The sequence below is a fragment of the Vitis riparia genome, chromosome 13, assembly GCF_004353265.1.
Source record: "Vitis riparia cultivar Riparia Gloire de Montpellier isolate 1030 chromosome 13, EGFV_Vit.rip_1.0, whole genome shotgun sequence".
Lineage (NCBI taxonomy): Eukaryota > Viridiplantae > Streptophyta > Magnoliopsida > Vitales > Vitaceae > Vitis > Vitis riparia.
In genome coordinates, this window is record NC_048443.1 from 17154106 (window position 1) to 17226194 (window position 72089).

General features: G+C 34.1%; 3 protein-coding genes across 6 annotated transcripts; 2 read left to right on the plus strand and 1 right to left on the minus strand.

The window, feature by feature from the left end:
- The first annotated feature begins 18243 nt into the window (after nucleotides 1–18243).
- LOC117929358 (probable sodium/metabolite cotransporter BASS4, chloroplastic) lies at nucleotides 18244–41068 on the plus strand. 4 transcript variants are annotated; one of them, XM_034849645.1, is made up of 14 exons: nucleotides 18245–18499; nucleotides 19157–19250; nucleotides 29911–30018; nucleotides 30118–30185; nucleotides 32325–32403; nucleotides 32996–33054; nucleotides 33139–33207; nucleotides 34406–34519; nucleotides 36159–36180; nucleotides 37420–37487; nucleotides 39205–39290; nucleotides 40127–40256; nucleotides 40487–40588; nucleotides 40686–41068. In XM_034849645.1, the coding sequence occupies exons 1-14, from the start codon at nucleotides 18314–18316 to the stop codon at nucleotides 40758–40760; spliced, it is 1260 nt and encodes a 419-aa protein (XP_034705536.1). In that variant the 5' UTR covers nucleotides 18245–18313; the 3' UTR covers nucleotides 40761–41068. The 4 variants fall into 4 exon arrangements, with proteins under 4 accessions (XP_034705538.1, XP_034705540.1, XP_034705539.1 ...); XM_034849647.1 differs by lacking the exon at nucleotides 34406–34519 and having other exon boundaries at nucleotides 18244–18499; XM_034849649.1 differs by lacking the exons at nucleotides 40487–40588; nucleotides 40686–41068 and having other exon boundaries at nucleotides 18244–18499; nucleotides 39205–39249; nucleotides 40127–40250.
- Nucleotides 41069–47245: 6177 nt separating this feature from the next.
- LOC117928367 lies at nucleotides 47246–47941 on the plus strand. The gene has a single exon (XM_034848261.1). It carries the CDS (start codon nucleotides 47246–47248, stop codon nucleotides 47939–47941), a length of 696 nt encoding a protein of 231 aa, XP_034704152.1.
- A 7011-nt stretch (nucleotides 47942–54952) lies between these two features.
- On the minus strand, nucleotides 54953–55922 carry LOC117928794 (protein transport protein SEC13 homolog B-like). The gene has a single exon (XM_034848809.1). It carries the CDS (start codon nucleotides 55914–55916, stop codon nucleotides 55011–55013), a length of 906 nt encoding a protein of 301 aa, XP_034704700.1. The 5' UTR covers nucleotides 55917–55922; the 3' UTR covers nucleotides 54953–55010.
- Between the last annotated feature and the right edge of the window lie 16167 nt (nucleotides 55923–72089).

Genomic DNA, 72089 nt, shown 5'->3' on the forward strand with positions numbered 1-72089 from the left:
AAACCTCTTGTCTTCATTCATATCCCAACCACAAACCAGACAATCTACCATAAGAATGGACCTAAAAGAAGCAGTTGCATTGGTCTTTGGAGGGGATTTAGATGCTAGGTAACATACTTTAGACACACTCCTCTCATTGTATAAAAGTGATAAAACAAAAACTAAATTGTTTGTGTTTCCAACAGTGAGAAACTAGTGGCAATGCATGACACTAGCTTAACCAAAGGCAATTTGGGCTACTTCAAATGGGATGGCTAGATAGGGAACGACATCCATATGACTTCTTATCCCTTTATATGCATTAGTTTAAGCTTGAAAATTAAAAGTAGTGTTCTGAAGTATTTAGTTGCTTACACTTTTATGATGTACGAAATCAGGTTGTCGATGCCTACTGTAGATTGTTGCAGTATTAATATAAACCGAAGGCGAAACTATTTCTACCCCCCTACATAGTTGTAATGATGACTGATCTATTAAATCATTGTTGAACTTTATTTTGTGTCTTGAACCATGCATTACCTATAATGAAAAATCTGATGCTATCCTCTATTTGATATACAAGAAATGGTCATGCACAACCACAGAAAACACTTAGTGAGGGAGGCAGTTATAGGACCTATTTGAGCCACATTTGTATCTCATGGATATTTCATATGTGAATGTCAACGAGGTGTAGTGTAGTGTTTTATGCTAGGAATTCTTTTTGGTTGCATGAAAGTCCATTATTTAGATGTATGTTTAATAGCAGTCCATTGGTGCAGGTCTTCTTACCGGTTTTTATAAAGAACCATTGGACACTCTACGTATATGACCTACCGAACAAGAGAATCCAACTGTTAGATTCTGGACCTGGTAGGAAGAAGACAACTTTGAGTGGAATACAACAAAATTTGGTAAAGTAACAAGTAACAACTAATAATTTGTTAGGTTTGTCTTCCCAAAAAAGTTTTAATTATTGCATTAATAAATGTTTCAGGCTAAGATTGTCCTATGGCTGGCTACACACAAGAAAGAGGTCTCACCTTATGAATTGAGGACATTCAATTTTCTAACACCTAATGTACTCCTCCAACCTAATGAGTAAGTGTTTATCTTGCAGTCCGGGTTTATGTTAAAATGGATTGCAACTTATTTTAAGTTCCTCTGTTATTTATAATTGCACACTTAATAACATCTTGGTCATGATATTGTGGTAGGCACGATTGCAGAGTGTTTGTAATGAAATTCATGGAGTTGTGGTCAATGGGGGGTTCTCCAAATCAATCGATGTGGTATGTTGGAAGAATTATGTATTATCGTCTCATTAATGTTAAAATAGTTACAAAAGGCTAAATTAATTAATTTGTTGATTTGTTGCTATAAACTTGAATGAATGCAGGGAAAATTGAAACATTATTAATTGAAGATTATGGGGAGTTTGTTGTTTCACCAGAGAATGCACACCTACAGTGTGTCCTACGGGATTAATGGGGATTGTATTTTTTATGAGATCGTATAGATTTGATTTGGTTGTAATTGATGTTGGACAAACATAGTTGTGTAAATGTTTTTGTATGGTGTCACTTACATAACTGAACAATGGGAGTATAGGATAAGTAAGAGTTGGATTGTTTTTTGAGTTAAGCTGATTGTCATTGCATTTGATGTGAACAGGACAATTAAAACCTTCGTTTCTGATTGTAAATGTATGTTCATTGTTACAAGAACCTAATGTAATTGGAATTATACACATTTTAATTGGTTTAATTTAGATTCCATGATAGGCTACGTTAGGTGTTTGGACTATATTATAAAATATTTTATTATTTATTATTAAACCCATGTTATGTCATTGTATTGCATTTGTATTTTTGATTTATGAAAGTTTTAGTTCATATTGTATATCAATTTTGTGAAGCTTCTCCAATTTTATCGATCATTATTAGAGCAAAAGTACATGTAACGGTGGTTGCATATTAGGTTCATTGTGAGGAAATGTATAACCAATAGCAAGGAAGGAGGAATTTAAATGGAGAAGTGCTGGTTTTTTGTTATGAAAATAGAAGAGACAAGGCAAGTTGAACAAAATGAGGAAAAAGGTGAAGGTGTAGAACTGAAGCAGTGGCCTTGGTTTGGACATTGCTAAGGTCCTTTAAGTCCTTGTGTAGTCAAATAATATTAATTATTGGGGAGAATATGCTTAATGAAACCATAGATGTGGGGTTCTCAAATGTCAATTGTAAATTGATTGGCATTTTCTTAGGGTCGTAATTTTCCTTCTACTTTACCGACAATTCCTATAATAAGGCCGACGTAAGCATATGAACTCATCCAATGTTAGAGTTTTCCCTTTCATGTAACAACATTGATTCATTTTCATATAATAATAAAGTTCTTCTTAACATATAGGTCTTCATATTGTAACAACACTGTTGCAATACTTCAAGGATTGTAGTTATCAAGTTGTAATTGTCCAATATTATAATTTAAGATTGAAAAGGCATTACCTCTAAATATTGGATCGTATGCTTTCCAATTAGTACGAGTAAAAAACTCTAATTTGATAGGGCAAGAATGACTATAAATTGTAGTTTCACATGACGTAAAACTAGTTACATGGAATGACATAAATAGTACCTTGTCTTAGCCAATTTAAATATTAATAATAATATTTTACGTATCATAGAAAACCGAATCGAATATATTCGTTCTGAAGATCTTTTGGAATTACCCAATAGGACGTTATAATGTACATGAAGAACACTTTGGTCATAGGATATTATTAAATTTTACGATTGATTGAAAGTGATGGGTCACAAGAACACTATTTTTGAGAAAATTATCTTGACAATGACACTTTTATCAGACATATGTATTTATATTTAAAACTTTCATATAAGTCTTGTACTTGCTATCTGTATTGCAAATAGACCCTCATGCCAATATTACGACTAAGCTCTCCAATCAATCTTCAAACTATATAAATGGTATAACCTCAACTTTAACACCATATGCTAGTTCAAAGCACTGTGTAAGGAACCTTCATTCCAAAAGTATATCAACCGTATTGTCCAGGTATGTTTAAAGGCATAAATTTTATATTTAATTTATTCAATTAAGCATATTATCAAAGTTTTAGGCAAATATGAAAGAAAGGCCTCATGAATAGATTGTTTCTATGGTTGCATTAGTATAAACTAATACATGGCAAACGAAGACAAGATCTAATGTTGTTTTTGTTGGAATGAGGCCGAGTGTGTACACAACTTGGTCTGAATGCCAAACTCAAGTCATTGGTTACAAGGGTAATGTTTATAAATCGTATAGAACTCATCGTGAAGTTGTATCGGCATAGGTGATGTACAAGCCTTGATGGAAAAAACCTTATGCACATATTGAATCCGACGAGCATGCATAAGGTAACTGGGTTATTGGCCAACTAGTAGGTGACCAAGTATTAAAGAAGACTTCAGATCGGAAACAAAATTTTGTTGCTTTTTTTGTCTTCGGATGTGTTGTAACATTCACGATCATGTTTTTCATTCAAAATTTTTTTTAGATATGCTCAAATGTGGTGAGACTAAGCAACATGTTGTTCTTGTATTTCATGTCTTGAATGCAATGGTACCTTGGCCATTTATCCTTCATTATTTATTTCAGTTTTAAAACAATACTAAAACAACATAAAACAAAATCGAAAGTTACAATTTGTGGATGACGAAAATTAAAGGGGAAATGAGTGAGGGAGTTCATCAAAATTCTCTAAAATCCTTCAAGATGATCTTCCTTGTACACTCTTATACAATCAGCACATGCACTTTATAGAGTTAGTGTAAAATCTTTGTACACTTGCACAATAATGTACACCTATAATGCAATGTGTGCATATGAGTGGGTTAATTATGTTTCCATTGTCATATGTTGGGAAAAAAGGAAAAAAAATGAAATTGAACCCAACCATGTATCCCTAATCATCATTTATGAATACAAAGTGATGGAATGAATGTATATGAAGTCAAATAAATGCATGGACTACACATGATGAAGACATATATGTGAGGAATGTCTATTATCTCATGCTTGGAAAAGAGAAATGAGCGAGATAGTTCCTCAAAAGCAGTTGAAAGCATTCAAGATAGGTACCCTTGTACACCCGCGTACATTTACCATTTCATGGTTGAACGGTTAGGGTAAAGGCCATGTACAATTGCATGAAATTTCATACAGCCACAACACATGAATCCATGTGTGTGGGGGAACCATGGTCCAATGTCATGACTGACCAAATTTTTAACAAATTTGATATCAAATTAAAGTTCTATTCACCATTACTCTAGTAAGTAAATGATGAACATGTACGAACTCACAAAAAATTAATGTGATGCTGGTCTAATCAAGGAATGTGTCAGATGAATGTCCCTCATCGTTGGAAAATGGGAACGAGTAAGCGAGTTCTTCATATACCTTTCAAATCGTTATGGATAGCTACCTTGTACACCCTTGTACAGTTAGCACATAGACCTTGTACACTTAGTGTAAATGCCTTATACAGTTGCACATTTACACACACCTGTAATGAAATGTGTGTATATAGGTGGGTTAACTATGTTTCCATTGTCATGGCTCGGGAAAATAGGTAAAAACAATGAAACAAACCCAACCATGTATCCCTAATCACCATTTATGAATACAACGTGATGGAATGAAGATGTATGAGGTCAAATAAATGCATGGATTGCACGTGATCAACCAATATGTGTGAGGCATGTATCTGATCTTTGGAAAAGGGAAATGATTGAGGGAGTTGCTCAAAATCATTTAAAATCCTTCAAGATAGGTACCTTTATACACCTTTGTACAATTAGTACATATGTCTTGTACACTTTGTGTAAATGCCTTGTATAGTGGCATAATTTTGACATAGCTATAATTGAACATGTGCATATGGGTGGGTTAACCATGTTCCAATGTCATGCCTAAGGGAAAATGAGGAAAATTAAACCTAAATTATTTTAATATCCATCATTAGTGTGGTAACTTATGTAATGAAAATGTACAAGGGAAAATTTTTTGAATGGTAATGAAAAACACCCTCAATCTTCCACAAACCTGGGTTCCAATTCCAAAAACTATACTAACCCGAAAACCACTTCAACAGATGGAACATATTTTCATGTTCGAAGGAGGTCACTAGGCATACATGCTACTACCAATGCTGCAATGACTTTAGATTTTGAAGAGAATGCTTGCTTTTGAGATTTGTTTGACCCAAAGGAATTGTGAAGGAATTGCATGATCTTCATAGAGTGTTATTCCCTAGGGTTCACATTTTCTCTCTAAGAACCATACCCAAATCCTCTCTCTGAATTTATTTTATTGGACAATAAACCCAAGTCATAGCCACATACACATTTTAAAGAGTTCTAACATGGCAACTTCAATTGACCATATGTGAAACCCAAATTTTACAAACATCTTATATGGAAATTTGAAAGGTACATTTGTCTCTTGATTTTTTGTATCCTCTCTCTCAATTACACAACTTATATGGCCCAAATGTTAATTTTGCATTGCAAATGTCTGTGTGAGTTTTTCAAAAGCATTTGAAATCATTCAAGATAGGTAGCCTTGTACACACTTGTACAGTTAGCACATTTGCATTGTACACTTAGTCTAAATGCCTTGTACAATCACCAAGCGAGTGCATATGGGTAGGTAAACAATGTTTCCATTCTCATGGATTAGGGAAAAGGAGGAAAAAGTTTACCTTCATTTTGGTTCATATTCATCATTAGTAGGGAAGCTAATAGAATGAATCAACATGGTAGACATCAAATAAAATGCATGCAATGAGTGTGTGGTCAAGCAATGTGTGTGAGGAATGTCTCCCAAGATTGGAAAAAGTAAATGAATAATTTCTTCAAAATCACTTGAGATCCCTTAAGATAAACACCCTTGTACACCCTTGTACATTTAATACATTAGCCTTGTACACTTTGTGTAAATGCCTAGTACAGTTACAGAAATTTAACCTAGCTACAACTGAACGAGTGCATATGGGCGGGTTAACCACATTCCAATGTCATAGCTTAGTGAAAATGGGGGAAATGAAACCGAATTTAGGTTCCTATTTATCATAAGTGTGCTAGCTCATCCAATGAATGTGTACGAAGGGAAATGATGAATGACTATGAGGAATGTCCCCCTTAGAAAAGAGAAATGAGCAAGCAATTTTTTCAAAAGCATTTGAAATCCTTCAAGATAGGTAGCTTTGTACACACTTGTATAGTTAGCACATTTGCATTGTACACTTAGTATAAATGCCTTGTACAGTCATGAAATCCCACATAGGTACAACTAAACGAGTGCATATGGGTGGGTAAACAATGTTTACATTCTCATGGATTAGAGAAAATGAGGAAAAAGTTTACCTTCATTTCAGTTCATATTCATCATTAGTAGGGAAGCTAATAGAATGAATTAACATGGTAGACATCAAATAAAATGCATGCAATGAGTGTGTGGTCAAGCAATGTGTGTCAGAAATGTCTCCCACGATTGGAAAAGGTAAATGAGTAATTTTTTAAAATCACTTGAGATCCCTTAAAATAGACACCCTTGTACACCCTTGTACATTTAGTACATTGGTCTTGTACACTTTGTGTAAATGCCTAGTACAGTTGCAGAAATTTAACCTAGCTACGATTGAACGAGTGCATATGGGCGAGTTAACCACATTCCAATGTCATAGCTGAGTGAAAATGGGGGAAATGAAACCCAATTTAGGTTCCTATTCATCATAAGTGCGCTAGCTCATCCAATGAATGTGTACGAAGGGAAATAAGGAATGACTATGAGGAATGTCCCCCTTAGAAAAGAGAAATGAGTAAGCAATTTTTTCAAAAGAATTTGAAATCCTTCAAAATAGGTAGCCTTGTACACACTTGTACAGTTAGCACATTTGCATTGTACACTTAGTGTAAATGCCTTGTACTGCCATGAAATCCCACATAGGTACAACCAAACAAGTGCATATGGATGGGTAAACAATGTTTCCATTCTCATGGATTAGGGAAAATGAGGAAAAAGTTTACCCTCATTTCAGTTCATATTCATCATTAGTAGAAGAGCTAATAGAATGAATTAACATGGTAGACATCAAATAAAATGCATGCAATGAGTGTGTGGTCAAGCAATGTGTGTGATGAATGTCCCCCACGATTGGAAAAAGTAAATGAGTAAGTTCTTCAAAATCACTTGAAATCTCTTAAGATAACACCCTTGTACATTTAGTATTTTTGCCTTGTACACTTTGTGTAAGTGCCTTGTACAGTTGCAGAAATTCGACCTAGCAACAACTGAACGAGTGCATATGGGCAGGTTAACCACATTCCAATGTCATAGCTGAGTGAAAATGGGGAAAATGAAACCCAATTTAGGTTCCTATTCATCATAACTGTGCTAGCTCATCCAATGAATGTGTACGAAGGAAAATGAGGAATGTCCCCCTTAGAAAAGGGAAATGAGCAAGCCATTATTTCAAAAGGATTTCAAATCTTCAACATAGATACCCTTGTAGACCTTTGTACAGTAAGCACATTTGTCTTGTACACTTAGTGTAAATGTCTTAACAATGGCAAAAATTTGACATAGCTACAACTAAAAGTGTGCATATGGGTGAGCTACCATGTTCCAATGTGATGCCTAAGGGACAAGGGGGAAATGAAACCTAATATAGGTTCCTATTCATCATTACTGTGCTAGGTCATTCAATGAACATGTATGAAGTAATAAAATTGAATGGGATGAGTGCGTGATTAAGGAATGTGTGTGAGGGAATGTCCCTCATCCTTTCAATATGGAAATTATTTTAAAAGGATTTCAAATCCTTCAACATAGGTACCTTTGTACACCCTTGTACAGTTAACACATGTACCTTGTACACTTAGTGCAAATGTCTTGTACAGAGATAGAAATTCCATACAAGTACCACTGAATGTCTGATCATACATAAGCTAATCATGTTTGCAATCTTTTGGTTCATAAAATAAGGAAAAACTGAAGTATCAATTTGTTCCTTAACTACTAGTCATCATATTATTAATCTTCTATTCAAACATAAAGGAGTTTCAATCATATAATTAATGAGGTTGTGCTTTGGATCATAGCAGAATAATTTTCACAACTATGAATGTCACAATTCATCCTTAAACCTAATAAAAACACACTCAATCCTCCATCAACCTTGGTTCGAATTCTAGAAAATATACTTATCCCACAATAGGGCATATACCCTATTTAACATATTTTCATCTTCACAGGAGGTTGTTGGGCCACTACCATCATCACGACCACAGTTGTAGTCGCTTTATATCTTCATCGGAGTTCTTCCTTTTCTTCGTTTCGTGTGGTGGACCAATTTCTATGCTTTTGAGATATGTTTGATCTAAAGGATAGCTATTCTGGATGAATTGCATCATCACCAAAGAATCTTCTTCTCCAAAGCTCACTGTCTGGACGATACCCATTTATTCTCTTTAGATGATAAACCCAACAAGCAAATTCTAAAGTGAAAATTTTTAAGACAGGTGAAATGCCATTTTTGAGGAGATCTTTTCCATAAGATTCACTGTAAGTTTCTTGAATTTACTTAGGTTGTGCTACATTCCTATGAGCTAAGATGGATATGATCAAAGCCTCATTTATCCCTCACTCTACATCCAAAAACTCTCTGTTATTAAGTTCAAATTTTTTTTAAACACCCCAACACGAGATCAAAATGGTTGTCTTTCCTAAAACCTTGTACTGACCCAGTAAACAAACATCCACCACATCATCAAAGGAACCAACATGATCAAATCAAAATATGAGAAAATAATTCAGACCCCCCATCATTTGGATTTGGGAATGATGATGATAAAATACCTACAAAGGCTTTTCTGAGTTGCTCACAATCCTCAGCTGCTGAAGAAACCAATTGGGGGACAATCACAATCGGCATTGTTTGTGAGTATGCTGTTTATGGAGGGAGAGAAAAGAGTAGAAGGATGGTGACTTTTATGTCCTTTATTTCATATTTTTAATTCAGGTGACATGGCATTTCAAGTTTACCACTTGTGAAACCCATTAATTTACAACCATCTGAATTGGAAATTTGAAGAGTATAATGGTTTAATATATGATATTCTTTTCATCAATTATGTAAGTTATATGGACCAGAACTTAATTTTTGGGCCAAGTTGTGCCCAAAACACAATTCTCCCTATAAAAATTATTAGGAACCAATAAATTTGATGCTTCAAATCGTGAATTCTAACTTGTGAGTAGATATATTAAATAAAATAGGGATGACCAATTAAAGGGATAAAATTCCCTCAGTATTACAAAACTAACCCCCCACTTATTTAAGTCTCAAAAATGACCCAACTCGGACAAAAATACCCCTTAACTATCTCTTCAACCCATTTTCCCTCCAACTCCAATTTTCCCCTATGTTGTGTCCCTTCCTTACCCTACAAACCCATTTTTTGTTAACCTGCAAGAAAGAAATCATGAAGGACTTTTCCATTCATTGCAAGAGAACAAAAAGGCAACATAATACAAGGAAAAACACAAAAAATAAGTTTCACTGTTTCTTTCTTTGATTTCAGTTTTTCAAACTATACATATGAACCTTCGTCCATGAAATGAGAAGAAACCCTAAGTGTCTTATTTTGGTTCCTTTGTATTTTTTAAATCAAACCCTATTTTTCATCTTTTTGAGATTGTGTGTTGATTCAGTTTATGAAAATGGCGGAAAAAGAAAATTCGTTGATGAAAAATACAAAACAAAAAATGTATAAAATTTTGGGGAAAAGGGGAAGTGAAACAAAGCAAGGTTTTGAAACCTCGTCATCATAATCAAAAAATGAGAATAAATCAACTGATTCAGTAAGCATTAATTTTCTACTTGAAATTTTGGTTTTTAATTTTTTTTTTTTTAATTTTATCCTTTTTATTCGATTATCTTTTTTTTTTATAAATTTATTTTTCATGAATTGATAATCTAATTGAATAAAAGTTTTATGGAATTGAAGTTGAAAATTTTCTTAGTGAGGTTAAGTCTAAGGTTTAAAGCAATATTTGAATGATTAGGAAAAACTAAACTTAAAAGCAATATTTGAATGATTAGGAAAAACTAAACTTAACTACTATCAAGTTCACCATCAAAAGGTTTTGAAATTTTGTGTAATTAAGTTATTTGTTATGAATTTATAACATATTTGAATATAATTTTTATAAAATTATTTTATCCAAATATTTAGAATTTTGATTTAAATATATATGTTAAGAAAAAACTGAACTTAACTGCTATCAAGTTCATTGTCAACAAGTTCCAATTTCAAAATAGTTTGGTTTTGTTTCAAATTTCAATAAACATTAAAATAATGTCTGCATTTTTTTTAGCTGCAACTTAGTAAAATATAATAGCTTCAATTGCATTAGTAAAATAATATCTTTAGAATATTAGCATTTGACATGACATCCTTAAATAATATGAAAATAAAGTCTATGTTAAGAAGTAATACGAAATGATGGATTTAACATAGTTGGATAAGTTTGGTAATATAATTTTACTCAATTTATATTGATATTTTTACAATTTTTTATTATCTTGCATATTGACATTCCTCCTCATCTCTTATCTTTTATGTCTAAAATACCTAAAGAGGAGCACTTTCTTAGAAAAATTGCATGTTTGTCTTACTTGGTAGCCATTGAAAATATTAAGAAGAAATTGACTGAACCACAATTGGAGATGTTTAGAAAATCATGTTTTGGTCATTTTTTACTTCTTTCTGAACTTAGATTTTCTGCCCAAATTGTTCATCAATTGTTGTTGCATCAATGTGAAACCAAAAAAGACAATGAAATATGGATTTTATTAAAGTCAAAGGGCTTAAGATTTAGTAAAAAAGAGTTTTCATTGATTATAGGCTTGAAGATGAAAATGTGATAAAGTTGGCACTTTTGTATTTTTTTTTTTTTAGAGCACGTTTTAATTAAGAAAGAATGGAAAAATGTAATAAATATGGAATGGGTTGCTTTGGTTGATAATTTAGAGGCTTTTAACAAGTATCCATGGGGGAGATTTGTTATGAGATGACACTATTTGGTTTGCAAAGAGCTTTGGAGAACCATGTATCCAAATACCAAGATAAGAAGAAAGCAAAGGGAGAAACTGCAGTTGAAGCATATAATCTTGTTGGATTTCCATATGCCTTCCGGATTTGGGCAAACGAGGATATTCCACTTATTGGATTGAAATATGCCACTCGTATATCTGAGAGTTATCCTCAAATATTAAATTGGAGTGCAACTAGTGCTCCAAGGTCTATTAAGGTTGAAAAGGTCTTTCTAGAGCCTAATGTAAGTAATTCTTTACCTTTAAATTTTAAGAATGCAATTATAAATATAATTGTATTATTGTTTATTAATAATTATATTTGATTTGGATTTTGTAGTTAACTTTTCATTCGTTCCTAACACCCACTTTAGAGGAGCAACAACAAGACTATTGCAAGCATGTAGATAAACAATGAGCTTCAACAAAAATGTTGCATCAATCAAATGCCTCACAAGATGCCAAGAAGGATGACTTAAGGCTTGAAAAAAGCTCATTTGACATTGCTACATATGTTATTGTTGCTATTACTGCTGCAATGGTAGAAAAAACAACAAATGATGCAATTTCCCCATCAATAGAGGTAACTTAACCTAAACTTAGCCATCATAAATAATACATGCATGTTTTTTTTGTACTTTATTTAATACAAGATGTTCACTCCATAATTAACATGTGGAACCTGACCTTAACTAGTGTTAAGTTCATTATAAATAAAATTATAGGAAGTTAAGTCTACAAGGATCATGAAAAAACCTAAATTTAATATGTGTGTTATTTCAAAGTGAATAAAATTGTCATATATATATATATATATATTTAAATGTTGTAAGTGTTAAATTTTTATTTCATTTATGTGCAATATGTGCAGAAATTATGGATGGAGTTTGTGAAACAAATGAAGCTCGAAGTTAAATTTCAGTCATCTAAAGAAAGAAATTGAATGACTCAACTTGAAGATGGATGAATTGAAACAACTTTTATTATAAGTTAGTGACATGTTTACTATGTTTATATTTTCTAATATTTCAATGTTTTGACATTTGTGTTTTATCATATTTATCATTATTGGGTGGAGTATGCAATTTCAGGTTAAGAGTTCGAATGAGGAACATGTTATGCATGACACTAGATTCATAAAATCTAGTACAAAGGAAAATGATAACAATATGGGCTTTGATTTCCAAACTAGAATTTTTGAGGATATTATAGATGATGAAGTGGAGAGAAATGACATTCACATGGATGTGAACATTGGCATGGAAGCTTCTAGAAACCTTCAGTTTGTAGAAAACACATGACTAAAGAGTTGAAAGATGATTACTCTAATGATGATCCAATTATTGATATTACCAAGTTGTTTGGTACCCCAACCATGTCGGTGAGTTTTTAGTATATGTCATACCTCACCATCTATCTCCTACCATTTTTAAGTGAAGACGTGAGATTAAAAAATCTCGTACCTTGCAACACCCTTTTACAGATCCAACCAAGAGAAAGAAACTAAGAAAAGAGATTGAGGAATCATTAACTTTATTTGATCTTTTGCGTCCAACCTCTGAAGAAGCATTAGAATCCTTTTGAAAGTGGATGAGTGATGACCAATGGTGAGTTGTATACACCCATACTTGTAAATTTGTGTTCTTCACAAGTTATAAAATTACTAATGTTTTTTTCTACTTTGATGTCAAAGGTCCACAATTGAAATTGGCTACATGCATATAGATAAAAAAAAATGGTTTCAATCACTATCTAATCATGGTTCATGGCTTGATGACATGGTTTGTAAATGATGCATTTTGTTTTTATTTTTATTTATTATTATGTTCAACTTACAACCAAATAATATAACTAATTTACTTTATTGTAATTGTTAGCACATTGATGTTGCCTTCTTCTTTTTCCGAAAGTGACGAATAGAAAATCCTCATATTTTTTCCCAAAAGTTTACCACAGTGGATACTATGTTTTGGGTATGTGTAGTTTGAATTTTAGTCATCATTTTTTATTTTTTGTAATAATGAATCTTATGATCTTGGTTATTTATTTATGCATGTTACCTTTATTCTATGTAGAAAAATGCTCAAGCAAGATGGATTAAGCATGGCAAGAAATTGAACCAATTCAAATTACCAGAGAATGACATTCTTATTGATTATGCCAATGGTTCGTAGCCTCTTTATTCTATCAAATGGCCTGATGTTGACATTGTGTATGTCCCCATCAATGTTTGGGCTAGTCACTGGGTATTAGAAGTTGTCCACCTTCGTCGAAGGATTATATATGCATATGACTCATTGATGGGCATCAATAATAACGCAAGATTGCAAGTTGCCATTAAACCATTGGCCAAATTGTTGTTGCATATATTGAATGCAGCATATTATGGGTTTCATGGTGACACAAAAGTTAACTACTAGGAATGGGAAATTGAATGGCTGCAAGATATTCCTCAACAAGAACATGAGTAAGTGATCTTAAATTTACTCTCATATCTTATACACTTAATCCTTAATAATAGCTCTAACATTGATTATCTATGTACCATGCAATGGTGACTATGGCATGTTTGTTATCAAATATGTTGAATACTTAATGCACAACCATCCATTGAAGTCATTAACAAGTGCTTGAATGGACTGGTTTCAGGAAAAGATGGCAGCAGAGTTATTTTATATGAAATACTTGCCTATGTAATGAATTCATGTTGATATTTCACATTTTGATAATGCAGTTGGATGGTTTGTTATATGTAATTGGATAACTTGATATATGTAGTTAGACATTTTGATAAATGTAGTTGGACAACTTGATATATGTACTTGGATATTTTGATGAATGTAGTTCAATATTTATGTATACAATTGACCTTTTAAACTAAACTTGACTTTTGTCAAGTTGTTTTGTGTACAAATTTTAAGGTAATTAAGTCCACAGTCTTAATAGAACACCTGAACTTAACTACTATCAAGTTAACTATGAACAAACTTGAAAGATATTAAGTCAAAGTCTATTCCAGAATAACATATTTAATTTGGACTTAACAGGTATCAAGTTGATCTTGTATAGATTCATAGGAAGTTGTGTCTATGGTTTCCATTTTAACCTGAACTTAACTATTGTCAAATTATTTTATGAACAAACTTGAAGGTAGTTAAGTCCACAGTCTTCAGAAAAAACCTGAACTTAACTATTGTCAAGTTGTTTTATGTACAAACTTGAAGGTAGTTGAGTCAACGGTCTTTAGACAAAACTTGAACTTAACTATTATCAAGTTGTTTTATGTACAAACTTGAAAGTAGTTAAGTCTACAGTCTTCAAACAAAACATGAACTTAACTATTGTCAAGTTGTTTTATATACAAACTTGAAGGTAGTTAAGTCCACAGTTTGAGAATAAACATGCAATTTTCATTCATACTTTATACATAACTCATATATATATATATATGTGTGTGTGTGTGTGTGTGTGTGTGTGTGTGTGTGTGTGTGTGTGTGTGTGTGTGTGTGTGTGTGTGTACAAAAGTAACAAATATCTCAATTTCTATGGGTATGCAAAAAAAGAGAATCATTATTATAGTATTGATCTATGTGCTTATCCTATCACCTTATACAAAAAAGTAACTTACATTTCCATTCACATGGGTACCAAAAAAAACAAAAAAGCTCACTATTACAATTTTCATTCCATGTAAGTTCATAGAGTGCCAAAGCTATCATGATATCAAGGGATTGGTCGTTTGCATGTTTTCCTATTATGCCCATATTGACCACATCGACTACAACGAGATGTGCGCTTACCCTCTCCACCAAAAGAAATTCTTACTTTCCTAGGTCTTCCTGTTGGGCATCTCATTTTAGGTGGTAACACAACTTTGTTACTAATTACTACTCAAAAAGTGCTCTTTTATAGCTTGTTATAAACTCTTTTAAACACTTTTGAGTAGTAGTAATTACCTTTTAACTCAATTGGCACATTAAAAACCCTTGCAAATGTTTCTAATCAGTTTTTGACAAGTTTTGGTGTTTTTGATAGCTTTTTTATCGTTAAAACGAACCAAGAATGAGGGAGAATTTTGTATAGTCCATGGTAAAGCAAGTTGAAGCACAAACACATGAAGAATCCAAGTTTTGGAGAGCTTCGTAGCCTTTGCCAAATCAATTAAGTATACAAGGAAGAGAATCAGATAAGAAATCTAACATCTAGCAATTTCGCGTGGCTATGTGATTCATGCCTAATTGGTGTCTCAGCTGATGTATGTCCAGCTGGTGCTCCTTGATGGCGGGTGTAATCAACAAAATTTTTAACCTATAACACCATGAACTAGGGTAGCAAATACAAAGCTACTATAGCATAGTGGCTCTAGGATCGTTCCACTGGGAAGGGTACTCAAGCTAAAAATGATACCAATTCAAAGTGAATTGGTGCTGTTTCATTTCAAGATTAGCTAAAGAAATAAAACACAAACTTTGGTAGAAAAAGGTTTAGACTTAGATCAACAACACAACAAGGGATGAAAATAACTTAAGAAGAAAAGCATTCCTTGGAGATTCAGGTATACAGGGGAGGTTCCTCATGCAAAATCATAGCTCCGGTCAGTTGGTTCACTTCCTCACATTAGAGAATTAACATAAAGTCAATTCTCTAACAGGTGCTGCACAAATGCATCCCTCAATTGGATTTCAACTTTAATTCTCTCACTGATGCAACTTGCAATGGTTTGAGCCTCTCACTTAGCCTTTACCATTCAAGGTGATCTTTAACCTTGGATTACCCGTCAAAAGCTCGCAAGAGGTAACTAATGGATGTCTCCTAGGAGTCCAAAAGCTTACCAAGTGTTGGCTATTCTAGAAAATCCTACCTTCAAGTCACCTACCAGAAGCTCGCAAGGGGTAAACTAGTGCATCTCCATGGTTAGAGATCACTTGCCTTACCAAGTGTTGGCCCAGGTGACTCCAAGGTGTTTCAAGTTAACTAAAAACATTATAAACCATTCACGGGACACACTTACTCTTCATTCATAGCTGAAACCTCAAAGCTTCTGATTAAAGCACTTGGAACCTTTCCCGGCAACCTTAACTCCAAGGAACTAAAAGATTTAGTTACTCATTCTCTGGGGAAAATTCCTCAGAGAGTGCATAACTTAATAAATTAAGTAAAAACACAATCAAAGAGAGAAGGTAAGGTAGAAAAGAGCTCAAGCTCTGCGTATTTCTTCCTTTTTCAGCTTACAAAAAGTTCAACAACCAGCCCCCCTTAACAGGCTCCTCGGGCTTCATTTTAAACCAAAATTACAATGACAGCTATTCCATGATATTTTGCCAAATTCCTAACTTAAAAGCTAAGGAAATCTATCATTGGTGACTTACAAGGAGAATTTGGCCATTTGGGCAACAAAAATCTAATGAAAAATATCTCCAAGTGTTGGTTACAAATATCGGGGAGCACTCAAGATCACTTCGCAGGCGACAAGTGAGGTCTGCGGAATTTCGCAAGTGCACAAGAGGAGCTGCGAAATTTCTTCATAGCAGCCAGCTGTTTCAACACTTCAACAAAAAGGACTTCCATCTTGAGGTGTTTAGCTTTCATCGCGGCATGAAGCTTCAGGGGGAGTCCATAGCACTGTGCTAAAGTGCTGCGAAATATCTTGCAACATAAGGCTGATTCCGCAGCACTACTCTGAAGCCTCCTTCAGCTTGGAGCAGTTGTCTTCCAAAGGCTGTAACTTCCTCATTTCAGCTCCAAATTGCACACGGTTTGAAGCATTGGATTGTTGACTTCCTAAGCTTTCAAATGACATATTGTATGCATAATTTGGACTTCAGGAAGTGCTCCAAAATTGGCTGCAGTGACTGTCATCAAGAATGCTCCATAACTGATTCCTCTTTTGCTTTTCCTTGCATTCCCACTTTGCTTATGGCAAAAGTGCTTCAAAGCTTGGCTTCTTCATTCCTCTTAGCTTCCCATTGCTTGCCAAGGATTCCATATAACTCTCCTCAATTACATAATGCTTTGGTGGTCAAAATGCTATCAAAACACCAAAACTTAAGGCAATTTGATTATAATTGATTGCAAGGAGCCTTAACATGCTAATTGGGTTAAAAGGCTCTAACTACTACTCAAAAGTGTTTAAAAGGATTAATTAAAAGCTATCAAATAGCACTTTTTGAGTAGTAATCACTATGCGAAATGCCAAAAGGAGTACAAGCTGCAGGACAAAGCAAGATTGAGAAAAATGAATTTCGCACCCTGTACGAAATTTCACAAGCCTTGCGAAAATCCTCCTATGTAATTTTCAAATATTTTTGCACCGACTCCGTTAGATTTTTATCTCAAGATATTTTGTGTAATTACCTATTTTCTTCTTGTAAACAGATAAAGATATTTTTAGATATTTAGGATATCTAAATGAGGGGTTAAAAATATCTCTCTATATATGTCTTAAAATATCTTGGAATCTCAGAAGAAATTCTTGAGAACACTTGTAAATTCTTTTAGTAGGAAATACACAGAGCTTTGCTCTGTCTTACCTATTCATTTTTTGTTTTTATTTTATTTCTAGCCAAACAACCTCTGAGGATGTTTTCTCAGAGGATGAGTGGCTAGGTTTTTCATTTCTTGGATTAAAGGAAGCTAGGTAAGGGATCCAGATACAAAAGTGGGAGTTTTCCTTGAAAATCCCTTAAAATCACCTAGGCCAACACTTGGTAAGTTTTTTGGACTCTTTGGAGATCCATTAGTTATCTCTTGCGAGCCTTATTCAATAAATAAAATATGAAAGAAAAAAATAAACGTACACACTGTTTATCCGGTCATAACTTTAAATACTAATTATCCAGCTACAACTTTAAGCGCTTTAAGTTGAAGAAATTTGAAGAGAAATTATGTGTGAAACTTGAAGAAATGTATTGAAAAGAGAGAAATGGGAACAACGGGAGAAAATGAAAAAAAATGAGAGTTGAAGAAAGAATAAAAAAGAGGTGAGGGGAGAGAAATAAAATTAGAATGGGAGGGAAAAAAGAGTTGTTGCAGCTGAGGGATATTTTTGTCCGGATGTATTGGGACCTTTTAATCTGTTATCCCAATAAAATAATCATGCATTAGGCTAATGCTTGGATGAGTGTAGGTGTCTGAATTAACACTCATCCTCAATTCCTCATTCCCTCTCCCATGGCTGCAATCATCCAAACCCTAATTCTCAGACCTCCGCACCCTAAAACGCTGCCCCATCCAACGCCCATTACATCAAATGCCATCAGATTCTGCATTTCCACTCACAAATGCTCATTACTTCTTCGGAAACCACGCTCTGTCTCCAAGTCATTCCCCATCACAGCTGCTCAACATTCCGCTCAGGTTCCTCTCCCTCTTCCTCTGCTTGTTTCCCGGAAAAAATGCATGTTGATGTTTTTCTTTTTTTAGCCCAACTTCTCAAAATTTTGTATCATGCCTCTTGGCTTCGTTTAGCTTATTGACTCTGTTTGATGCTATGGAATTTTTTGTCCAAGAAAAAGTAAATTTCGGTCATAAAACTGCCCTAGTCTTTTCATGTTTGAACATCCATAGGTATAAGATAAGCCCTAAAAGATAAGGTTCACGAGAAAATGTAAGCTTCCTGCTAGGCCATTAAACTGAAATAAATGGATTAAATTTGTAGTTCCTCGAATTTGAACATGGTCCACTGATATTGGCTAAAGAAGTACAGAAGTAACATCAGAGTTGTGGCCCAAAAAGATCTGACTGAAGTGGAACACCTGGTTTATATAGGTCAATTGCGGGATATTCTTAAAGGATTTAATGAGGTGTAAAATTCATAGGATCTATATATTGATCGACAAATGCCAACATTGTAAGTTAGAGAATTTTCAACCATTTTGGGAAAATAATTTTTTGGGACATATTGTCTTGAAATAAACAAAGGGAAAATCATTGGTAATTAAATGGCTGCATTATGCCATAGATTGCGGGTATGATTATATTTTCGTGAATGACATGGTTATTGTTTTGTTTCAGGGAGATGATGCAAGTCAAGCAGCCAGCTCGGGAAAGGCATTGATTTGGGCAAAACCTTTGTTGAGTTTTGTGGCAGATAATTTTCTTCCATTAGGTAGCCATGTTACTTTGATGGTGCAAACTTTAATCCTGTATATTCTTGAGCTTTCTTGCTATTATATATGTTTCATGTTCTGATAATAATTTACTTCGTGCTTGCGTTATTTCTTTGCTGCATTGTTTGAAGAGCCTTAACCTTTGTAGGGTTGCTTTGAATTCATATACATATGTAGCATTGGCGTAAGAATACTTTGGTACCTGCATATGGAACAATAAGGTGCAAGCAACATCCAGTGAATGGTGATGCTTTTGCTCAATGACACCATTTTGTTGAGAGGTGTGAGTGCAAATAGTTTGGTGAATTACCATGATTAGCATAAAATGAATTCATGATTGATTTTATGTATCCCAATGCATTGGATTGAAGAACTTCTAATGATTCACGAAACTAAACAAAAATTTCATTTTAGACTTTAAAAATTATATTAGACAGTTTAGATCTACTTTAGAAAAAAGTAGTGCTGTTATATGAGAGTAATCATCAATACATATGACAAAAAAAAAAAAGAAGGGAATAAACTAAAACTTATAGTATGAAAAGGACCCTAATTGTCCATGTGGGCTACATTAAAAGACTTAGATTGATGACTATGACTATGATTTGAAAAAGACTATGGTGAGGCTTGCCCAATTGACCAACTTCACATTTAAAGCTAGACACATGGTTTGACATAGATGATTAAAAACAACTTTTCCAAAGATGGATGACTCAAATGAAATGCCCATGAAGAGACAAGAATGGGCCATTCAATACCGATGAAGGAGGTTGACTAATATCTAGATAATTCAGCTTATTTTTCTTGTGCCCTCTTGTTCTTGAGACCTTGAAAGAAGCATGAAATGGGAGAAATGTTAAAAACAATTTAAGGTTGTAGTCAATTTACTTATAGAAAGCAAATTGGTTGAAAAATTAGGAATATAACAACTTAGTAGGGTGTAGAACACCTTTCATTGTTTCAATACCGAAAAGTGTTGTAAAGAGGCTTGAAAAACTACAAAGGGACTTTCTTTGGGGAGGGGGCAGCTTGGAGAGGAAGGTCCATTTAATTAATTGGGAGGTGGTGTGCACTTCAAGGGAGAAGGGTGGCCTTGGCATTCGGAAGATTGACTCCTTGAACAAAGCGTTGTTGGGCAAGTGGGTTTGGAGATTTGCAGTTGAAAAGGATAATCTTTGGAGGTTAATGATTGGGGCGAAATATGGTCAGGAAGAGCTTGGGTGGAGAACCAAAGAAGTCCGGGGTACTTATGGAGTGGGGGTATGGAAGGAGATTATGAAGGAAGCTAAGTGGTGTTGGGATAATACAAAGTTTAAGGTAGGGAAAGGGAATAGAGTGAAATTCTGGTCTGATCAGTGGTGTGGGATTGAGAGGCTGTCCCATTCTTTCCCTCAATTGCATGAGATGGCGGTTAACAGGAATGCAACGGTTAATGAGATGTGGGATCATAGCAGTGGATCAGGAGGTTGGAATCTTAGATTTCATAGGGATTTTAATGACTGGGAGCTGGATTTGATTAGTGGACTGCTCATTATGCTTAGGGACTTCAAACTATCTTCAGAAGAGGACGTGGTGCTTTGGAAAGGGGGAGGGACATGGGAGGTACGGGGTGAAGGATGCCTACAACAGGCTGGTTGTTATCAATGCTTGCGACTTTCCGTATAGAGGCGTTTGGGTGGATAAGGTTCCAACCAAAGCGGCGTTTTTTGCTTGGGAAGCAGCGTGGGGGAAGATTCTTACCCTGGATAGGCTCCAAAAACGGGGTTGGCAACTTCCTAACCGTTGCTTTTTGTGTTGTTGTGAAGAGGAGAGTGTGAATCACATTCTTTTGCATTGTATAGTGGTAAGGGCCTTATGGGAAATTATTTTTGCCCTTGTGGGGGTTCAGTGGGTGCTCCTAGAGATGGTGAAGGAGGCGTTATTTAGTTGGAAGGGCCCCTTTGTGGGGAGAAAGAGGAAAAAAATTTGGAATTCTATACCGGTGTGTATTTTTTGGACGGTATGGAAGGAAAGAAATAGGTTAGCTTTCAAGGGAGGGGTGTTAAATATACAGAAACTCAAAAATTCTTTTGTTTGTACCTTGTGGAGTTGGGCTAGGGTGTATATTGGAGAGGAGTCCTCTTCACTCTTAGGTTTTTTGGAGTGGTTAGCGGCCACTTAAGGGAGGGTAAGGGTGCTTGTTTTTTTGTGCTCTCGCTTTGAGGCAGATTGTATACGTCCTGTATGCTTGGTGGCCTTTGCCCTTTAATATATTCGTGATATTTATCAAAAAAAAAAGTTAGCATGTTAACCTTGATATTCTAGCTTGAGAGTATTTTAAGCGTTTATTTTAATTTCATGTGTTATATTAAGAGTAATTTCATTTGTTAGTTGATAGTGGTATTATTGTATTCTTACTTAAGAATGTAAATAAAAATAAGAAGGTACATGGAAGTCTAGTTAGAGAAGGCATACGATCACATAAACTGGAACTTTTTGCTGTTTGTATTGAAAAGCATGGGATTTGGGGAGAAGTGGAATGGGTGGATCTCCTGGTGCATCTCTACAGCTACGTTTTCAGTATTGATCAATGGCACCCCGGAAGGCTACTTCAACAGTTCAAGGGGGCTGCGTCAGGGGGACCCCCTATCCCCTTACCTTTTCGTGATAGGAATGGAGGCCCTAAGTAGGCTGATCCATAGAGCAGTGGGGGGAGGGTTCCTATCAGGCTGTAGGGTTAATGGAAGAGGCGGGAATGGGGCTTTGGTCTCTCATTTGCTGTTTGCCGACGATACATTAGTGTTTTGTGAAGCTTCTGAAGATCAGATGGTCCACCTAAGCTGGTTGTTGATGTGGTTTGAAGCCATATCAGGCTTGAGAATCAACTTGGACAAAAGCGAAATTTTGCCGGTTGGTAGAGTGGAGAATTTGGAGAATTTGGCTCTTGAGGCTGGCTGTAAAGTGGGCAGGCTGCCTTCTACCTATTTGGGGATTCCGTTGGGGGCGAATCACAAGTCCGTGGCTGTTTGGGATGGGGTGGAAGAGAGATTTAGGAAACGGCTGGCCTTGTGGAAGAGACAATTTATCTCCAAAGGAGGGAGGCTTACTCTAATACGGAGTACATTGTCAAGTATGCCCATATACTTGATGTCTTTAATCCGAATGCCTAGAGTGGTTAGTCTAAGGTTGGAGAAAATTCAAAGGGATTTCTTGTGGGGAGGGGGTGCTTTGGAGAGGAAGCCTCACTTAGTTAATTGGGAAATTGTTTGCATGGATAAAAGGAAGGGGGGATTAGGTGTTAGACGCCTCTCCACCCTTAATAGGGCCCTTCTTTGCAAGTGGAATTGGCGTTATGCGATTGAAAGGGAGAACTTTTGGAGGCTCGTCATTAGGAGGAAGTTTGGGGAGGAAGAAGGGGGTTGGAGTTCTAGAGAAGTTAGGGAGAGCTATGGAGTTGGTTTTTGGAAGGAAATAAGGAAGGAAGGCACCCTTATGCAAAATAAAGTGGCTTTTGTAGTGGGGAATGGTAGAAGGGTAAAGTTTTGGAAAGATATATGGTGGGGGAATCTCGCCTTATGCAATTCTTACCCCTCCTTGTATGCTTTTGCCTCCTCTAAGGAGGCTTGGGTTGAGGAGTTTTGGGACACTTCGGGAGGGGAAGGGGCTTGGAGTCCTAGATTTTCTAGGTCCTTCAATGATTGGGAGGTGGAGGAGGTGGAGAGGCTTCTTTTGGCAATCCGAGGTGCAAGGCTTAGTCCTCTTATGGAAGATAGACTGATGTGGAAGGCGAATTCGAATGGGATTTTTTCAGTTAAATCGCTCTATAATGATCTTTCTTCAAGAAGAGCTGGTCTTTTCCCTCACGGTGTGATATGGAACCCTAGTGTGCCTTCCAAAGTGAGCTTCTTTGCTTGGGAGGCCTCTTGGGGTAAGGTGCTCACTATGGATCAGCTTAAAAAGAGGGGGTGGGCTGTTGCTAACAGATGTTTTTTGTGCTGTGAGGAAGAGGAGTCAATTGATCGTATCCTTATACATTGCTCCAAGGCAAGAGCTTTATGGGATTTATTGTTTGCCCTTTTTGGAGTTTGTTGGGTCCTCCTTCTTCGGCTAAAGAGACCCTTATTGAATGGGGGGGCTGTATGTGGGGTAAGAAGCATAGAAAAGTATGGAAGGCAGCCCCGTTGTGCCTTTTTTGGACGATTTGGTTGGAAAGAAACAGGATTGCTTTCGATAACGAGGACTTTTCGGTTCATAGGGTGAAAAATTCTTTTGTTTGTAATCTTTGGGTATGGACAAAATCAATTGTAAATGAAGGTTCTATTACTTTACCTAGTTTTATTGATTGGCTAGGCGCTAGATGAGGGTCGGGTTTGTATTTTCTCTTCTTTTGTGTGTGCCTTAAGGGGCCTTTTGTATACTTCTTGTATGCTATTGGGTTTTCCTCTTGGTGCCCTTTTCTAATATATTGTTGCCTTTGCCTATCAAAAAAAATGGAAGTCTAGTTAGACAAACTTCAATATTTCTGCACTTTCCTTTTTCTCCTTTCTAATCTCACAAGTTTTTACCTCTTAACTATGTAACTGTTTAGGGAAAAGTGTGTTTCCATATACCTATATAAAAAAAACTACAAAACATGAACCCAACTTTATAAAATACAAATTTCAAGTAGCTATTTAAAATAATTAGCATTTTATACACTTTATGGTCAAAGGTAGTACCTTTGACCATTAGGTATTACCTTTTAATGATATAGATACTACCTTTGACCATCCTAAGTACTATCTTTGATCGGTGAGTGCATGAAACTTGAATTATTTTTAGAGGGTTCCTATTTTGTGATTATTTTTACATCAGTGTATGGAAACACAATTTTTCCAACTGTTTAAGTGTTTTGTCCATGTGACATTTTGTGCAAACTAGTATTGGTTAGGGTCGCGTCATGCTTGGATGGTTTGAGCTTAACCAAAACAAAAGATACTGGTTTCATTAAAAAATTTTACCCCACCTAGGCATGGTTAGGATTTGGTTGAAGCCTTGGCAACTTGAATTTAACTATTGCTTGGCTTAACATGTATAGTGTGTATATATTTTTATGACATATGACCATATTTTTAATATAAGATGTTTATATTTGTTGTTGTTTTTTTTATTTTTTATTTTTTGGAGGTTAAAAACTTGAAAAAATTTTCAATTGTTACAAATTACCTATAACACTATGAAGTTAGGTGATGATTGAAAGTTTGGTGTCATGGAAGGTGTTGGGTTAGGTTAAGGTTTGCTCCCAGGTGGGTGGAGGTCCTAAGGACAAAAGGCTCTAGCAATTATAAAGAATGAAAAATATCTTCCCTGGCTTAACTACTAATTGGTGAATATTTAGTGGACGACTAGTTTGTGGTTGGATGTTTGGTACTGGTTGGGTGGAGGTCCTAAGGACAAAAGGCTCTAGCAATCATAAAGAATGAAAATATCTTCCTCGACTCAACTACTAATTGGTGAATATTTAGTGGATGACTACTTTGTGGTTGAATGTTTGGTACGGGGAGTATGTGCTCAAGGACTAATTTCTAGGTCTTTCTCCTTGCTAGTTTATGGGAATGCTTTGTGTAATGGTCTCCTCTCTCTCGTGTAGATAGTGTCCACTCTATACCAATGGATTCTCAAGACTTTAAAATGATTTACATGGTTAAAAGAATTTCCTACATATATAGTACTAGAAACTTTTTCTCTTATATGTGGGATATCACAATTACCCCCCAATGTAGACATGATGTCCACATGATTGGGGGGCTAAACAAATAGACACTCTTTGTTGGGCCAAACAAAGACATTAGGCATAGGGATTGACTCTGATATAATTTATAATGACTTGCTGCCTCTTGTCTAGATATTGTCCCCTTAGGCCCTCACGACTTTAAAATGCATCTCCTATATCTGATATGGAATGTCACTCTTTGATTATAGATTACTAGTGCTTAAAAGGAGGTTAAGGGAATTGGAACATGAGATTCTTTAGTCATTTCAAAGGTCAAGAGTTAAAGTGAAAAGTAGTCTTCATGGCCATCACCCATAAATATAAGATCAAGGAGGGTAGGGGGGACTTTTTTTTTTCCTTGGAATTACTTCAATAAAGGTTGTTTTTTAGTGAAACCTTTCTTTAAGTTGGTCTTCTCTAGCACTAACTCTCTTTTTCCATCTTCTTTAGTGTGAGGGTTTGTGCTCATTCTATGATGGGCTTCTTTCCTTGGGAAGCAGTTTGAGGCAAGATCCTCACCATTGATGGGATGATACATCAAGGTATCCTTATTCATTGTGAGGTGGCTTATTCCTTGTAGATAAAGTCATTTTTGTGAGATCTCTCTAGCATGGTTCAAAGAATCGACTAAGATTGGTACATCTTGCTTGACTCATATTTGTCTCGTCCATTGCCATGATGAATTTGAGACATAAGTAGAGTATCATGCAATTCAAGCTTAACTTGGTCACGACTTGGATCTGAATCATGATTAGCCAAATCATGAGACAACTTGGAGTTGTGGCACCATGACCTAGATCCAATGTAAATGGAAGAAAGAAAATTAGATAATCTTAACATTTCTAATAGATTTCCTGCATCAATCAAGAAAAAATGCCTCCATCTATGAGTAGGAATAATAAATTGAAAATGATTTATTTTTGGGCAATCGTTGACTTGTTATAATTCACATTTCTTTTTATTATTTTCATTTTTATTTTCATGATATATCAATTATCAAAATTTGGTATTGGGTGTAAAAATGAGTGGTAATGTTTTATGAGTTTTCAATTCCTAATACTATCATAAACAATTCAAATGAATGCTTTTATAACTATTTAGATAATGTGAAATGTGATGTGTGTTTTTGTTATTAATTTGTTGAGTCCATCTAATTGTAATTATTTTTCTATTTTTTTTTTTAGAAATTTAGAGTTTTTTAATTAGCCTATTGTGTGTATTACCCAATAACAATCTTTATAAAGTAGAGGAGGAATTGGTTGATCATGTCTTGCTTCATTGTGCTAAAATGAGAATATAAATGGCACTTATTATTCTCATTGTTTAAAGTAGAGTGGGTGATGCCCGCTATGGTTGGTGAAATGTTACCAAGTTGATATGGGACTTTTATAGGGAAGAAGTGCATGAAGGTGTGAAGGGCAACTCTTTTATGCTTATTTTGGATCATCTGGAAGGAGACGAATCGTTGAGGCAGAGTCATTGTCTACGAAGAATAATTAGTTCATTCTCTCAAAAATGCCTTTTCGTGCTTTCTCTAGCTTTGGGCAAGAAAGTCCTTTAGAGGCGCCTCTATGTCTATTCTAGATTTGATTGATTGGTTGTGCTCTTATTGATGTAAGAGGGGTATCTTTTATCAATCTCTCCATCTAAATGTCCCTTTTTGACATCTCTGTATACTCCTTGTGTATTTTGGTGTGCCCACTATTGATTAGGCACTATTAATAATACTTTTGCTTGTCAAAAAAAAAAAAAAAAAACACAATTTAATATGTTGAGACCAATTTACTTCTTAGTGGGCCTCTTGTACTAACAAATTTAAAGGATGTCCTTTAAATGTCATTTAGCTCAGTTGGCTTGCGGTACGTACACATTAGGGTTGGGCCACCATTAAGAGTAGCCAAGCTGTCTTTTCAATTGTATAGCGGAGTTTTTTAGTGGTTTAGATCAGGTTTGTATATTTGTGGAAGGATTCCTCATCCCTCTCATGAAATCTCTATATGATATTAATGCAATTCTTGTTTCTAGTAAAAAAAAAAAACTGTTAAGACCAATTCGCCTTGTAACTTGTTGAGTCGACAATTGATATTGCAACTTTTAACCATGCTTTTTGGTGAATTGACATGACACCTTTGTTTCCTAAAGGAAGAGGAAGGAATGGAAGAATGCAAAACCCTATGCATATCTAGCATACTTAGATGAAGTGAAATTGAGACATTTTTTGAACCAATGGAGAGTTTTAAGTTAAGAGTAAATGACTTTGGCATGAAGTCTGTTCCTATGGTCAGGGAATTCCTTGGGAAAAAGAAGCCTGTCCTTTATGGGTTGCATTAATAGGTTGGTGTTAGCTTAGGATCTTTTGATAGGCAAAAGCACAAATATATATTAGAGAAAGGGAGCTTGAAAGGCAACCCAGAGCATACAGGGAGTATACAAGAGACACCTAAAATAAGCAACAAAAACACAAGCACTCACCGGCCCTCAACAAGAACCCAACCAATCCACAAAGTTAAACAAAGATAAAGGGCCTACAACTATAGAAGAATTAGCCCAGGATAAGAGATTACAAACAAATGAGTTTTTCAATCTTTGAGTCGACAAAGCCTCGTTATCGAAGACTATCCTATTTCTTTCCTTCCAAATTGTCCAAAATAAACAAAGAGGAGCTGCCCGCCAAACCTTTCTATGATTCTTGTCCTTAAAAGCGACATACCAACTTAATAAAGTGTCTCTCACCGTAAACGGCAACACCCAATTGACCCCAAAAAGAGAAAGCAACAGATCCCACAAAATCTTCGTCGTAGAATAGTGAACAAGGATATGATTTATCGTTTCCTCTTCAACGCAACACAAGCAACATCTATTGGCTAAAATCCAGCCCCTTCTCTTAAGCTGATCTTGAGTAAGGACCTTCTCCCAAGAAGCTTCCCAAGCAAAAAAACTCACCTTTGAAGGAACATACGGACTCCAAATGATATTACCTGGAAACGAGACTGCACAGCTATGATCAAGAGACTTGTAAAGAGATTTTACAGTGAAAGTCTCATTTTTCGTCCCTCTCCACAGCATCCTATCCTCCCCATCAGCATCCAACCTCTTCCCTTGAATGGACGATAGGAGTCTCTCCACCTCCTCCACCTCCCAATTGTTGAAAGGTCTAAGGAAAAGTGGAGCCCACCTTCCCACTTCCCTCATTGGATCCCAATAGTCCGCAACCCACGCATCTTTAGAACCCGCTAAATCAAACAAAGAGGGAAAAGCCTCACAAAGGGGGGTGTTCCCGCACCAAATGTCTTTCCAAAACCTCACCCTTTTACCATCTCCCACTGAGAAAGATACATTATTGAACAGTAGCAAACCTTCCTTGCTGATTTCCTTCCAAAGCCCAACCCCATGGCCCTCCCTAGCCCCACAAGTGCTCCACCCTCCTCTTTCAACCCCATACTTCGTACTAATAATAAGCTTCCAATACGAGTCTCTTTCAACCGCATAACGCCAACTCCATTTGCACAAGAGGGCTCTATTAAGAATGGAGAGATTTCTAATCCCCAATCCACCCATCTTTTTGTGAGTACAAACAACAGCCCACTTAACAAGATGGGGCCTCTTCTCCAACGCTCCCCCTCCCCAAAGAAAGTCCCTTTGTATTTTCTCAAGTCTTAATTTAACCACTCTTGGCATGCGCAATAGTGACATAAGGTAAGTTGGCATGCTCGCCAAAGTACTCCGGATGAGAGTGAGTCTTCCTCCCTTAGAAATGAATTGCCTCTTCCACAAGGCAAGTTTCTTCCTCATCCGCTCTTCCACTCCGTCCCAAACCTTCACAGACTTATGCGAAGCTCCCAAAGGGAGCCCCAAATAGGATCTTGTTTGAGGTTTTTTTCCATTTTTAATTTGTTTTTTATATGTGTTTCTTGTATGGTTAACTTGTATCATAGCTCCTTTTTGACACTTAATAATATATTTTTTGCACCTGTTAAAAAATATAACTAAAAAGCTACCTGATTCATACCTAATCTGAGCAATCCGATAAGTTGGTTCATCAGGAGTTCATCTTATCCAACATAGGGCTTGGAAAAACTTTCAACCTAAGGTGAGGTTGGGTTGTGATTTGGTTGATCTCCATTCTGATAGCCTTGCGTTGTGGCCTTACTATTATTGAGATAATATCGCCGAAAAAATATTCAAAGAATCTAAAGTTATAAATTAACAATTTTTGGAGTTCAATTTCTTTTAGTTGTTAAATAGTTTAATTGAATATACTACTTAGTCTTGAAGTGAGGCCAAAGCTTTTCAGTTTAAAATACTTTAAACCTTCAACGGTTATGTTTCAACACTAAAGTTTAAGTACTTAATCTTTAATTCTACCAAACATCATTGAGAAAAGAATGATGGAAAGTGAATCAAGAGTCATTGTCCCTGGATTTTAAATTCTTCCTATATATTTATATAGACAAGAGTTACTGTTTTATGGAGACTATAATTAAATGGTGTATTTGTGAGATTTATGGATAAATACCAATTGAGGGCTAGATGGGGAAATCAAGGAGAGATGGTTCCATCATATACCGCATTGACCTACCTGCACCAAAAGAAATGATATGGTTCTGGTTGAAGGTGCTAAAAAGAGAAAGGGAGGATAAACATAATATGGTTGAGTCTCTGCATGTGATTCAACATTTGATATCGATCTTGATGTAGTTTAAGGTGCAGTTGGATTTGTATAGCTCACTTCATTTATCGGGGATAAGGTTTTGTTGAATTGATTTTAAAATACATTTTTTTCTTGTTTAAAAACAAAATGAAGTTCATGTTGTTTAACCTTTGTCTGCAATTTTTCCCCTGGAACCTTTGTCTTTATTGTTAATTAGAATTTATTTTATTATTTATTTATTTATTTTTTTGTTGTTGTGCAAAACTGCATGCATCAGCTCTAGTCAGTGGAGTGGCATTGGGTCTTGCAAATCCTACTCTTGGTTGTCTTGCTGACAGGTATTCTTTGTCAAAAGTAAGCACTTTTGGGATATTTATCATCTCTGGTAAGATTCTGATATTACTCATTCTTTATCAATTATATTAACTTATAATGTCAACCTTGCCCTATTATTATTTTAAAATTTTATTTTCTCATGCTACAGGTTTGATGCTGCGTAGTGGAGAAATTGGTGCAGCTGCTGAAGCATGGCCAGTTGGAATTTTTGGGCTAGTATGAACTTGAATTTCTTATGTGTGATTATGCATTTTGTAGGTTCATTCTTCATCTTTTGTTCTTCTTTCGTATTCTTCAATATTTTCAAAATGGGTTGGTGTGTGGTGGGACACCCCTGTCTTTGGATCTACTTCTTTCACTGATACTAACTATACTTGGTCCTGTTATCATTAGTATCTGAAGTCATAAACAGGATTTTGACTCTTCTTGCACTTTCATGCATTTAATTGTTTTTTAAATATTGGGACGCAATCTAATATGTCATTTAATACTTTCCTTTGTCTTAAGTAAAAGTTTCCTTACCTTAAAATCTTAGGAAAGAATCAAGAAAGATTTGTTTTGATGGGTGGAGGTTTGCCTCACTCCTGTCCTATCCAATTGAAGGATATTGAACAATGGCATTATAATGGGTTTCAGTTGTACCCTGCTAATAAATATAATGTGAGAGAGGCTTAACTTTCTTCATTGAGGTATTGGTTTTTAGGGATATTTCTTTATGCATTCATACTTTACCTTGTTGAACTTTCAAGAAAATGCAATATATTATAGATTGGATGATTTCTCTTCTACTCAAAGTGGGAAGATTATTCTGCAAACTATCATCTTCTTAGGCCTTGTTGTCCTATTTCTCATGTTGTTTCTGTTGATCTTGATTTCCTTCCTTTAGGTTTTACTTTGTCTTTAAAATTAACCTTCCAGCCTTCCAGTGTTGGTGCTCCAAGTTTAGGGATGCAAAAGCTCTAAATCTAGAGTTAATATTCATCAAAATTGACCTCAAAACATGAAAGAAGGAAACTTTTGATTTTGCTGGGCTCTAAGGAAGCTACTATTAAGTAAGATCTCTCTGTTAGACTATACTGATAAAAAAAAGGATCTCTCTGTTAGACTATATCTAGATGGTTGAATATTTTTTGGTTTATTAAAGTTACATTTTTATTTTTATTTTTCTTTCTTTCTTTGGGAGGGGAGAAGGGAGGTGTTTGGGATGGGTGAACAATTTATCTATACCATGTGTTGCTCTTCAATTTTTCTTATCATCACTCTAGAAAAATGTAGAATGTGTTTGCCTTGCAAGAATCTGTTGATTGTTTCTCTTGGGTATGATGGCCATTTCCTCTGAGGGCTACGGAAAGAGGGAGGGATGGTGTGGTTTTTTAGTCACTGAGTGGTTTGGTTGGAAGAATCAGTAGGATCTTTGGGAAAAGCGGGGACAGTGGAAGAAATATGACAGATTTCTATTCTTGACCTCTCTCTCAATGTATGTGGCTATGAATTTTTTGTATTCTGCAGAGTCTCATTGCTAGGATATTGTAGGCTGCTTATATGGAATGCAACACAAAGAGGAATTCATTAACCTGGAGATTGGTCCTTCATATGGAAGTTTCCATCTGAATGTTCAATGGATGCTCAGTAGGAAACCTCTAGGCTTGATGGGGTTTTGGGAACTCATAAAGATAATGGTGGGGAAATGCTATGTGTTTTTTCTCAAACTGATTGGGAATAGAAGTAGTGATGGACTTGAAAGATAGGAATCTCATGATCAAACTAGATTCCTTGGTTGTTATCACTTAAAGATTGCCTATGTTTTCTTTTATGTTGGGGGAAGCACAATTAGATGAAGTTAATTCAAACCCGTTTGGGAATCCAAGAACAATCCTTACATTTAGAGTCCTTTTACAATTAAGAACTTATTTCAGTTGTGTCTCATAAGAAATTCAAACAACTACTTCAAATATTGTATTGGAAAGCACCTCTTGTGGAACCTCAAATTTGAACAACTAAGAGAGTCCTTGAGGCTGGACCATTGGATGAGGAGAATTCATGATCCAGGGACCTGGGCTCTTCCCTTTTATGCAGGTCCAGGTCTTACTAGGAAGCCAATCTGTTGGCTAAGAGGAGAGCTAGGACCTTGGAGGGGTTTGTATGGGATGATGTCCCCACTTGATGTGTTGTAGGACCAATATTTCCTATTGATGGAGTGGCCTTTGGGGTTGTATTTTTACCTTGGCTATTTCCTGCTTTCTTTTTGAGAAGGATAGCTCATCCTTGTACTTCTTACTTTTCTTCTAATAATAAATTTGATTTTTTCAGTAAAAATGCATTTATGCTGTTAACCAATTATTCCTGTCAGTGCAGGGTTCTATTCTATTATTTACCCCCCTCTTTTCAAGGCTTATTTTGCAATTTCAGCTCCAACCTCGAGAATTTATAACTGGTATGGCACTGAACTTCATTTTTTTCAGCTGAAATTTTGCAAAAGTTTATTGTCCCAAAATAATTTCAAAACAGTAATAGACTAACTTTTAAGAAGTTATATGCTTCCTATAAAAAACTGAAACGTTTGGATCCTATTTTGCATCAAAGTTCATCTTCAAGCTCAGTTCAAAGAAAAGAGTGGTAGGTTTTTGAAGTGAAAAGTGTTGAATGCTCTTAGTCTTGTGATTTCTCTGATAGTTGTAGAGATTTCTCCTCCCCTTTTGCTACCAACATTTGCATTATAGTGATGGTTCATTTGAAACTAATATCATTTGGATACTACCTTTTAGTTCCAAATTGGTTTTTTTTCCATTCATAGAATATACCAATTTTTGCTTTTCATGGACGCTAAGCACATAGGGCAAACACTACTCGGTTGCAGATAATGGTGTGTGTTCTTTTGTTTTTCATTGACACTGAGGACATTGGGCAAACGCTAACTTTTGCCTTTGAAGTGAGCACATGATCCACAATCTTGTGCTGGTGCAGTCATCTATTATTTCTCTCTTGCCAATTTGCAAACTGTTTAAAATCTTTTCTGACTTCTACAGGTCTGGCTATATTTAGCTGTATGCCGACAACATTATCAAGTGGTGTGGCACTGACTCAGGCATGTCAGTCCTTCTCCCAAAATCATGGTTCTGCATGGAGTAGGTTTTAAATTTAACTGAGGATTTGTATTGCTAAAACACAGCTTGCTGGGGGGAATTCTGCACTTGCTCTTGCAATGACAGTGATATCTAATCTCTTGGGAATTTTGATTGTAAGTACACGAGGAACATCATTAGTATCAAGAAAAATATTAGCTTTGAGTTCAGATCTTATTCTGAAACACAATTTAACATCTTGTCCATGCAGAGTTTATTGCAGAGCTATAATTTTGGTGCTTATTAGTTATTTTATATTTGATGTATTCTATTTGCATCTTGACTTGGACACCAGATTTAGTTAAACTTCTATATATGAAATATCTGATGATGAGCTTCAATTGTGCTACAGAATTATGTCCACTTAAAACTTGTTCTACACTCCAAAATGTCTTACTTTGCAAATATCAATTTCATGAGAACCATGGGTACAAAGCTTATGATCACATTTTCCTTTTCAATTAGCTTTCTGTATTCTCATATTCTAAAAGAAAATTCAAATCAAGGCTACACTTAAAAGAAGTTGCCTGTAATTTCTGGTGTCTTTCATTTATTTATCTTGCCTGTCTTTATTCTTGCTATTTATTTGTTCTTCTTGGTTACTCTCTGTGCTAGGTGTTGGTTCAAATTTTAGGTGCCCCTTTTCTCCTCAAGTTTCAATCCTGAGTTGTTTCTACATCCATCCCACTCTGTAGAACAAATGGTTCTCTGCTGGGTGGTTGGATGCTTGGTATTATGCTTTCTCATGCAAAATATTTACTAAATTATAATTCCTGGGTTTTTGAATGACACTCTTTTTCATGCACAAGAAAGATTTTTCTTTCAGAAAGTATATGTAAAACTTCAATAAATGGAGCTTATATGTGTTAGACCAAAGGAAATGATATCCATTATGTCATGGAAGTACAGTTTTGTAGTCATTACTTTATGTATGCTCTTACCAAGCACATGCCTTCTTTATGTTTTCTGTTTCTAAGTTCATAATAAAGTCTTATTGGATTAAGAACAGCAAATTGCAAATTTTTAATGAAGCTGAATTACCCAGCAATTCTCTCTCTCTCTCTCTCTCTCTCTCTCTATATATATATATATATATATATGCATGCTTGTGTGTGTGTGTGTGTCTCTCTCTCTCTGGTTGTTGCTTTGCCTCTATCTCTCTCAATATGTGTGTGTATGTGGGTATAAGTATGAGTTTACATGAATAATTAATTTGTATTTGTGATGGCATCAATTTATAATGCTTTACATCAAAGTTAATGATTTGGTTTAGTCACTGGGAGTGTGTGCTAAATGTTAATTACACATATTTAGGTCCCATTTTCTATTTCCAAGTTCATAGCTGATGGAGTTGGTGTTTCTGTTCCAACTAAGCAACTGCTTCGAAGTCTTGTTGTCACACTTTTGATCCCTCTAATCTTGGGGAAGGTAATACCTTCATTACCACTATAGGTAGAATTTGCATACCTTTAATTTTTCAAGAAGAAAAATTCTTGTGATATCATGTTACTATGTATATATGTGAAGCTTTTCAAGTTGGGAGTGAACTTCTCAAACAAAAAAAAAAATGGTTCCTCTCACCTTGGCAATAATGTGATACACAACGACAAAAAGCGGACAAAGGATTAACTCGGTGTTCATTATGAAGGAAAACTCTGGTTTAGCCCCTTGATTAACTTCTCTCTAGTAAAATGAAAGGTTAAATTTTTCTAGGATGTAAAACATTGGAATCGATGATCATAGGTAGAAATTTTAATCTTTTGTAGATATGGCTATAAGCCTTTTCAATCTGATTGAAGGAGGGTAAAAAAATTGTTATTTTGTGGGTATCTAAGAAGGGGAGAGATTTATGGAGGAAAGATATGTGCCTTTTACTAAATTTCAAGTGTGCTAGAGGTTTGGATTGCTCTCTCTTTTGGACTCCTTGCTTAGCGAATGGTATTATAGATCACTTAGCCAAGTGAGGAGTTAGTCAAATGACGTCCTTTTTAGGGGATTTTTCCCCCTTGAGTTGTGAAGAGTCTTTTGTGGAAGAATGACATTAGGAAAGCCATGGCTGTATAATTTTGTAATTGAGGAGAGAATTAGGCAATCCCATCACTTAAGGGATCTGATGTAATTAAGTTAGGAAAGTTTCTATTTTTAGTGCTAGGAATTTTTGTACACATATGGATCTCTGTGCAGACTAAATATTAAGGAAGAATTTTATACCTTTTATTCCTTCCCATTCCTCTTCTACAGCTTTATATATTTTTGTCACATTCATAAGCTGCATAGCTTATTTTTCTTTTGCATTGAAGCTTGTTTTACTCCTTTTTTTATTTTGTTGAGATCTTGTATGGTTAATTCATGTCAATGAATTTGTTGTATTGTTTAGACCAAGACAACCTTGTTTAGTTTAGGATCAAAGCGGCAAAAGCCCCTCATACTCAGAAACAACAGATCTACCATTTGGCAAAAGTTCTATATAACTTGTAAGGCCATGTTAGGGAACTGTTGTCAGGAACAGTTTTTTATTTTTGAGAGTAGAAAAATATGAAAGTACGTTTGACTGTCAATTGTTTCTAAACAGGTTTCTGAAAATTGTTTTGAAAATAGGGTGTTTTTTGATAATACATTTTAATCGTTTTCTAGGGGCTGTTTTAAAAAATAATTGTACAAATATGGAGAATGATTGAAAATAAAACATTTCTTATAAAAGTTATTTTAAAAAAATATTTGAAAATATAAAAAATTGGTTGAGAACATTCCAAGTTCTCAAACAAACTTTTGTTTTGAAAAACATTATAGAACTGTTTTTGAAAATTGTTTAAAAAAAATTGTTTTTTAAGAACTGTTTTCGAAAATGTTTCCAATTAGGTTGTAGATGTATAAAAACTTTAACTAGAGCATCAGGAATTTATTATAGAAAATATCACAAATCTCAAAATGTTAAGACAAACTAGGAAACACTTTTTGTTTGTTAAAGAAATGATGCTAATTTGTAGTTTACACACTTCCTATGGTGTTCTTTCTTTAGGTTTTTTATCATAATTTTGGGGACTAATTTGTGCCTTCTAATCTGCAGGTTTTACGTGAATCTTTCAAAGGTGAGTGTCTAGTAGTCTTGATTTTGCATTTGATGTGTAGCCCCTAGGAAGTACATAATGTGAGGGGAATTGATTTGTAGTACACAATATAATAGTGAGTTCTTTTTCAAATGAGGGTTCTATTTTCTAAAACTAGGAATAACCTGTTTAAACCTTTGGTTATGTACCATTTGAATCAGGTGAACCCATATTATGGGTCATGCTGGATACTGAAAACTTGAATAGTACTCTCTAATCTCTTTATTGCTGGGCTGGGCTGGGCTAAGATCTAGGAAAGGTAATACTTTTAAGGTTTTTAATAATGGAAGCCAATTGTTAGGGCTGAAAGCAAGGTTTTGAAAGTCAATAAAAAATAGATGCTGGAATCCAGAAATTAAGTTGTTTGGATCCCTGTGCAACTAAGTTTTTGGGTGACCTGACATAGAACAGAAAGTAGGATTTTTTTTTTTTTTTTTATGTTAGAATGATAAAGAAAACAGTGATTGCTTGAGTGAAAATTATATCAATTCCAAAATCTACAAGAAATTTTAAGAACAAGTAATAGAAGAAAGAAGAGAAAACTAGGCAATCATGGTTACAGTTCTCAACAAGAATTATAAGTCTCAGATTCTCATTAGTCAAACTATAATTTTGGTTGGGTGCATTGGACCTCAATTGGACGCATCAAAACTCTTTAGGCAAGAAAAAGCTTTCTAAAAGCAAAAAGTAACTGACACAGAAACCGAATAAGATTTAAACTTCTTGAAGTAGGAATTTTGTAAACATCTTATAACTATTTTGCAACCCAGTAAAAAGATACGCAATTAGACAAGCTACAAGATAAAAGTCTAACAAATAGGAACTTCTAGAAGTAAGAAATAAGGAAGAAGTTTCCGAGAAATACAATTTTCTAAGTCTAAATAAGATTTGACTAGATTCTAATGGGAATACATACATGCATATGTATGCCTCAATCCCAAGAGGAACATAATTAATCCATTATGCTAGGGGCCGAACAGTTCAAATATGTAAATCACTAATTTATGACATACCAACATAAAGAAAATCAAAGTTAACCCAGAACTTCCCTTTCTTGTCAATATGCGCTGCATGAGCAGGTCTTTGAGATAACTTTTTAACAAGAGAAATATGTTTCAGAATGGTTATAATCCATTTCAGTAGTGATTACAAGATGCTAACTGTTCAAAGTGCCTATAAATACCATATCTGTCTCTAGGCCTAATTATACCTGTGCTACAGGTGTGGCTGACTTTGTTGATAAAAACCGTAAACTTCTCTCAATGATTAGTGCAATCTTCCTTAGTTTGGTAAGACCTAAACCTCAAATATTTTTCCTTTTTCCAAATGCCTGTATGTGTGTGTGTTTTCTTTATTATTTATTTATTTATTTTTTTTTTAATTTTTTTTTTTAATTTACATATGCACCTCTGTATGATACATTAGTTATTGTTACATCTAACAAGATGGGATAGATAGTACCAATACCGTGAGTTTCTTGCATGTTCAATGTCATAAAGAAGTGTTGGCATTTATTTGCTTTGCCTTAATCAGTATTACTGTTCTTTTAAAATGTGTGGTTGTACATTTATATTTATTTGCCTCGCCATGTTCTTCACTGTACCATATAACTGATCACTGGTTAGGATTATGTGATTCAATGGAAGGATTCAATAACAAGGATCATGGACTTTTAGAATCTTTTAAGTACATAAAAAGGAATTTTGGGTTGAAAATGGCCTTTCAGCCAAACAAAAGATTTGTTTGCGGCATGTTTTGAAACTTTTGTTCAAAATGGCCGCTCTCTCTCATATTTTATTTTTTATTTTTATCTTTTTAAAAATTTGTTTGAAACTGCAGTTTCATTCAGTACAGACTTAGAAACTGCATTTTGAAAATGTGGTTTCTAAATAATTTTAAAAATAAAAAAGGGGAGGGCGAGTTTGAACAATAGTTTGAAAACAAGCCTAAAACATATATTTTGTTTGGTTCAAGGCGATTTTGAGCCAAAATTCTAAAAAAAGTTTAATCATCTCCTTTTTTCAATTACTGAATAACCAATTCAGATTTGCAGTTTTAACTTTGTAGTGTATGGTTGCTCTTCTTGCACGTCTAATTATTTTACTTCTTCATCTCCCCCCTTGGATTCATCTTTTGTTCAGATTATTCTGTCATTAGAATCTGATCTTCTTTCTGTAGCATATAACTTCAAACCATTGAAACAGCATTGCAGTTGCTAAGTTTGTTCATGCAACTTCCCTGTAACCAACTCATGATCATCCCCAATTCATTCCCCTATCAAACCTCAATCCTGATCTGTTACTGTAATGATGATTTAAGGGTGAAAAAATAAAAATAAAAAATAAAAAATAAAAAAACCTTCTTGCATCAGATTATTCGGCTCTTTATGTTCCATAAAATGCCAATAGAAAATCTATCAATTTTTTTTTCTCCATAATTTTACTAATATGATTTTAGTAATACTAGGTGCATGTTTAGATACATTTCCTATTTTTGCTTTTAAAAATAGAAAGTCTTGTACAAAATATAGGAATTCATTTATAAAAAGTAGGTATATATCTTGTATGCTTGAAAACATATTTTAAATTTTTTAAAATTTAAGTAAAAAAAATTTCATTTCCACAATTTTAAAATTTTGAAAAAAGTTTTGAAGAACACAGGGTAAATTTCTATTTTTTTTGTATAAAAGTTCTTGTATTTTGTATTGAAGTTTCTATTTTAAAAATAAAAGTAGTATCCAAATGCCACCTTAGTTAAGGCCTTTTTATTTGTTTATTTATTTATTTTTGGAGAAATTGCATGTTTGCTTTGAAAATTTCTGTCACAAGGGTGAATGGTCCTGCAAAACCTGAGTTCCAATATTTGCTTGTGGTATAACTCTGATCTTCAGAAACATCTTTGAGGAAGCAAATCAAGTTGTTCCTCATCTTTTATCATGAATTTTTTTGCCCTTTTTTTTGGGGCTCCAAAAGTTAATCTATGTTTGAACCCTTAATGTTTATTCAGGTTCCATGGATACAAGTGAGTAGATCAAGGTCACTGCTATTAATGGTGAAGCCTGCAGTCTTTCTTGTGGCCATTGGGATGGGAACGTACATTCTATTCTCTTAATCTGTTCATACATTTGTGGTGTCATTTTACTCATAATTTGTTATGATAACAAGGATTTCTTGAGTTCTCTTCATCTAGCATGCCAATGGTTTAATGGTGATATATCAGACAGCTGTTAACATATAAATTTTCTCCCAAGTATTTCACTTCAGGACTGAATTCTATGGCTACTGTAATGCTATTAAACCTCCACAATTTTGTTCTTATTAGGATTAAATAGATCCTTTTCTTTTTAGGATCACAAGAGAACCTGTAAACATGGACATTGAGATGCAATTAAGCTGATATTCTAGCTGTTTCTTTTACCACATGCTTCTACATTGGCAGGCTTATTAGCTATATATGCATCTGTGATTCTGTATAGATTGTTTTATTATATTAGCATTTTTTTCATCAGGTTTTTAATTTCAATGAGATTCAGCATTCATTTTCACTTCAAATCTTTATAATTTTTCACTTCAAAAATTTCAGCTGATTTTGACTTTTAAATACCAAAGTATCCATTTGTTCAAAAAGAAATTTATTCACCAATTTTACCATTTGTGTGGAAACAGAAATTTAAAGTGCATGCTCATTTTATTACACTGCTAACTCTCAAGTACTTGTATCTGTTTTTTGTTAACTCTGAGATCATTTAATATCTATGAAGCACAATTGCCTTAAGTTCAGAGAGTGAAGTAAATAGGGGTCACATGCACAGTTAGTGAAAAGCATAAAAAATCTGTATGGTGCTCAGATAATTTGCTTGTGGCTCAAACTCTCTTGAGCTTTAATGAAGTGGCATCAACTGAGGAAAGGGTCATTTCTTGTGTTGCAGAGTTCTGCATCTCGTCCTATTAGCTTTTAATGCTCTCTCAATACAGAGCCTCTCAGCCGTCTCCGGTGGTAGCAAATCCCCTTTTGCTAAGAGACAGAACACCGTTGCTTTTTTGCTTGTTGCTAGCCAGGTAATTTATAATAGTGCTTTTGAACTTTAAATATCTAATGCAGCAATTTTAATGTGCAGAGACTTTCAGAAGATTTATATCTGAAAGCATCCATCCATCAATGGACTACATTTCATCTGGAAAATTCCTTGGCAACTATTTTTATTACAAATAACTAGTTGAGGTCTTTCCTAGGATGCTTTTGTATTGTGATGATTATAGAGGTTTGATTTGGTTGCATGCCTTTGTAGAAAACATTGCCTGTGATGGTAGCAGTTGTGGAGCAGCTTCATGGTACACTTGGTGAATCTGGTTTATTGGTTCTTCCTTGTGTTGCAGCACACTTGAATCAGGTCACATATTTCTTCCCATCTTTTCATTTTGCATTTTTTTAACAACCTGATTTTAGCTAATATATACAAAAAAATAAAAATAAAATCTAAAATGTAGATAATTATGGACTCTTTCCTTATCAATATCTGGCTTGGAAAGGACCGCACATCTGATAATGCCAAGGTAGCCTGAAATATGAGAATAAGGTCGTGAATGTTGATAGACAGCAATGTTGAAGTACATGGATGTTGTTCACAGCGACCTGCTAATCTTTGCAGAGACCAAAGTGTTTAACAAGACCTGGGCAACCAATGGTATTCACCTCATCCTTGTTAGTATTGTTGAATTAGAGTTTTGTGGCGGCTCTTAGTCCCATTATTGTTTTTAATCTATATCTAGAGATCCATCTTGTATAGTCAAATTCTATCATTGTATCATATTTACCTCAAATGGCAAATACACCATAGATATATACATCATAAAGACTAGACTTGGGTTCATCCTTTCATATTGCTTTTTAAGCCTAGTTGAGTTGAGAGGCATATTAATCCTCAAACAGGGGAAGCCTGTCCCAAAAGGCATGATAGATAATGGTGAGGAAAGGGTGAATGTTCCCCATTGAAGCTATTGGGTGCACTTAGCACAGTTAGTTTTGTTGACAGGTGGGAAGTCAGGAATGTTTTGAGTCAAGTCTCGTGTTGGGTTGTGAATTGTGATTGAATGATCAAATTCCACAACCACCCTCTCTAAATATACGTGTGAATGTCAAAATCAGCCCATGAATGATGGACCAGAATGGATTGATTTGAAGGAAAATGAGCTTCACTGCTCAGTAGCATAGCTCAAATGGTGGTTGGGTTGGGTGAGGTGATTTGGTGGGGGAAAAACAACATTACTATTACTAAATATGTAAAATTAGAAAGGGCATGGATTCATATATGTAATGGTCTGGGGGGAAAAGGGTGGCTGGCGATTAAAAAATAATGAATAATGAAGAAAGCAAGGTGTTTATGGATCACCTAACTCTTAAGACTTTGTTGGTCTCTCTTCAAGTCTTAAACAAAATTTCAAATGAAATTAGTTTGCCAGACTTGTTGGTAGCCACATGCTTTGGATTATTCACCTGTCTCCTCCACTTTTTCCGACGTCGAAAGGTACCCGCTTATTTTTTCGCTTCACCATAACTATTATATTAATTAAATTAAAATAATTACCTGTTATATAATATGATAATAATTGTAATAACCATAATCAAAATCGTAATAAAGGTATTGGTCTGGGAAACTATATTATTGGTTGTATGATTTTGTGGAAAAAAAAAAATGATGGTCAAAGATGTTAGCATTGAAAATTCAAAGAGATTGAGTTAGATAATGTTGGATCATTGATTTTAACTAAATATGCATACATTTATTACTTGCTTCATGAATTGTTAGTACTTTAGGGTGGTTTAAAGAATTGACCATCATTGTTATCATTGTTTACTTTACCATAATATTATAGTATAACACCTCTAAACACTTACTTTGTTTAAGATTGAGCTTTACGATATCTAAAAATTACCAACATTTACATAATTATTTAAGTGTGATATTCTAATCTTGAATGCAAACAATCTCATATTAGTTGTACCCTAGAAGTAGAATCGTGTGTTTTTCACACTATTCCTAAGTCTTCCAACTAGTGCACAATTGCACCTTGCAAGTATGTTCACAAAAAATGTTATATCTGGTAATAAGTAATTTGCAAGATAGATGAATGTTCCATAGGGATTTAGTACTTGAAGACCAAGTATTGATTTGTCATTTTTGAGGAGAATTTTAAATGCTTGGACAATCATTAGTGAGCTTGATACATGGCTTTTTGTTTATGTTAAAGTGCTTCAAGAGTTCTTCTATGTGTATGTTTGACCGGTGGACTAAAACTTTATTTAGGATACCCTTGAGCACCAAGTCAACCTAAAATTTTGTTCTATTCCAAACATGCTTTATTTAAATTCTTTTTTTAGATAAGTAATTGTTCTTGTGGACTTTTTCAAATTATCAACATATACTACAATAATCACAAATTTGATTTTTGATTTTTTTAATGAAATCGTGTGGACAAATTGAATTATTTATATATATTTTTTTTCTATGAATTTTACTTAGATGATTGTATTGCATGCATCCAATTGCTTTAGCTGCAGAAGAATCATTGAATTTGATCAAGCAGATGCTACAGGATTTTGAGAAATTCTTTCAAGCATTTTGAATCTTTCAAGAATTTTCTTTTATGACGCTATGAATGGATCCATAGAAGTTGTGACCATCCATTTGATGCTTATTTAGCTATTCTAAAACTACAAAATTTGGAACGTAATTAACAGTGTGTTTACAGTGATTTTTAGAAGTGTTTTTAAAATTTCTAATATTTGAAAATCACTTGAAAAAAACCAAAAACACTTCTCAAAATCACTGTCAAACACACTTTAAAAGTCTGTTTGATAGTGATTCTAGAAAACACTTTTAATATTTTTAATGTTTGAAATTTTTTATCATTTAAATGTTAGAAATGTTTGAAATACTTTTTATAATTACTCCCAAATACACTTTATGAGTTCGTTTGGTAGTGATTTTAAAAAGTATTTTAATATTTCAAACACTTAAAAACTTTTATCTTTTAAGTATTAGAAGATGTAGAAACGCTTTTTAAAGTCACTGCTAAATATGTTTTTAAAGTGTGTTTGATAGTGATTTTAATAAGTGTTTCTAGCCTTTTTAACACATAAGTTTTTTTATCTTTCAAGTATTAGAAATGTTAAAAATACTTTTTAAAATCACTATCAAATACACTTTAAATATGTTTGTTGTAGTCAATACTAGGTTTATGCTATAAGCCTAAAATTGCACTGAACCACATTGATGGTAACGATAGAGAAACTTTTATGCAATAAATTTTTTTAAGAATGAATTGGTTCAATCCATAAATCACAAAATGCTGCTTAATGTTTGATCTAATCAACAGTATGGACCTATAGAAGACAAAGTAGAAAACCTTGCATCAAGGTGAAAGAATTTTTGTAAGGCTTTAAACATAGGGGTTGTATAATAGTTCATATGCAATTAATTGGGTAATCTTGTAGACATTGAGCTTAGAACTGTAATCATCCTGATTTTATTAAAGCATATGAATTAAAGCTACAACATGGAGAATAGGATGTCCTCAAGCAAAAGAAACAATAGTGTTCTTAAGAGTAACAATTTAACCATCAATTACAAATGGTTGATAAGAGATTTAGCTACCCATTCTAGGTATGGGCATGAGCAACAAGCTGCTCAACATCTATACCAATTGACATATAAATGTTTAAGAGAAAACAAACTACCTTAATAGATTAACGAGGAAATTATGCTCTAAGTTGAATTATATAAGAAACTAACATAGAAAAGGCAACATTACAAGTTGAAAGAAGACAGACATGAGACATGACACCTCCTAGTTGAAGCATCAATTAGAACTATGAGTAACGAAATGGTTCACTAGATGGACAAATGTTCTCTTGAATACATTTAAGAAACGTTAGGGATTTGGACAAAACCTTTGTGAAAGATGGTTTAATAATTAAATTATCTTAGGAGTAGGTAACACAATTGTCATTATTGGGCACTAGAATCTTCCTGATCTGAAATATGGTTCACTAGATGAGAATTGTTTATGATATAATGCATCATAGAGAACCCCATATGACCAAATCGTTCATATAAAAGCATAAATGTTTTTTGGGCCACAAAAGTTATGGTTTAGTGCAACATATGATTTAATAAGTCTTATAGGTGTATGATATATAACCCATATGACAACTAGCTAAGGAGCGATGAGAGAGAGAGCGAGAGAGCGGGTTGGTGTGAGAGAGGGCGAAAGCGATGGGAGGGAGCGAGGCGAGCGGCGTGTTGCAGAAGGGTCAGAGGGAGACTCAAGGGCTGATGCAGAAGGTGATGGCTTCGTGGGGGTTAGGAGCAGGGCCAAGAAGGGAAGCTTTGGAGTGGAGTCGAAACGGTTCGATGTAGAGGTAAGGGAAAAGAAAGGTAAGGTGCAAGCCCTGATTGTAGAAAGGAAAGAGGGAGTCTCCTCGTGGATCAGGATGGGACCGAATAGTATTGGGTGCTTTATCGATGGTCTGGAGGCCTGTATTGAGAACGTAGGATCCGGATTTTGGGAAAGGAGGTGGAAGGATAGCGGGAGGTCATTCCTTATGGTGCGAGACCTAAACAAGGGAGGGCTGTTCATTCGGCTAGGGGTTACAGAGGTGGAAAACAAAAGGTACAACATCTATATCCCGAAGGGTAATGGAGGTAAGGATGGCTGGGTGCTAATGGTGGAGATGCTTCGTCGTCTGGGGTGTAACGTCGGAGACGAGAGCTCTCTGAAAAAGGGCGCGGAGCTTCTGAGGTCACCAATGGAGAAATCCTATGTGGAAGCTGTGATGCAACCAAAGGAGATGAAGACTGTAGTGGCGAGGGTGGATCTTTGTAAGAGGGGATTGAGTCGGGTCATGGGGAAATTGGTCCACTGCCTGGTAGGGAGTTGGGACCCTAGTTCAGGAAAAGAGGTTGACATGAGAGGTTGGGGGATGAAATTGGCGAAGTTTTGGAGACTGAAGGGTAACTTAGGAATTGCGAAATTGGAAAGGGGCAAAGCCCTCTTAGAGTTTGAGGCTCTGGATGAAGCAGAGAAAGCCCTAAGATTTGGGGGTTTCTCATGCGAAGGGTCCTCTCTCAGCCTGGAAATTTGGAGGCCTGAGAGTGGGTGTACGTCGGAAGGGGAACAGAGGCGCGAGGCTTGGGTGCGTATCCTGGGGTTGCCAGTCTCGCTATGGGAACGCGATACTCTGAGGAGAATAGGGGATGCATGTGGGGGATTCCTAGATATCGACCCACAGACGGAGACGCTGGAAGACCTGCAGTGGGCAAGGATCTTGGTGAAGCTCAACAAGGAGAGGCCCCCAATGTCGTGGAAGTGCGGACCGAGGAGGTTTGCTACGAGCTTACACTTTGGTGGGAACTCAGACCCACTGTGAGGACGGCTAGGGAGAGAAAGGGCAAAGGTATTCTTGTTGCAGAAGACGAGGATGGGGGTGAAGTCCATGCACGCTCGGGGGGCGCGTGAGGGGGTTGGTAGGCGACCCAAGTCTCGAGGTCAGACTGCAGACTGATGATGAGACGAGGGGGCAGTCCTCGGGGTCGGGTTCGGAGGCAGTTCTGGATTCGGGCTTGATGGCGGTTGGGCTCCATGAAGCGGGTGGGCTGGCGTCGTAGAGGGTCCTTGGGCCTTTTGAAGACTCTGGGCCCTCCTTGCCCACGGCCTTTCCTAGCGCGCCTGGGCCGCCCCTTCTTGGGCCGTCTTTAGACGCTGGGCGGGACTCGAACTTGATCAGAGGGGCTAGGCTGGGAGTTCGAAGCCCAGTTTCGCCTCTGGCTTTTAAGGCGGATGAAGACCAGTCGAGGGGGGTCCGTCCCTTTATTGGGGCTGGCCCAAGCCCTGCGGGGGGCCTTGACCAGTCATGGTCGTTAGTGATGGAGGGATTGTGGAGGCCTGTGACTGAGGAGTATAGAGTGGAGGGGAATTCGAAGACAGCTGATGCTCTACTGGAAGAGGTTTCGAGGTACAGGAATGTCCCTAATTTTTTTTGGGCCGTTGGTGTGTGTTTCTCCTCTTCCCCCTTCTTTTTTTTCTGGTCGGACTCCAATGAGGGAGTATTACGACCATTCTAGGGTGGCTCTAGACGTTTCCCAGTGGGAACTTATGGATCGAAGGATAAGTGGAAGAACGACTGCAGTACTGAAGAATGTGGAGTGCTGGGAAATTTTGGAAAATAATAATGGCGAGATGGAATCCAGTGAGAAGGATCTCTGTTCGGTTGGTGTGATGGCTTCAGAAATTAGGGATTGGAGGGTGGACAACTGGGAGGAGAGTGAGCTGGCAAGGTTCAGTCAGTTCTTGGGGTTTTCAACAGTGGGTTTAGAGAAGGACATTATGGAATTTATGGTCAAAATAAGAAGAAGAAGGGAAAAAGTGCACAACAAGTCTCTCTTAGAAAACTCGAAATTTTAGAGGGAATTGAAGAGACTTGAATGTTCCATCAATTACGATGGGGGAAGGAAGCAGAAAGGCATTGTTCAAGGAAGAGGGGGCCAGTCTCCAGCTGTTTCATGAAGATAAAGCTGGTAAGCTGGAATGTTCGGGGAGCTAATGATAGCTCTAAAAGGAAAGTGATCAAGGCTTTGATTAGGAGTCAAAGGGCGGACTTAGTTTGCATTCAGGAGACGAAAATTCAGACCATGACTGAGGGGGTGGTAAGGAGTCTGGGATTTGGGAGGTTCCTCAATTGGGGGGCTATGGGAGCCCAGGGCTCAGCGGGTGGTATCTTGGTTTGCTGGGACAAGAGATCCTTAGAACTGTTGGAGATGGAGGTGGGCAATTTTTCTATATCATGTAGGTTGAAGAATGTTAAAGACGGAGGGGTTTGGATCTTTACTGGAGTTTATGGGCCGTGTAATAGGAAAGAGAGGGAGGAGATGTGGGAGGAGTTAGGAGCGATAAGGGGAATTTGGGAAGACCCCTGATGCTTAGGAGGGGACTTTAATGTTGCATTATCCCAAAGGGATAGGAGCAGGCAAGGGAGCCTTAATGGAGCAATGCGTAGGTTTGCTCAGGTGGTGGATGACCTTGCCCTCATTGACCTCCCATTGCAGGGGGTTGTGTATTCTTGGAGTGGGGGTAGGGGTAATCAGACTTGGGCAAGGCTGGATCGCTTCCTGGTGTCTCAGGGGTGGCTAGATACCTTCAAGGGGGCTGTTCAGTGTAGGCTCCCTAGGCCTACCTCTGACCACTTCCCTATTCTGTTGAAGGGGGGTGGGATGAGCCAGGGTCCTTTCCCGTTCAGGTTTGAAAATATGTGGCTCAAGGTGGAAGGGTTTAAGGAGCTTCTTCGCGAATGGTGGCAAGGAGGGGTAAGAGTAGGAAGGGCTAGTTTTAGATTGGCTGCTAAAATGAAGGAGATGAAGGAGAAAATTAAAGTGTGGAACAGGGAAGTTTTTGGTAGAGTGGAAGTGAATAAAAGCTCAGCTCTTCGGCAAATTGAGTTTTGGGACAGGGTGGAAAGCGGTAGGGACCTCTCAGATAGGGAAATGGACTTGAAAAATGAAGTTAAAGAGAATTTCAAGAAGTGGGTCCTATTGGAGGAAACCCATTGGAGGCAAGTGTCTAGAGAGCTGTGGCTTAGAGAAGGGGATAAGAATACTGGGTTTTTCCACAAGATGGCTAGTGCCCACTGGAGAAATAATTTTTTGGACAGAATTAAGATAAATGGGGTGGAATTGGTGGAGGAGTAGGAGGTGAGGGAGGGGATTGTCAAGGCTTTTCAGCACATGCTAAGGGAAGAACCAGGGTGGAGAGCCGACATAGAGGGGCTACCTCTTAATAGTCTTGACCACAGTGAAGCTGAAGCTTTGGAGGCCCCCTTTACTGAAGAAGAAATCTTCTCTGCCCTGATAGAGATGAACGGCGATAAGGCCCCAAGCCCGGATGGGTTCACTGTGGCCTTTTTGCAAGCTTGTTGGGATTTCGCTAAGGAGGAGATAGTAGAGCTGTTCAAGGAATTCTACGATCAGAAGTCTTTTGCCAGAAGTTTGAACGCCACGTTTCTGGTCATCATTCCAAAAAAAGGTGGTGCTGAGGAACTTGGGGAGTTCCGGCCTATCAGTTTGCTTGGGGGGCTGTACAAGCTTATGGCCAAGGTTTTGGCCAATAGGTTGAAATTGGTGTTAGATAAGGTGGTCTCGGCTGATCAAAATGCGTTTGTGAGGGGAAGGCAAATTCTTGACGCCTCTCTCATAGCCAATGAGGTGGTTGACTACTGGCAAAAGAGGAAAGAGAAGGGGATGGTGTGTAAGTTGGATATTGAGAAAGCCTACGACAGCATCAGTTGGAGCTTCCTTATGAAGGTCTTGAAAAAGATGGGCTTTGGGTCGCGCTGGATGGAGTGGATGTGGTGGTGCTTTTCAACGGCAAAATATTCTGTCCTTATTAACGGGGTCCCAGAAGGCTTCTTCTCCAGCTCTAAGGGTCTACGTCAAGGAGACCCAATTTCTCCCTATCTCTTTATTTTGGGCATGGAAGTGCTGAGTGCACTCATAAGGCGGGCAGTGCAGGGGAACTTCATCTCTGGTTGTAGGCTGAGAGGTAGCGGGGAAGCGGAGATTATGGTGTCACATCTGCTCTTTGTAGACGACACTATTCTCTTCTGTGAGGCCAACAAGGATCAATTAACGCATCTTGGATGGATTTTGGCGTGGTTCGAAGTGGCCTCAGGGCTTAGGATCAATCTGGCCAAGAGTGAGCTGATACTAGTAGGGGAGATTGAAAATATGGAGGAAATGGCGGTGGAGTTAGGCTGCAGAATTGGCAGCTTTCCGGTCAAATACCTGGGGCTGCCCCTTGGGGCCCGGCACAAAGCCTTGTCCACGTGGGATGGGGTGGAGGAATGAATGAGAAGAAGACTTGCCCAGTGGAAAAGGCAATACTTGTCTAAGGGTGGGAGAATCACCCTGATTAAGAGTACCCTTGCTAGCATTCCTATTTATCAAATGTCCATCTTTAGAATGCCTAAGTCAGTGGCTAAAAGGCTTGAGAAAATACAAAGAGATTTTTTGTGGGGAGGGGGAAACGCGGGTAGGAAAATTCATTTAATTAATTGGAAGGTGGTGTGTACTCAAAAGGAGAAGGGGGGCCTTGGTATTAGAAGGATGGGGTTATTGAACAGGGCTTTATTGGGCAAGTGGATTTGGAGATTTGCCGTTGAGAAGGATGTCTTGTGGAAGAAGGTAATCGGGGTGAAGCATGGGATGGAGGGGTGTGGCTGGAAATCTAAGGAAGCCCGGGGGCCTTTTGGAGTGGGGGTTTGGAAGGAGATCTTAAAGGAAAAGAGCTGGTGCTGGAATAACATGAAGTTCAAGGTGGGGAGGGGGAATAAGATCAGGTTCTGGACTGATCATTGGTGCGGCACCGAAGCGCTGTCCCATGCATTCCCCCAGATTTTTGCCCTGGCAGTGCGTAGTAATGATCTGGTGCATGATGTGTGGGACCCAAGGCTTGGCCAAGGAGGGTGGAATATCAGGCTGATTAGAGATTCTAATGATTGGGAGCTGGTGCTAATAGAAGACTTGCTCTTTTTGCTAAGGGACATCAGAGTAAGTCCAGAGGAGGACTGTGTGCTATGGAAAGGCGGGGTTTCTGCCAGTTTTAGGATTCGGGTGGCTTACAATCTGCTGGCAGCCCCTAATTCTTGTGTTTTTCCGGGAAAAAATGTTTGGGTGGAAAAGGTCCCAACCAAAGTGGCTTTCTTCGCGTGGGAGGCGACTTGGGAAAAAATTCTTACGTTGGATAGGCTGCAAATGCATGGTTGGCAGCTTCCAAATTGTTATCTTTTGTGTGGTTGTAAAGAGGAAAATGTAAATCACATTCTTTTACACTGTACAGTGGTTAGGACCCTTTGGGATATCGTCTTTGCCTTATTTGGGGTTCAGTGGGTGTTTCCAGAGAAGGTTAAAGAGGCGCTGTTCTGTTGGCGGGGTTTTTTTGTGGGCAAAAAGAGGAAGAAGATTTGGAAGACCATTCCGTTATGTATATTTTGGACGGTGTGGAAAGAAAGAAATAGGCTAGCCTTTAGAGGGGGTCTCTTGGCTATTCAGACTCTCAAGAAGTCTTTTGTAAGTAGTCTGTGGAGTTGGGCTAAGTTGTATAGGGGAGAGGAGTCCTCTTCGCTTATAGGCTTCTTGGAGTGGGTTGCGATCCCATAAGGGCTGGTGAGGTTTTTTGTTTTTGGCTCTTTGGTCTTGTGGCTGCTTTGTATACTTCCTGTATGTGGTGCGGCCTTTCGGCCTTCTCTAATATATTTTCTGCCGTTGCTTATCAAAAAAAAAATATATAACCCATATGACAAAGAATAAAGTTTTTTCTGAGGTGTGGTTTTCACTAAAAATAATAGAAGTAATGAGAAGATATTCTTCATCACCATTATTCATAGATTATGATAGCCATTTTGACACAAATCTTTTAAACATGAGCTTTTTTTTTTTTTTTTTTGGATTGAGCATAATATATATATATATATATATATATAGAGAGAGAGAGAGAGAGAGAGAGAGAGAGAGAGAGAGAAAGAGAGAGAGAGAATGTCATTGTTATGAAATTTAGTTCCATTAGGTAACATAATGATTGCTCTTCTATAGCCTTAGATAAGGTTTGACAAAACCTAATATGGTATTAACATTAATTTTAACCAATTTTAAGTTCAAGAAGTATTTTTTGTTATGAAGGATTGTGTATGTTGTGGCACAATATGTGAGACATACATCTACATTGTGTGTTTTGCAATTTATCAAAACTTAAGGAGGATCCATGAATCTTTAAATAAGAATATGTAAAAGAATTTAGATATGAAATACATACATGTACTGGTAAAATGTGAAATATTAAGAATAATGTGTTTACAGGAAATAATGTAGAATAAAATAGAAACATAAAATCTAATCATAACCAACATTTTCATCATCCATCGAATAGAAAATTTTCCCCTTAGGATCCTTAAAAAAGTTTGAAACATCAAAATATGTTGAGTTTATAGTGCCATCACTATTGATGGGTTCATCTCTATTTCTTTACCTTTTGCTTTCATTGAGGGTTAGTATATGTTGGCCAAATGTTTGAGCATGCAATAGGTATGTGACCAATTCCCTTTCATGCTATATCCATGGTATTCATTCCAACAACTATGTTTTCTATGTGAATTTGTTCCCTTTACAATATCTCAAGATTATTTCACTTTTGTTGGTTTAGATTATTTTTCCTACTCTAAGAATAACTATAACCACCATGGTGTTAAGAATTGTATAATCATGACCATGACCGCATCCTCAGCCTTGTCCATGTCCATGTCCATAATCATGTCTATGAACATGTAAGGATGTGACTTTTGCTTCAAACAGTAACATAAACATAGTAAGATGAGATTTATGTTTTTATGTTTTTAAGTAGAAGTTTATTATTTTGTTCAACTATAAGAAGACGTGAGATTAATTTAGAATGCTTGTCAAAACCAATCAAAAAAAAAAAAAAATTAGAATGCTTGTCACATCAACTCTCTCAATGTTGCTAGGGCATAAAGGCAATAAATATCTTTTCAAGTATATCTTCTTCAATGAATTTTTTTCTCCACAAGACTTCAAATGGGAGCTAATTTTGAATATGATACAATCCATACTAAGAAATTGAGAAACTTGTAGATCAAGAATGACTCAAAGATCATCTAGAAATAAATTTATATGAAAACTGTGACTCGTTGCTTATATGGAAGCAAGAACCTTGGTATAATGAAGTCGTCACAATCAATTATGGAAGGATTGATTGATAAGTCGAAGGAGAACGCCACATAAATTTTTCTGATAAGTTCAAAGAGTTCTAAAAGAACCAAAAATCACGAAGAAAAAAAATTCAAAAGAACAAGAAATTATTAAAGAGAGGACTTTTGTTTCAGAAAGAAATTTTTATTTTTTTTTATAATTTTTTCTAAGAGGTTTTTTTTAGTGACGATTTTTGAATAGTTTTAAACTCCTAGAACTGTTCCCTTCATTTTATTTTATTTATTTATTGGGTTAGGTCGAGTTAGTCCATTTGAGCATCCTAACCCAACTCCAAGATCTCTCATTTGCACAAGATGTGTTGAAATATTCTGATTAAGAAATAGGACCAATAAATGGTTTTGTTTTTTGTATTTACGTATTATAGATCCCATAGAATACCAACAAAATAATAATCATATAACTCTGGCCCAAAAGAGAATTATAATCCCACAAATCACCCTTATTTTTATTTTATTATTTCAGATTTTGGCCCAAGTAAGACTCATAATTCCCAAAAGGGCTTAATTTCAATTTCTTTTATTTGATTTTTGTATTTAATTTCTAGGATTCTAGTTACATAATGCAACAAATCTACCACTCACTAATAAAATCAAAAGATTGTTTTAATTTTCCTATAATTTATTATAAATTATAATTTAATTATTTATTTAAATAATATGTAGTTAATAATAATTCTAAAAAAATCATTCCTTAAACCAAAATATTTATTTACATAGAGAATAAATGTTTGTTTCGTTGTGTAATTTAAAAATAGTTATCTGTTTTTTAAAATTCCTAACATTGTTTGGCAGTCGTTCTCTTAAAATAGTTTTTAAAAACAAAGTGAAATAAAAAATAGTTTTTAAAGAATAAGTAAAAGTTGTTTTCACAACAAGTTTAAAAAAATGAAAGAAAAACATATAAAATTTTAAAAAACATAAAAAAATAAATAAAATTAAACATGATATCATTTTCTTTTTCTTTTTATGATCTAAAATCTCTATTAAAATATGATCTTTCATTAAATTGCATATAATTTTCTAATTTTTTTTTTAAATTTCTTTAAATTTTTCATTAAGCAAATAAATTTTAAAATAAACCATACTTGATATATAAAATTTATTAATTTTTAAAAATAATTTGAAACTTAAAACCAATTTAATTAATACTAAAAAGTCATGGAACTCAATATCATTAATAAGTTATAGACTAAAATTTATATATATATATATACAAATGTTTTTATTAGGTAAATAAACTCGAAATTAAGCAAGATTCAATGCATTGGATTATTAATGAGTTTATGATTTTAAAAAATAATTTTAAAATCAAATAGTGAACCTATTAATACCAAATTTATGGACAAAAATTAATTTAGAATGACTGTATTGTTTTTTTTTTTTTATATATAATCCTTATTTTATGAAAAAAAAAATTTCACTAGGCAAATGAACTCCAAATTAAATAATAATTAATGTATTGGATTCATTAACGACTCTAGTAATTTTTTAAGAAAACTTAAAACTCAAGTAATGATCCAACCAATATTAGAAATTAATAAATAAAATTTGGTTTAAAATGATTTTATTATTTCTCTTCTACATAGAATCATTATTCTTTATTTTTTTTTAACCAAGTAAGCTCGCTCCAAATTAAACAAGACTTATGCGTTAAATTCATTAATAAGTTTGATAATTTTTTAAAATGATTTATTTTACACATAATTATATTTTTATACATTTTCTCATTATAAAAATGAACTTCAAATCAAGTGCTATTTTGTATTAAATTTATTAATGGGGTGAACAATTTTTAAAAATAATTTGGAACTCAAAAACTGATCTAATTAATTAAAAATTAAATAAAAATATTTTAGAATATTATGTACACTAAATGTGTACATGAAATGAAAAACTTGACTCATTTATATGTTAAAAAAAGTTAAACTTTACTCATCATTTATTTTAAATTATTATCGTTCATTTTTAACTAAATTTATGAAAATGTTAATATCCTTATGTTTCTAACCTATTCTAAAATAGTATTTTTTATAAAAATATAATTTATGATTCTATTGTAATATTATTATTCATGTTTTACTAAAAATTATTTATTTATTATTTTATTTGTAATTACAAAACTATTTCCATTTTTGATAAAATTTTGAATTAAATTAAATTTATATTATATAAATTGAATTTACAATATTTTTACAAAACTAAAAAATATTATTTTTAAAACCAACTAATCCAAAAAAGTTTTTGTTTTTTATTTTTGAAAACTATTTTTAAAAACAACTTACCAAACACCTTTATTTTTATAAAACAACGTACCAAACACCTTTATTTTTATAAAACACTAGAAAAATTGTTTTTAATTTTTTTAAGTTAAAAACAGTTTTGGAAAAAAAACGAGCCTAAGGATTTTTTTTCATGTAATTTATATATATTTCTAATAAATACAACATAATTAATTATTCAAATAATATTTAGTGAATAATCATTTCAAAAAATCATCTCTCTAGTCAAAATATTTAAAGTCTAATTGTTATTTTAAGAAATGTTTTTAACTTAAAAAAATATTTTTTTAAAAAAAAATTAATATTTAATAAAATTTTAGAAACATTATTAAAAATATCAAAAATCACTTGTAGTATTAAAAAATCACTTATCGTATCTTATCGGAGACGCATGTTATTTTCCTAAAAAACACTTCTACTAAAATTACTTCACTCTAGTTGAATGTAGAATGATTCCTCTACATTTTTAAAAATTAAAAAAATTCCCTTCGACGTAGGAACTCTCTACGATGGATTGATGAGGTTGCTTCCAACAATTTCCTTGTCATCTCTCGATTAGGAACTCTCTAGTGGAAGTCGTTACCGGGAATATCACAAGTTATATAAACAGGAGGTTTTATCTGGTTGTAGAATATCAGTTCTTCATCAGGCTAAATGACATGAATTGGAACTAAAAGAACAAAAAACAAAGAAACCTGGAATCTATGGGTCCACTGTAGTAACCTGTTGCCACTCACCATCAACTGCTTCTTTCCATAATGTCACATTATTGTTTCCATCAGCCACAGCCAATAGGTTTCCAGTCAGCGACCATGAGACCCTCCAAACTGGGGTCTTGAAATCCTTCAAAACTTTACCCTCCCATTGATCACCTTCCTTGGCCACAGTCCATATTACAACTGTTCCATCCTGTGAAGCACTTGCAATTGTGGACTTTGGAAGCCCCAAGTTGGGTGCCCAAGCCACATCCCTTACCCAATCTGTATGCATCTGAAGAGCAGGGAAACAGTCCATCTTCCAATTCCCGTTGTATAGCTTCCACACCTTCACAGTATTATCACAGCCACCAGAAACCAGCTTCTGAACAGGATCCAGCAGACCAGATCCAACCAGAGCACCAGGAGCCATTGATGGGGCCCATGAAACTGAGGTAACTCCAACAGGGTGAGCTTGATCTATCTTTGTGGGGTCCCAAGCTCCATCAGACCTAGCAGTGAAGACAGAGATATTCCCATCAGAGGACCCACAAGCCAAGCAGAGGCCAAGTTCATGAGGTGCCCAAGCAATGGAGTTGACAGATGATTTATGATCACTGAAAACATGAGCTTGTGTCCACTCATTTTGATTTCCTTCCTTCCAGATTATCACTCGGCCATCACAGGAACAAGAAGCAAGGATTGATCCAAACTTGGGGTGTGCCCAAGCAACCTGCCAAACAGGGCCTTGATGGCCAGTCAAAGTAGCAAGGTGTTGTGAAGCATTATTGCTAACACCAATTATCTTAATGGTGCTATCAGATGAAGCTGTTGCCACTCTCTTTCCATAGTAATCCATGGCAACATCATGGACTGTGTCCTGGTGACCTGTTTTGATCTTCTGTGAAGGCATCTTTCCTGATATATCCCTTTTGGTTATCACTATAATTCACCTTCTCAACTTCCTTCAGCTCAGCTTCTTGGGTTCCTTCTCTTGAACTCCTAAGTTTTGTAGGTTGAGAACAAAAAATACCATTACCAATTGATTGGAAACAGGTTGATTTAACTTCCAAACTATTTAAAAACCAACAACTAACTTAGTAAAAGCAAAGCTCAAAAGAACAATTTAGGTGGGATTTGGATATGCTTCCTATTTTTTATTTTTAAAAATGGAAACTTCTATACAAGATATAAGATCTGTCATACAAAAAATGAAACTTTATCTTGTATTCTTGAAAATTCGGAAGTGACTTTACTTCCTTAAATTTAATATTTTTTGAGTGTTTTCAACTACAGAAGGTCTCTACCTAGTTTTTGTATAAGAATTCCTACATTTTATATGAGAATTCACATTTTTTTAAAAATAAACAACTAAATAAATGATCCAAACATGCACTTAGTTTTTTCCTTTTTTTTTTTTTTTTTTTTTTGACAAGTAAATAAAATATGCAGATACTACACAGATATAAACAAAGTATACACTAAATAAATTGTATACAAGAGCCATTACAAAAAATTTCTATCTACCACCACCACATACTATAAGAGAAAAAAAATTTGTTAAGACATTCGCATGTGCTTGAAAATCCTAGATTCTTAACACTGGCCTGGTAAGTATTGACTCTTGTGCACCAATAAATTAGTTGCACCAACAAACTAATCTGGCAAATGATTATGGTTATTCGTTAATAACAACAGCATACACCATTAAACTTGACTCAATACCCATTTGACTTTACTCAATACTTCAAAGCATAAATTTGGTTGGACTTATAAAAAAAAAAAAGTATAAATTTGGTTGGAAAGAAATTGATTTCTTCAGAAAAAACTGTAAAAATTAAGCGTTCAGACGATTGCCCAAAATCATCCAAAAGAGACAAATCACAAAAAGGGCATAACATTATCAAAATTAGAAGAATCTAGAATAGAGCTGTGTTTTTTTTTGCAGAACTGAATTTAATTTGGAATAGTAGTATAATTTGTAAATACTACTCTCACTGGGGATTTTATTTGTGGATTCATTGTATATAAATGGAATAATGTGGGCATAATGGGTTGTATTGTATTGTAAGTTTTAAACAACTATTAGTATCCTACTGAAGAATTCACATAACATTACCCACAGAAAGATGCTATACCTATCCTACTTCCTATAAAACCTCAAACCCAGAAATTTCAAGCAAAACCCTTTCTGAATGATCCCCACGAAGTCCACAACTGTTACATAATTCTGGGTTTTCCAATAATATTTCCTAAATTATACTTGGGGCAGAAACTTCAGCATAACCATTCCCAGTCTCATAAGCATACATACTTTCAACAGAGAGAAAAGTAATTTCAGACTGCTAACCAAAGATGTCGTTCGTTTCAATTTCAGAAATATAAAAATGCATAAAGAATCAAACAAAGCAAACAAACAAACAAATAAAGCTTCAATAAAGGGAAATTAACAAAAACTGCTCGCAGAGAACATACCAGTGACCCTAGTCCACGTGCCTAGTTGTAAAGAATAGTAGAGGTTTATGCTCGCTTCTTCTTCGTTGAGGGTGATCGGCCTGGATTTTATACAAGATTAATCCATAGTATAAAAGGAATATGAATATTACAAATATAAAAAGATTATCAAATTAAATATTATTTTATACGTAATAAATACATATTTTGTTTATTACTAAACTATATAAGCTATTACAAGAAAATATATAGGCATGTTAGAATATTTTATTATACTATACATATATATAAGGAAAAAGGTAATATATATGAAGGAAAAAAATGTTTTGGGTTACCATTTGGAATGTCCAAGAAACTACCAATACAAGAATCACTTTGTTTTTCATAGCACAAGAGCCTTGCTACTTATTTTCACGAAGAAAAAAAATTCAAGATAACAAGAAATTATTAAAGATATGACTTTTATTTCAGAAAGAAAAATTTTGTTCTTTATAATTTTTTTCTAAGAGTTTTTTTTAGTGACAATTTTTGGATAGTTTTAAACTCCCAGAACTGTTCCTTTCATTTTATTTATTTTTAGTTATTGGGCTAGGTCGAGTTAGTTCATTTGGGCATCCTAACCCAACTCCAATATCTCTCACTTGCACAAGATGTGTTGAAATATTCTGATTAAGAAATAGGACCAATAAATGGTTTTGTTTTTTGTATTTACATATGATAGATCCCATAGAAATACCAACAAAATAATAATCATATAACTTTGGCCCCAAAAAAGAATTATAATCCCACAAATCACCCTTATTTTTATTTTATTATTTCAGATTTTGGCCCCAAGTAAGACTCATAGTTCCCAAAAGGGCTTAATTTTAATTTATTTGATTTGATTTTTGTATTTAATTTCTAGGATTCTGGTTACATAATGCAACAAATCTAACAATCTATAATAAAATCAAAAGATTGTTTTAATTTTCCTATAATTTATTATAAATTATAATTTAATTATTTATTTAAATAATATGTAGTTAATAATAATTCTAAAAAAATCATTCCTTAAACCTAAATATTTATTGGGAGAATTGTGTTTTGGGCCCAAAAATTAACATTTGGTCCATATAACTTCCATAATTGATAGGGATATAAGATGTTAAAAAACCAATATATCCTTCAAATTTCTATATATTACCTTTTAAGGATATAAGATAGTGATGGACTAAAATACCCAATGACCTTTCACATAAGCTTTTTTTGTCTTTATTGCACAACTATTCATGCAACCATAATAATTCAATTTTAACAATTTTGACTTTTCATTGTTTTTAATTTTTTATTTATAAATAATTGAAAATCAACATTATTTTCTATTTTAAATTATAAATAAAGAAAAATTATATTAAAAAACTATTTTAAAAAATACTTCTAAAAAAACGGTAATATGATTTATATTTTTCATATTTTCTTTTTGAAATAACATTTAATTAAAAAATGAAAACTATTTTTAAAAATAAAAATTGAAAACCTTTTTTAGTAGTATTTTTTATATAAAAATAATTAAATTTCATTCATTGATTATCCATTTTTATTTTTTTCCATTAGTTATTTTAATAAAAAAAAAAAAAATAGTAGGTTTACAATTAAACAAAGAAATTGATCAATTATGTGTTTTTTGTGGGACTATCTTTTACATGAAAAGTAATTAAATAACTAAATTATATATGTTTATTACTTTTTTTTAATTTTATTTTCTTTATTTATTTTTTGTCTAATAGAAAATTTTAATATATCCATAATTAACAAAGTAATAAATCAATTGTGCACATTTTAATCTATTAAAATAAATTACTTTCTAATTTAAATAAATAAAATAAAATAAGTAAATAAATTTGGAGTTATTTCTATTTTTTAACATATCTTATATCAATATTTTTATGGTTAAATAAATTTTTTATTTTTTATTTCTTTAATTCCAAAAATAAAATGAAATAAATAAATAAATTTGGCATTTTCTAATTGATCTTATATTTATATTTCTTATGGTTAAATAAATTTTTTATTCTTTTTTCCTTTTTTCCTTTTTTCCAAAAACAAAAGGAAATAAATAAATAAACTTGACTTAAATAATAGTTTTTAAGTAATTTCTTTATCTTATTTTTAATTACATTTTGCATTGAAAATAAAATAAAATAACATTTTATTTGAGTCACTGTACAAGGTATTTACACTAAGTGTATATATATAACAAATATACTAATTGTACAAGGGTGTACAAGACTATTATTTGTGAAGAATTTTAAGTGATTTTGAAAAACTTGTTTGTTTATTTCCCCTAACCGAGGATAAATGACATTCCTTATACACATTAGTTAAGCATACATTCATCTCATTCACTTTATCTAACTTGTATATGGTCATTTGAATAGGTACCATCACTTATGATGATTGTAAAACAAAATTACACAACAATTTTTCTTCTTTTTTAAAACCAAATTGATGCAAACACGGTTAACCAACTTATTGTCAGATATTCATGAGATGATGTATGAAATTTGAGTTATTGTACAAGGGTATTACACTAACTATACAAGACAAATTTATTAATGGTATAAGAGTGTACAAGACCACTTTTTGTTAAGGATTTTAAGTGATTTTGAAAAACTTTTCCATTTTTTCCACTCAAATATTTTTTCCCACTCAAATTCTCTCACTCAAGAATTGTTTCGAATTTTACTTTTAAATTTCATCATCAAAATTTTGCAATTGCATTTTTTTTTTTTATAGTTTTAGCAATGCTCTTTCTTTCCACTATTTTTTTTTTTTTTTTTGTGAAATTTTATCCAAATGAATTTATATTTAAAATTATAATCATATTTATCAAAATTTTTACTAAGATTATCTTTAATTCTTTTAATATATTTATACTTATTGATTTAAAAAATGAAAAACTAATTTTTTTTTTTTTTTGTAAACATGTTCTATTACCTTTCAAGTAAAAAATTAGATAAGTTTGTCAATAAAAAAAAAAATTAAATACCACTTTCAATAATTTTTAGATAAAATTTTAAATAATATATTTTATTTGAAATTTAATTTCTAAAGTCTCACTAAAAAATTGTATTGACAATTTTCTTGTTGTAAATCAAAATACTTTGCATTAATCTATCTAGATAAGAAAAATTATTTAATATTAGAACTTCATATCTTAGTTATTTTTTTCAATAAATTTATATTTTTAAAAATTTTGAAACAAAAACATTAAAAATTAAAAAGCTAAAAGGATATATATATATATATATATATATATATATATATATATATATATATAATAAAGTGAAGTGATAGTCAATTTTTAAAATTTTTAAAATATGGTTAATGTAGAAAATATAAAAAATAATTAAAAATAAGAGAAAAATATAAATGAAAGGGTAATATAAATTTAAAATGAAAAAATAAAAATTAAACTAAAAGATAAATACAAAAAGATAAAAAATATTTGCATGAAAAATCCCAAATTTTTTTATCATTGCTTATAATAAGAGCAAAAAGATTCAATATCTTTAAAAATGAAAAACAAAAAAACATTATTGCTTTTTATTTGACATAAAATAGAAATATAGATTGGATAAAAAAGAAATAAAGAAAAAAGGTTAGAAGTGAGTAATACTTAATTGGGAATAGAAAAGGGAAAAAAACACAAAAAAAAATTGAAATTCAAACTCACTTGTGGCCATATAAGGGTTAAGGGTATTTTAGGTATTAATAAAGGACAATATCATTTATCTTAATTTTCATACTTTGTTAGGGTTTTGGGCTTAAATATGCATGATATATGGACCAAATATTAATTTTTGGACCTAGCTGGACCCAAAACATAATTCTCCCATATTTATTTACAGGGAAAATAAGTGTCTGTTTGGTTGTGTAATTTAAAAATAGTTATCTATTTTTAAAAGTTCCTAACATTGTTTGATGGTTGTTCTCTAAAAATAGTTTTTAAAAACAAAGTGAAATAAAAAATAATTTTTAAAGAATAAGTAAAAGTTGCTTTCACAAGTTTTAAAAAATGAAAGAAAAACATATAAAATTTTAAAAAACATAAAAAAAATAAAAATAAAATTAAACATGATATCATTTTCTTTCTATTTTCATGATCTAAAATCTCAATTAAAATATGATCTTCCATTAAATTCCATACAATTTTCTAATTTTTTTTAACTTCTTTAAATTTTTCATTAAGCAAATAAATTTTAAAACAAACCATACTTTATATATAAAATTTATTAATTTTTAAAAATAATTTGAAACTTAAAACCAATTTAATTAATACTAAAAAGTCAGGGAACTCAATATCATTAATAAGTTATAGACTAAAATCTATTTTATTATATATATATATATATATATATATATATATATATATATATATATATATATATTTACAAATGTTTTTATTAGGTAAATAAACTTGAAATTAAGCAAGACTCAATGCATTGGATTATTAATGAGTTTATAATTTTAAAAACAATTTTAAAATCAAATAGTGAACCTATTAATACCAAATTTATGGATAAAAATTAGTTTAGAATTACTTTATTGTTTCTTTATATATATTTATATATATATATATATATATATATATATATATATAATCCTTATTTTATGAATTTTTTTTTCATTAGGCAAATGAACTCCAAATTAAATAATACTTAATGTGTTGAATTTATTAACGACTCTAGTAATTTTTTAAGAAAACTTAAAACTCAAGTAATGACCCAATCAATATTAGAAATTAATAAATAAAATTTGATTTAAAATAATTTTATTGTTTCTCTTCTACATAGAATCATTATTCTTTATTTTTTGCAACCAAGTAAGCAAGCTCCAAATTAAACAAGACTTATGTATTAAATTCATTAATAAGTTTGGTAATTTTTAAAAATAATTTATTTTACACATAATTATATTTTCATACATTTTCTCACTATAAAAATGAACTTCAAATCAAGTGATATTTTGTTTTAAATTTATTAACGAGTTGAACAATTTTTAAAAATAATTTAGAACTCAAAAAACTGATATAATTAATTAAAAATTAAATCAAAATATTTTAGAATATTATGTACACTAAATATGTACATGAAATGAAAAACTTAATTTATTTACGTGTTAAAAAAAGTTAAACTTTACTCATTATATTATTTTAAATAAAATATTATTAAAAATTATTATTGTTCATTTTTAACTAAATTTATGAAAATGTTAGTATCCTTATGTTTCTAACATATACTAAAATAATATTTTTTTATAAAAATATAATTTATGATTTTATTATAATATTATTGATCATGTTTTATTAAAAATTATTTATTTTTTACTTTATTTGTAATTACAAAACTATTTCCATTTTTAATAAAATTTTGAATTAAATTTAATTTATATTATATAAATTGAATTAACAATATTTTTACAAAAATAAAAAAGATTATTTTTAAAAACAACTTATTAAACACCCTTATTTTTTTATAAAACAATGTCACAAACACCTTTATTTTTATAAAACACTAGAAAAATTGTTTTTTTTTTTAAGTTAAAAACAATTTTGAAAAAAAGTTCCAAAAAACATAACCAAACAAGCCTAAGGATGTTTTCATGTAATTTATATATATTTCTAATAAATACAATATAATTAATTATTTAAATAATATTTAGTGAATAATCATTCCAAAAAATCATCTCTAATCAAAATATTTAGAGTGTGATTGTGATTCTAAGAAACGTTTTTAGCCTAAAAAGTGTTTTTTTAAAAAATAATATTTAATAAAATTTTAGAAACATTTTAAAAAATATCAAAAATAATTTGTGAACAATAATAATCATGTCTCGTTGTTCCCTGAACTTATTTAGTTATATTTTTAATGTATACACTTAATCCCTTAAAGTTGTATGTTATATGTATGATATTATAAGTGTATTTATAATTATATAAGCTATAAAAATAATATAATTGGTCAATCGTAAACACATCTTTGTCAATGTAACTTAAAAAGTCTTCATTTTGAGCTCATGCCTTTTATATTCAAATTAACCGTTTGTCGAATGTGTACCATAAGGATAAATTATTTCATTTTTATTGAAAACATATTGAAGTAACAACATTAATTTATCACTTCAAAACATAGTTAAAAGTATAAAGAGTACAATAATGGACTATTATAATTGCAATAAGCCCTAAGGATTTCACACAGTGAGGATGTGGCGATTAATCACTCACTTTCTTTATCAGTCATATTCAAACACATGTAATATGAAATATATCCTATGGTGGTTTCTCTTCACTTGGAGAGTGTATGTCAAACTACTACCATACAAACCTTACCTAAGAGATTCACATTAGCAGCTTGCTCAAGTTTTGCATCTATAATTCTCCTTAAACCTTTTATGCTAGAATTCAATTTCGATTTATATAGACAAATGTAATTGTGGGCGATTACATTCAATCAAATGTCATTTTGTTATAGACCTCATCTTGATAGTCAATCAAGGTGACACTCATCATTTTTGTATATTTTTCACTCATTTATCATCACTAGTATACCGTGTCTCATCTCAGCTCATAAACACATTGACCAAGGCGGTTGCTCATGTGAAAAAGTCAACCTTTACTTGGTAACATACATTTAAGAGTATATATATGTGTAAATACCAATTTCATATTTAATGATATGAAAAACAAATACTTATATCATTTTATCATATGTAGAGTATTTTATATTCAATCAATAATGATTCATCACATATAAGCAACATAAATTACAATCTACACAGTCCTAATTACTTTATATGTACAAAAAACATGTCTCTTGAATGGATTTTGTGAATAGATCAATAACCATTTCACAAGTAGGTAAATATTTTAGGATCACCTCATTTTATGTAATAATATCTTGTATAAAATTATCTTGGAATCTATATGCTTAGTTTTTCCATGATATTTCAGATGCTTTATATAAGTAATCACAACTTAAATGTTACTATAGACTATCATTGGCTCAAATACATCCTTGATTACTCTTAGGCCTTGCAATAAATTCAACTACCATGGTTAACAAAGTTACACAAGTTTGTTTCTTACTTCTCTATGGGATGACACCATTATTGAGTAAGAATGTTGTTAAGAAGTTTACATGAGAGATATATTGTTAGGAGAACAAAATAGAACAGGACCGAGGAGATATAATCTTAGCATGAGAGAAATATAACAAATCCTTATATTTTCTTCTATCTATGTTTTCCTTTATATAGAAGAGTTTACAAAGAAATAATTGAAGACTAATTGATTTTGTTTTCCAACTAACTCTAAAACTAACATGAAACTAATTTTGTTCTTTTGGAATATTCTATCTAACATGCCTCTTCAAGCGAAATGGGGATACCTTCACATTGAACTTGACCTTGAAGGTATTGAATTGGGATTTAGACAAGGGTTTTGTTAGTACATAAGTTATCTGGTATTTTATAGGCAAATACTGAATGCCCAATTCTTTTTGCAACACTTTGTAATGTACAAAATGGACATTTAGCTACTTCGATGTGTTTTTATGTTGGCATGTGCAATTGGGTTTGCAGCAACATAAGCAACCCCAATGTTATCACACCACATTGTAGGACATGAAGAGCTAGGTACTTGTAGTTCTTTTAATAAGCCTTGTAATCGAGTCACTTCTGCTATTGTGTGAGCCAATATTTTGTATTTAGACTTGGTGCTAGACTTTGAAATAACTTTTTGTTTATGTGAACTCCATGAGCTAAGACCAAGAAAAACATAGAAGCCACTAGTGGATCTTCAATCATCAACACAACTAGCCCAATCGACATCTAAGAAGCTAGTGAGACTAAACTAGGAAGCAAGTTGAATGTGCAAACCATGATCAATACTCCCACACAAGTATCCCAAAACTCATTTACAAGTTTCCATGCATATTAGTATACAATGTAAAAACTGACTTAACTTGTTTACAATGTAAGAAATTGATGGCCTATAATCATGAGATATTGTAATGCTCCAATAGTACTGTAGTAAAACTTCTTATTGTTCAATTTATATGCTCTCGAACTAGATAGCTGTAGGCTCATACTTGTTGGCATAGGGCAACTTTTGGCTTGTTCCATGTTAGTTATTTTAACAAGTCAAGGATATATTTGGACCGACTAAGATAAAGTTTTGCGAAATCCCGAAATGGCTCAATTCCAAGAAAATAACGCAAATCTCCTAAGTCCTTGAGTGAAAATGAAAAGTTAAGATTGTGGATAAGTCTTGTGACTAAGTTGGGGCTATTCCTAGTAATGAGAATATCATCCACATACACAAGTTAAAAAAAAAAAAGTTGCAACCCTCACTATATATGAACAAGGATGTGTCAACTTTCAAGCCTGTGAAACCCCAGTTGAAGAGAGTACTTTGTAATTTTTCAAACCAAGCATGTGGTGCTAAGTTTGTATAATGCTCTGTGTTGTTTGTATACATATTTGAGTTTTTCAAAATCTACAAATCCTTCAGGTGAATACATTAAAACATATTATTAACATCAAGTTATTGAATCTTTCAATCCATTGTAACTGTTATAGTTAAGATGATGCATATGGTAGTTAGCTTTATGACAGAGTTAAATGCTTTCAAAAGATCAACTCCTAGTGTTTGATGAAATCTCTTTGCTACAAGTTATGTCATGTGACTTTGAATTGAGCCATTTGGTTTATATTTTAACTTATACACTCATTTGTGGCCAACAACATTATAGTGTAGGAGATAAGGTACTAGGGACCAAGGATGAAATATCGGTAAACATGAATATATCAATACTTGGATTTTACGGATATATTGAAAATATCAGTAAAATATCGATGTGGTAGAAATTATTCAAAATTCATGAAAATACTTGGAAAAACTTCAAAAAAAAAATGATAAAATAAATAAGAATACATATGTTAAAATTATTTTGTAAGTATAATTAACATAGTTATGGTCAAAGATAATATTTATCAAAAAATTTTGAAAAAATTATCTTAAATTTCTTTAATGCATTTATATTCATTTATTTTAAAAATTAAAAACTACTTTTATTAAAACATTTTTATTCCATTTTAAATAAAAAAATAAATCGATTAGCATAAAATATTTTGTTTGATATTTAATTTCTATAATTTTACTACAAATTTGTGATGACAACTTTTTGCTATTGACATTAATTTATATAAATTATTTAAAATTATATTAGTGATTTATCTTATCAAATTAGTTTTAATTTATAAAATATTAGAACTTCATTAATTTTTTAAATAGGATTAATGAAAAAAATGTGAAAAATAATTAAAATAAAAGAATAATATAAAAGGACAATATAAATTTAAAATAAAAGATAAATTAGAAAAAATAATTAAAAAAACAAGAAAGACGATTTTTTTTTAAAAAAAATTTGATAAATATTAAAAAAAATTAGTATTTTTTTTTTTTTAAAGCTTTCCACAACCCATTTCGTTAACCATTTTTATTGGAAATTTTTTTTTTTTTTTTTTTGGTTTTTATCAATATATCACTGATTTTTTCTGACATTTTGGTGATTTTTCATTCTATCGAGCTTTTGATTGCAAATTTCATGTTGAAGACCATCGATATTCGATATTTTGTTGACTGAAATTCTAAACCTTGCTAGGGACCAAGTTTGATTTTGAGTTTGTGCTTGAGTCTCTATTTTCTTAACCTTTTTCCACTTGTTAGAATTCAATACTTCTGCAACACTATTAGGCTCACTCTCAAGTTGTTTTGTTGCATTTTCTACTGTGAATAACGTTAGTTTGAATATTCCTACCTTTGACTTTGTTATCATTGGATGTGTATTCAAGATAGGAATAAATAAACTTATATGTAAGTCATAAAGAGGAATTGACTGAGATGTAGACTAATTTTTGGAAGCACTAGTTGTAGGAGATTGAGTTTCCATTGGGAATATAAGATGTAAATTGATTTTTGGAAGGACTAGTTGGAGAATTTTCTTCAATATTTAGGTTGCCTTTTTTAACAATAGATGGTTGTGGACCCCGCATTTCGGCTCAATGCGTTTCCCACCCGATAGCGAGCTCGATTTTTATTTGAAAAATTGACTTTTATTGAATAAGAAAATGACTTGGAGTCGCCACTTATTTTTGTTTTATTTTTTTAAAGGGTAAACAAAATAAGAAAGAAAAACCCTAAGTGTGACTCCTTATTTTGGAAAATGCGGTCTGTGAAAAAACCGGATCGGGTTCGGAGGTCAGGTTACTTATCGGGAAGGTACGGTAAAAAAACCGTAGCACCCCTCTAAGTCCCTATAGCCGGGTCTCTACTAATAAGATGAAGCTGACATGGCAACCAATGAGAAAGTCAATGAATACTCAAATCAATCATGCACTTATGAATATCAAAACATGCATATATCGGGGCCTGAATAAGAATAAGTGCGTACTTGGGCAACGAGCCATCATGTGCTATCAAGAGAGGGGGTTAGTGCACAATTAAAGGATAATTTCATGCATATCATAAAGCAGAATGGATCAATCAAATGTGATACTCAAATCAATTAATCAACTAATTAATCATCAAAATCATGTATGTAAGGCCCCCACCAAAACCTGTTTATTTTATCATGAATTAATTTCGTAAATTCCATTAATTGGAATTACAAAAATTAATTCTTGCTTATTTTTAAAACATTTTAAAAGATCCTGAAAGATTTGAAAATTGCTTGCCAAATAGAAAGTGGAAGCAAATTTTATTAAAAATGGATTTTTGGAAATTAAGAGAAAAAAACTATGGATGAAAAATGGACAAGTTTGAAATTATTTTAAAACAAACTAAAAATCTAGTAAATTATTTGAAGAAATGGGATTTAAAAGAATATTTTTCAAAATTAGAGGTGGTAAAATGGGAAAGGGCACTGTGGCCCAAAGGTGGCCATGCATAGTTCATGCAAGGGTGGAGGCTTGATTTGGGGTCATTTGCTCTGAGCATTCTGCATGAAACACATGGCTGCAGGGTAGCTAGGGTAGCTCCAATGAAGGATCCCACCCAGAAAATCCACATGTCATCCCAAACATCCCCCTGTTGTAGATTATGGTGGCCCGAGACTCCTAGCAGATTGATGCCGATTCCGGTGATGGGGATGATTGCCAGATAAACGAAGAACACTGCGCCACAGATGGAACCCAGGCACGGCATGATCATGTAGAACACGGCTCGGGTTAGGGACAACTTTCTTGCTGGCATAGATGGTATCCTTTTGGTGCTTGTCGAACCAAACGATGTGCAGGAAACAGTTGAGTTCCTATCCATGGCCTCGTATATTGTCTCCGCTTTAGCCAAGGGAAGGAATAGTTAAGCGTGGCATGGGTGCTATGAATCACCACCACTGCACCAAGGAAAACTGCACCTTGAAGAGTCCCCATTTCAATCTGTTGCTATTCTTTAAGGAACTAACACCCAACAATCAACGTCCTGGTCTCGCAAACTGTAAATCTGCGAAAATCCTCTTCAGACTCTGAAGGATGAGTAACCATGGGCTGCGTCCATGCCTGCTGTGGGAGTACCACCAGCAACGTCTTTCTCAAACCAAACATTCCAAAGTTTAAAGACCATGACGCCACAGCTAGCGTTCTGAGAAGTCTCCCCTTATCTTTAAAGTCCAAAAACCGCGCCTTATCCAAGTGAATATCACGCCTGGAGACATTGCATGCAATCATGATTGTCAACCTCACTGGTCATGAAGATCAGAGCGCACACTGTCCATTGGTCCACCTGGAGGGTTTGAGCATTCCCCGACACTGCCAGATTGATCAACGTGAGTGTCATTTGAACTCGGCACTGAAAAAGAAACAATTTCTTGCAACGGAATTTTGGAGTGGAGCTTCTTTTCAATAGCAGGCAATTTATCCTGCTCTTAGTTCCAAAACTGATTTTCCTGGCGTGGAGCTCCTTGATAATGCTGGCTGTCTCATCTATGAGTTCATAGACGTAGACGACAACACGCAGACCATCGATGTCCATGAGAACGAAACTAAGATTAACATCATAGGTGATGCTGCTGAAGGTACCAGTGGCAAAACCTCGGTTAATAACAACGCCACCCTCATGTTTGTAAGCTGTGAATCGATGGGTATGACCTGTCACAGGGATGTCTACATCCAATTACCTCTGGAGCATGGCTAGTGAGTCCAAGTCCCCCATGGAATAACCTGATGACCATGGCGTAGTCCAAGCTTGAATTGACCAATGGTCAGTATTTTGGTCTCTGGGCAACGTGTCTCCTCATCATATTCACCTTCAGGCTTCTTTGTATCAGAATCTGATACCTCCTTTGGGAAAATGACCCAAACAGAGCATAGACTGCCAGTCCATTTCTCAACGTTGTCAATGAAGCTGCTGTAGGTGGCTTCCAGAATGTTTGTTTCCCTTGCGTGACCTTCTGAATTGCCTTTATTCCCAGCCTCAGCAACAACAGTAGGGGTATCAAAATCAGGTTTGCTTTTCTTCAGAGTCATTGAAACAGCTGTACTGATCTGCTTATCTTTGCATGGAATATCAGCTTCGAGTGCGTATTCAAAAGCAGTGTTCATCCGGCCGCCGTTGCATCCAGAGTCACATGAACCCATTTCCTCTGGATCACACTCGTGATCACACTCCACAAGCGTCATTGAGCTTCATGTCAAGTGTGATTAGTATCCTCACATCGCCGACAGCTTCCTCCTTCGGTGTGAGTCCATAATGGTTCTTTATATCGCATCCTACAGCAACCTTGCCAACAAAAGCAGTAGAGTTGGCACTTCCAGCTTTGCCAAATGCTCCAGACATAGGTCCCATCATTACCAACTCCACCAGCCTTCAATGACATTAGCAAGACCAGGATGTTGCTTTCCTCTGAGAATTGTTTAATTACTTTTTCCCGTTGCTGCTGATTCAGAGTTCCAATCAATGGTTTGCTATCAGGCATGTAAGGGCGTAATCCTACTCTCACTTCTCTGCTTCTAGTGATATCATTCAGAGGCAGCTCTTTTAAAGAGAGGAAGAACACCCTAGCCCATTCCTATATGGGATCAAGTATGTACTCATTTACACTTGTAACAAATCCAGAAAATTGGCGGCTGCTCCCCAGAACAAGGTTTCCCATTGTGTCCATGGTGGCTGTCATTGAAGTAGACAAGGCTTGCCTTTGATCTCCTGATGCTGGACTGGTGGTATGCTGAGTTGTAACTTCATGACCAGTATATCCCACCTCCATCAGACCATGTTTCAGTTGGAGGAAATTGAAATTCTCTAGCATAAGCAGGTGACCCTTCCGGGACTTTGCAGGGGACATCCAACACAACTTCTGAATTTCTAATCAAATCATGTGTTAAAAACCCACTCCAACAGCCAGCTGCCACAATAATGGCCTTCATTTTGGAACCAATACCAGTAACTCACCAGCAAATCCCACTATTCATTCTCTGCAATTCTACCTGGTACCTCTTTTTCAAGTTGGATAACATGCCCATGAAAAATACCCATATTTATTTTGAATTGACATCCGGAGAAATTGTTAACTCAATTGGTACCATAACTTCCTCAGCAGCCTTCTCAGTCAAATCGAGAGCCCCACTTACATTTGTTGTCTCATCATGAGTGAATTCACCTACTTTGCTAGCCTCTTGGTCATGGATGGAGACAAGTGCTTTCAATTGAGCCCGTCCGAATAATGCTTCATTATGACCAAGTACCAAGTCTAGGATCTTCCCAATTGGATGGCAAGTCATCATTAAAATACGAACTAGCAATACAAAACTTGCACCTTCAGAAAGTCCAAATCTGCTGCACATTGCTTATGGAATAACCTCTCCAAAAATATCTCTCTGTAGTCTCATTCCCCCAGCCTCCAGAAAACCCGTGAGAAAGACTCTCTAAAAGTCTCCCCCCTCTCTGCCGGTCATAGCTTGCACTCCATATCATCGATTGCATGTAAATCCACGGTGGATGTTACTTGTCATGGAATCACATTACCTGCGCTTGGCCAGGATGATATTCCTCCAACAGTGTTGACCAGGGAATCAGAAAGAGATTCAATTGCAAAACCATTGCATTGATCATCATATGATGGAAAATCCTTGTGACGTTTGCAAAGGCTTTTCAATAAAGCAATTAATTCAGCAGCAGCAGCCATAGGATCCTGGCGCCTGGACATTGGGGCCATTCTAGCATGACCTTGTGAACCTCTCACTGTTACCTTTAGCCGTGTCTATCCTGCTATGCCTTTCACCACAGCTAGAGGAAGACCAATCCCTTCTAGTACAGGTCCTTGTTCAATGCAAACCTCATTCTAACCCCAAACAAATTTTAGGTCATACTTCAGTTGAGACAATGCTTCCTCTGTAGCTTCTATGGAATTATCCATAAGAGCCTTTTTGCATTCTTATCAGATATCTGCAAGGCTGAAGCTGGTAAAACTCCAGCTATAGCTTTTGGTATTGGATGCTGGCTTTCAAGTATGGCTGGCAGAAAATGAAACTCAGGATACAGAAGTCCTTCTTTCCTCAATTCGAGCAGAAGATCTTCATTTCTAACATCAAGGCATTA

What these genes read in the sequence shown, in the direction of transcription:
- LOC117928367 (XM_034848261.1), top strand. Translation starts at nt 47,246, where the DNA reads ATGCGTAGGTTTGCTCAGGTGGTGGATGACCTTGCCCTCATTGACCTC.
- LOC117929358 (XM_034849645.1), top strand. Translation starts at nt 18,314, where the DNA reads ATGGCTGCAATCATCCAAACCCTAATTCTCAGACCTCCGCACCCTAAA. An exon ending in ATCTCTTGGGAATTTTGATT is followed by an intron (nt 33,208 to 34,405) that starts GTAAGTACACGA and finishes ACACATATTTAG; the next exon opens with GTCCCATTTTCTATTTCCAA. An exon ending in TCCCTCTAATCTTGGGGAAG is followed by an intron (nt 34,520 to 36,158) that starts GTAATACCTTCA and finishes TCTAATCTGCAG; the next exon opens with GTTTTACGTGAATCTTTCAA.
- LOC117928794 (XM_034848809.1), bottom strand. Translation starts at nt 55,916, where the DNA reads ATGCCTTCACAGAAGATCAAAACAGGTCACCAGGACACAGTCCATGAT.